General features: G+C 47.2%; 1 protein-coding gene across 1 annotated transcript; it reads right to left on the bottom strand.

Moving 5' to 3' along the window:
- Nucleotides 1-16410: 16410 nt before the first annotated feature.
- Nucleotides 16411-34948, bottom strand: LOC144161738 (uncharacterized). The gene is made up of 2 exons (XM_077692345.1): nt 34852-34948; nt 16411-16971 (listed from the first exon to the last, which is right to left on the bottom strand). Exons 1-2 carry the CDS (start codon nt 34946-34948, stop codon nt 16454-16456), a joined length of 615 nt encoding a protein of 204 aa, XP_077548471.1. The 3' UTR covers nt 16411-16453.
- Between the last annotated feature and the right edge of the window lie 31165 nt (nt 34949-66113).

Genomic DNA, 66113 nt, shown 5'->3' with positions numbered 1-66113 from the left:
TTCTGGACCGGCCAAAGAAGTGTTACCCACAGCTTCGAACTTGATACTGCTGTTGAAAAATCTAGAGCAAGAGCACACGAAAAGACGATGGCGAGTGCCGCCTTCACTCGCTTTCCTTCCTGTTTTTCGCGTTCTCTTACGCTACACATTTTAGGGTGAAAATATTTGCACTCTCCTAGTTGTGACTACTACTGCTTTGCTATCGAATTCGACTTAGTTAACTGCAGTGTCGCAGCTGGTTGTTTTTTTTACGTTACGTTAGTTTGTTTACGTTACGTTACATTTTTACGTTAGTTTTTACGTTAGGCAGTAGGGATGCAAGACATACCCAGCATAGCCGTCACACACGTCCGAGGCAAGCGGCGCGTTAGTTCACTCACTGTCGTATTCTGAGTCCCCCTCAGCTCAATTTGCTACCTCCACTCGGCATGGGGAAATCGATTTCGAGGACCTCCTCCACTGGAGGCACGAGTGGAGCAAGGATTCAGAATACCCCGGTCAGTGTTTCCTTTTATTTTTTCATTGCATACGCTGCGTTACAACATACATGAATATATGCCAAACCAGATTTCTCTAACACATGTATGAGGTAGAGAAATTCTCTAATAATGCCTATGAACCAGAAGTGGGCAACTGATTAGGTTGGAGTGATGATTGACTTATTGTTACTGGCATCCCCTTCGTATCGCGGATGCCACGTGCCATTTTGCGCTACCTTCTAATCAATTCAGATTACCGGTAATTTGTACAGCATGAGCGCTAATTAGGAACGAGCATATTTTATAGTTAGGCCTTCTAGTCTTCTTTAGCTACAGTATGTCCACGTTTTTTACGTGTACATCTGTCTAAATACTTCAACTTCTCACGTACAGCGGTCCCGTTGTGCTTAATGAACCTCTCTTCTAGACATTTTGTACTTTGTGCTACTCGGACTTCAAACGACGCCCAGCTCATAGCTTCCCTGTATTGCTTCGTTAGTTGTCTTACTATCTATATGGCCTTAAGCTAAAAAAAAACACTGTTGCTTGGTCCACTTCTAGGGCTAATGAAAGTTTATAGAAACGTATCTATAAATATTGGGCCTGATAGTGTCTGCGTCAAGCAGGGTGCTGTGTTTGGGATGCGAGTCTCTGACTCATTCCCCCTTACCAAAATCCTGACTACTTTGTATTTGTTATACCCCTACAGCGTTATGTTTGATTATCGTCGCACTTCATTGTCCTTCAATTACAAACTGTTTCTCTCAAACTCTCTATACTTCTTTCAACCGCTTACCTGTTCTCCCAAATGTCTGTGTTCATCACCCTTGAGTATTTCGTCTCGTTGAATTGACACCACATGAGTGCTATATCGTCGACGGTCATTGCTACCAATGTTTGTGAGCTATGGTTTAAATTGGCGTCTAGGACGCGAGTTTGATTCCCGGCCGCGGCGGCCGCTTTTCTGATGGAGGCGAAAAGCAAAAATGCCCGTTTATACGAGATTTCGGCGCACGTTAAAGATCCCCAGGTGTTCAAAATTAACCCGGAGCCCTCCACTACAGCGCGCCTCATCGCCTGCGTTGCGTCGGCGCGTTCTCCGACGAGATGCTTCTGCTCTTGCGTCCAAGGCTGCCTGGAGTCAGACAGGGTAGTCGAAGTGGTGTTGGCGCCGGCCCATTCCTTACTAGCGGACAATGACCAAGCCAACCTCAAGGCCCGAGGTTTTGTCGACCAGGTCGTGGGGGACTCACATGAACCTATTCCGCTCACGACGTACCAGGAAAAACAGAGCACTACAGACTCCGTCGCAGGACACTTCTACTGCCCCACCCACAACTAACAAAGCCACAACAAACTACGCTCAGCCTTGTGCAAACAAATACGTACCCCCACCCAACACTGATGCACCTTATGTTTCCAAATCAACCCGAAACCCAATGCAAATTCCGTACGCAATCAGGAACACTTCGGCACATTATCCTTAAATGCATCCAGAACCCTGATTTGCCACCTCTACTTCCTCCCCATTCCTTCGTGCAATAAGAGACGCTGCTGTCCAGCTCCCTTTTTTACGATCAGCTCCTGCTGGTTGAGAGAGCGGTAGCATCAAGAGCGGCACATTGCTATCTTTAAGAAGTCTCCACTAGCGCAAGGCTCGGCCAAATAAATAAGATTTCTCTCTCTCAAGGTGGGAGGGATCGGCCAGCAAAAGGCGTGGTCGAGGCTCAGACATTGCGTAGAAAGTAGAGTTTGATTTGAGTGTGCTTCGAGAAACGAGGATGCGAATGCTCATGTTTGAATAAATATGTTTCGAGGGCACGAGGAACGTAGTCGAAGAATCACTGTGAAAATTGTGGAAACAACCGCAAACTAACATCATCTCGAGATTTTTTATTCAAAATTGCGGCTCTTGTCACTAAAACTAAGCGTGTCATTCTACTTGTGATAGCGGTTGCTTTCAAAGAGTTAGTTGAACTGGAGGACTAGGTTGAACCCTATAGAGTTTTGAAGAGTCAATGCTGCCCGGTAACGTTAATAACGATCTAAAAATGCTCCCGAAAGCGGAACTTGAGGCTAAATTGTATTCATATAGACGCCGATATTGAAAACAGGCATTAAAAATAGGCATTTATAGGCATTTATAGGCATTTAGGCACACATTCCAAAATAGGCATTCATAGGCACTATAAAACACCCTAAAAACCCTTCTTAAACTCTAATTCATGCTATTTTATCAAAATGACGCGATAGGAGCGCAAGGGACAAAATAGGCATTCGCCTAAAATCCGTTGTCTACTTATTACTTTGGAGTTCTTCAGGGCAGTACAAATTTTTTCACAAAGATAATATTGAAGCCGACAGCTCGCTTTGTGCACATTAATAAAGGTTATTATGTTGTTCTACCAGGTTACAGAGCCATGGAAACTGTCCCATTGAAATATATAGGCAGCAGCTTTGGACAATGAATTCCACAAGAGCAACTCAGAGCTCTGCAAAGTTTATTTTTGAAGGGTTGAAGTCCCAGGGTTGCAGACAACTCATCGAGCGCCGTTACACCGAACGCCACTACATAGAAGCCGTTCTATCAATCGCCGTTTCATCGAAAGCTGTTTTATCGAAGGACGTTTCGTCGAGGATATTTCATCGAATGAGGTCTGGCACAGTTGAGCAGAGCCTTTGGTGTGCGTGGACAGAAATAAATGCCATTGTTATTTTAGCAGTCTTCTAGCGCCAGGGTGACTGATTTTTGCCTAAACAAAAAAAAGACGTGTTTTTCTTTTCATGTATCTCTAAATGATTGCAGGGACGTGCAGAGGCTTGGACTGAAAATTTTTTATGGAAGCGACGCCAAGTTTTCGGCCCTCATCCGTTCTTCTGGAACACCATCGCGAGCTTGAAGTGCCTTTGTGGAAAATCATTATGTAAAGGTGGCTTTTCTGCAGTGCGTTATGACATAACTACATCGCCATCCGGGCGGCATAGAAAGTTCCGCTTTAAAAAGGCAGCGTAACCCGAAGCGGGTTGGTTCTATTGCACATTGCCTATAATCGCCACTGAAATGAGCGGAAATTGACTTATGCTTTAAAAAGGCGTGGTGCGACTCTAAAACGTTCGAGTACTTCACGTTTCATGTATCTCTTGGTGAGAAAAAAAAAGTTCAAATGCCCTCCGTCGAACAATGACTATGGTCAAAACCCGAAGCTTTCTTGCGCTCGAAAATAAAACGGTAAGTCAAAGCCGCTGCAATAAAAGTCAAAGCGTCAACGATCAAGGTGCAAACCACTTGCGAGTCACAGTCCAAACTCAGACGACGGCAAACGAATCCCTCACGAGTAAGCTGTGTGTGTATGACAGCTGAATCTTACCGGTACTCACCTACGGGGCAGAAACTTGGAGGCTCACGAAGAGGGTTTAACTAATGGCGAATTCCATTGGGCGAACAGGAGCAAGTGGAGCGAGCAGCCAGAGCAGCACACGGGAGTAACGGGGACGTGTGATTTCGTTCCGCGAATGAAACATTCGCGCTGCTCTGGGAGCAGTGAAAAGAGGGGGAGGGCGAGATGTCAAGAGTCATGTGACCAAACGTTTCCCGCGCTCGCTTCCCGGAGCATTTCACGCGCTCGTTATGTCCGCACGCAGTTATTCCTCGCCAGTTTTGCCAGATACGTGCCGGTGGTTTTGTGTCTGCCTTCCGCATGGCGACGAATGAAGAAGCCGAGCGGATGTTCATGTTCATAATAAAGGGGTCACCATCGTGTCTCCCAAAAATTAGCTGCGAACGATAACAGCGTCCACCGTCTTTTCCAGATACGACTCTACCTTCGGTCGCTGCTCCGGCGGGGTGAACAGCTGCTGCTGCTGTCCGATCATGAGCTTGCGCTTGTATCTGTGGTGCATTCATCATCTAAAAGTAGCAGCAATTCCTTTTCCAGACGGCCGCGCTTAGCTGCTGCCGTACGCACTGAGCGACTAGCGCGGCTGCTGCATTCCGCCATTTTTCCTCCGCCACCCGGGGATAAAACCAGAAGTGACGCAAAAGAGGTCATGTGACTTCCTCAGCGTTCCCTGTTACTCCGCCGCTGGCGACGGAGCAGCGAGAACTGCTCTCGGCTGCTCTCGGCGCCAAAAAAGTGCTCCTCATCGACCAATGAAACACAACGCCCCTGCTCCTGCCCGACCACTGGAAGACGCCAGAACTTTGGGTGCAGTTAGAAGTGCTCCTGTTCGCCCAATGGAAAGCGCTATTAAATTGAGAACGACTCAGAGGGCAATGGAGCGGAAAATGCTAGGTGTAACATTAAGGGACAAGAAGAGAGCGGAGTGGGTCAGGGAACAAATGCGTGTCAAGGACATACTAGTAGAAATTAAGAAGAAATGGACGTGGGCAGGCCATGCAATGCGAAGGCAAGATAACCGCTGGTCATTAAGAGTAATAGAGTGGATCCCTAGAGAAGGCAAGCGTAGCAGGGGGCGGCAGAAAGTTAGATCGGCAGATGAGATCAAGAAGTTTGCAGGGGTATATTGGTCACAGTTGGCACAGGACCAGGGTAGTTGGAGAATAATGGGAGAGGCCTTTGCCCTGCAGTAGGCGTAGATAGAATAGTGATGATGATGATGATGACCCCCCCCCCCCCCCCACACACCCGTCGTCGTCATTAGACCATCGTATCTACAAACCATTGTCCACCCCAACTCTGCCAAAGTCCAAAGCCAAAGCCCACGCAACCAACCCAAAAGAAATGCTCAGCGTCGTCCGCAACCTTTTGTCCACTTTTACTCGGCCGAGTAACCGGAATGCCATGATGGCGTAATTGGATGGACGCCCCCTTTGTAACTTGAGACTAAGGTTCGATTCCCACCTCAGGAAGGGTTCGTTTCAACACGACAGTGTTTTTTTCCGGGGTTCACGAAGATTTCACTTACGTCATATCCGCCATAGAAGTGACGCCAGTACAACGAAGTACGCAGCCTGTAAAGGGTGCACCCCTGCACACACTGTCTTCTTGCGGGGAAGCAACCTTTAGAACTAAAGAGTACGTTATACCATGGGTTGTTCGTTTTCGGGCTTTATATTTTAACACGAAAGTGTTTTATGCCGCGATAATCCAAGATTTTACTGACGTCATATCCGCGAGGAAAATGACGCCATTACACATTTGCCGAAGCGACCCGCCAGCAGGACGTCGCTCGCCCAGAATGCCCCCAAGACCGCAGGCCACCCGCACATCATGCTCAGCTGCAGATTTCGCTGCACATTTCACTTTCGTGTTTTACCGATTCCTATGACAGAGGAATCAACCACAGCTTTTTCTTAGTTTTATCACTTTCATTATCATATGCCGTCCGACTGCGTAAAGTTGGCTTTCCTGCAGTGAAGTTTGGTTACGACACCAGCATTAGTGAGACCAAGAACGCGTCGCTTTAAAAGGCCTTGAAATTCTATAGCAGCAATACTGGTCGTGCCCGAAGCTATCAAAGAGCATTCGATGAGACGAACGACATCAATTCAACGATATTGCGTTCGATGAAGTGGCTTCGATAATATGAATCGACATGCCTTCGATAAAACGGCGTTCGACAAAATGGTGTTCTATGAATTGTCTTGTACCCGGATGTCCATGTTGACTGTTTTCTTCATGCCAAATGTCACTTTTCTGCAATGGTTTCACTAGGTTCTTGAGCGGCCGTAATTTTGAGCGAGAATGGCCAGGGATGGCCGACAACCTATACAGAGGCCGACAACTTCACCGTAACAAAAAAAGTGCTGAAAACACCATAATAACAGGTTATGCTCCTGTGTTCACACAACTGCTGTTACAGCTAGCCCACAGCCTTGCGTTTTCATGGTACCTCGTTATAACGAGCATTGATATAGCGAATTGTCGGCTATAGCGAACAAATTACGAACTTTGTTTGTCATGCTTTATTTCAGTGACACTTAATCTTTCACAAAGAAACTGAAGCCGTGAGAGCCGTGCGTGATATCGAATATAACGAAGAAATGTTTGCCCAGGAGGCTTAGAAGCTACTTGGAAAAACCACCCGTAGTACGAAACTGCAGAAGGATAAACGCCCTTTTGTTCGTGGACACTGTGAAAACGTCATCCTGCTCAGTGCTGTGAGTAGCAACATATGAAGATCACATTCTTCATCAAATAAATAAGGGTACAGGGCTGCTTTGTTATGTGAACTTTGTTCTGCTGTATTTTCACGTTCCCGTGAAAATGGTTGAAATGCAACAAGACGAAAGGCAAGAGAGTTACCTTGTTTATAGTTGGTTCGAAGCATTAAAAAATGCATTTTTGTATCAAGTATTTTTGGGGGAGCCAGATTGTCGATTTGTTATACCCGATTTTTACATGTACTGTTACAGTGAATATCGATTATAGCGAATTAATTTGGGGTCCAGAAACTACTTCGTTATAACGAGGTTCGACTGTATTTATAGATATTGTGCGGCTGGCACACATACGGACTGAATTGAGAACGTGTTCTGCAACTGCGAGTTTCACCGCTCCAAGCAGCCGTATTTCTGCTACAGGAGATTTATGCCCCGACCATCTTGTCCAGTGTAGCTAGCCTAATCAGCGGCGCCACGAGATGAATAGTTAATGAGCCTTACGTTATTGAGGGCCCGTCATTATATGACGCGCTCCGTTAATCCCAGGCCCAGTTCTGTCAACGAAGGTTTGCATTTTTCACAGCGAGTGCATTTTTCATAGGACCCGTTGTATCGCTGCTAAAGTGCCCTAAAAAGGGAGGCCTTTGCTTTGTCGTCCTACAGTTCAAGAAATAATAGCGGTAAAAGAAGATAAAGAAAAACCAAGTGAACGACACCCAAGTGTCACCCGAAATCAGACAGCATCCTCGGTCTTCCGCTAAAGCGAAGGGACATTCATTCTGGCGAACTCGGAGCAATCCATCCATGTACCACGACGGGGAAGGCCCGCCAGAATGCAGTAAACTGGTAGAAGGCGAATAAAGCACAGCGACGTAGTTGAAACATTCAGCGCATCGGTAACTGATGGACCCTCGGGGGACGAATGTAAACGCTTGCTCCCTGATGGCGGTCCCCGCGACCTGCCAAGCGCGTGACTGCGGCGTGTGCAGTCGACACAAATTGTAACACATGACTCGCCCACGTAGAACGGTCGCTCGGTTGGCGTGCAAGAGGAGTGAGGTCGACATAGGAAGAGGAAAATGTCCCCAATCGCGCAGCAGGAAACAGAGGCCGTTTCCCCCAGGACGGTTTGTTTGGCGCAGAGGCGTACTCCCAAAGGGTGTGCACTGGTGCTGCTGCTGTTCGGCGTTCGTTCACCGCCTGGAAGTTTTCGCTGCACCGCTGCCTCTCACAAACTTCCCACACGCGGCCTCGTTCGAGTTCCCACCCACCAAACGGACGCCTTTGTGCGCCTTTTGTTGAAAGCAGGTTGGCGCTTTCGTAATTGAGTGGCCACGTGCGAACTTTTTCTTTGACGCGGTGACATGTGACGTGCTGAAATGACAGTTGGCCTGCAACATTGCAGGGATTGGCAATTTTTGTGGTCGGACTAAGGAAAGCGATTCGGCGAAAGTACAAGCAAACTTTCTATCCTACCTTTTGCCACAGTCTATTCTAATGGTAGTTGTTTCGACATCGAGAGATAGGCTTCTTCCCTATCACACGTGCGCACACACATGTATGGTTAGAGCTCACACACAAACGGTTACATTAGATAAGATGGATTTCATTAGACAGACAAACAGACAGACGGGCAGACGCACAGACAGACCGACAGACAGACAGATAAATGGACGGACCGACAGACAGACAGACAGACAGACAGACAGACAGACAGACAGACAGACAGACAGACAGACAGACAGACAGACAGACAGACAGACGGACGGAGCACCCGCACACGCACACGCGCAGGCGAACTGCGGACAGCTACCAAATCAATGCACTACGCTGGAAGCCTTTTTCCCAAATTCCCAGGGTTGCTGGGTTTTCACCACCATGATTTAGATTACAAATTTAGAAGACTTACGTGTTCAAGGAGTGGCTTGTTTATACATAGAGCAGGTGGGGTGCGTGCGTAGCAAGGAGACCAGCAAGAAATGGGCAACTAAGTGTAAAGAGCGCTAACATTTATATACAAGTTATTGGCCAGCTTCTTTGCTATTCAGACACCAGGCACGGCTTCAGTCGCACATCGTACAGCAGGGAAGCGGGGAAGAGGGAAGGGAGCAGGTCCAGGATCTCATCTCTGAGGAGAAAAAAAGAAATCTTGCCTCGCCTTCATCCATTTCAATGAAAGCTGACTCGCTGAGTTCCTCCTAGGCTAGGACTGATAACTCCGCGGCTCGGACTTGAGCTGCAGAATAAAGTTTGATCTCTCTCTCTCTCTCTCTCTCTCTCTCTCTCTCTCTCTCTCTTGCTGAGTTCTGAAACTGCCCGTGTAGCAGGGGTTACCAAAGCCACGACGGCGTTACAGAATGCTTCAAAAAACCGCCTTGTATGGCGTATCGCGAACTTTTGCAAAGAACTTTGATAAATCAGTGGTTACTATTGCTTCCTCGTCTACCCCCGTATGTATAAATGATGGTTGTGTAGCGTGCCTACGAGGCGTACCTGCATTCATTTTTTCAACTCAAAATGCATGCGGGGAGCTAGGCAGATATATCGTTTCAGCACTTCAAGGTTGCTTATGCAAACACCGGGGGAACGCATAAATGCGCAAATAGTTCGGCACTACAACGCACGTCTTTCAACAAACTATTCGTTTCCTTCGATGCGAATATTACGGGCCGCTAAACCATCAGTCGCAAGCGGCGTTTTTCGAGTTGAATTGGTCCTGCGCGGTTATAGGTGGTAAAGGAGTTGAGGCAACTTGCCCGTGGGACTCGTGCAGGATAAGAAGTTCAGAGAAGTTTTCGTCTGGAAAGAAAGGAAATTGTTTGCATTCGACGATCAATGAACTTCTTTTTACGAAATCCGCACTGTCGCGTATTGCGCCGGAAAGCCGGTTTTCAAGATGGGTTTTGGACAATCTCGCCTCCGCTCCTACTTCTACCTCGTCCAATATCAAACCACGAGCACCAAGCCAAAACTACACCACTTCCACAATCTTTTTCGTCGTTTCGAGAAACTGGAGCATTGCTGAAAACTACGCAGACAGATACTCACTATAGGAATGCTTCGATTGAGAAACTCTGTGCGCGCCCACGTCGCATGTTGCAAGTGCATATTACCTGAAAAATTGTAGTCATTGACGCCGGGTGTATACTAAGGCTGCACGCTCCTTGGCCCGAGGACGGCATGTGTCATTGAACAATGCCGGTGTGCATGTGCTCAGAATGCGTGTTAGCGCGAATAAGGGCGCTAAAAACATGAAATACCTCGAAGAACGAGTTGCCCTCGAGGCATGGTTTGCTGTTTTAGCTTTAACATGTTTTAAATGCAGAGCATTTCAGTAACTCACGATGTCACCCGCGTTGACGTCCATAGTCGTAGTCCGCACCCCTCCCCTCACTATATAAAAAAAATACTATCCGGCGCCTGGTTTCGATCCCTCGACCCTGCGGGCGGAACGCAATGTACACGGTGCTCTACCCACTGCGCCACAAAGCCGACACAGAATGGGAGGCTATGAACGCGCCTTATATCCTTGACTCATTCAAACTACGCCAAGAAGCTGCTGATACAACGCCTTCACTACCACCAACTCCGCAAACACTAAACGTTAACGCAATAAACCCACCCCCTATGCGACGCATTTACTCGAGTCCCCCTCGCGGGGAGATGGGCCCAATTTACGATAGTGAACGCCAAATGTGGCAATGCAACGCCGGCACGTGCGGGGAGAAAAGCAGAAAGAGAACAGGACTCCCGCTGGCGCAGTTTCAGGCAGCGGGCGCGCGAGCACTGCGAAGGCGGGAAATTTGAATTGCATAGGGTAGTAGCAGCAAGCGGATAACGGCGGTACAGCCCATTATGACAAATCACTGCTCTGCACTTCCGACAGCTTTCACATGGAGTGGAACGGCTTTAATTTTCTGAACACGTGGAGACCGTATAATACACGTTAACGTGAAAAATGGAGCCAGTAATAAGAGAAGCCCATTTCAAGGGCAAACACCTCCGAGGCAGTGTTAGCTGTATTTGCTTAGAGCCAACATAAGAAAACCGGAGGTGGCAACGGTATCTTTGCACCGTTTAACGACCACCGAGACACAGACACTTGCGGATAATGTAACGGGCTCAAATGCCTACTTATCAGTTGTTTTTTGTTATAACCCTTTAATTTGGGCTTTGTGCGTTGACGAAAGCTCAACAAAGTGGACGCGGTTGTTGGTACAAGCATGACGTTACTAATCCCGGCGCTAATTCATATTTATGCTGATTTACCGAATTTGGGAATGTATGCTTAGACGTCATCTTGCAGCAGATATTTAAAACGAAATTGTTCTTGATTGAAAAAAAAAGAATAAGGAGCACAAGTGCATGGATTTACCCAGGGTTGCGGCGGCCCATTTGAGGAGAAACATAGAAATGCATGGGGAGTTAGATTTGATAGCGAATTACACACTTTTCATTTCGCTAAAAATTGCAGAGTAATCATTGTTGAAACGACTGCCATGAGCGAGAAAGCTGCACATGGTCGCGCTCAAGTGGCCAAAGAAAGGTTATAAAACGCTGATGTATCAAAATTCGCTCGTTAAAACTGCAGAGATTCCCCCCCAGCCCTCCATTATAGTGTGCCTCGTAGTGCAGGTGTATCTTCGACCGGCTGTGTTGGATTGGCCACTGTTTTAAGAGCAGAGCACTTTAGGCACTCGCCTTGTCGTCGTAGCTCGCTCGCTGTACCCAAGCAGAGCCGTTCCGTCGTAGCGGCAGACCTCGCGGCGTAACCCAGAGGCTTCGAAAGCCAAGTGGTTTATATAGTCATAAGCGTTTGAAACTCGTGAACCTTTGGCACTTGCCATACATCTCCCCGTTGTTTAGCGCAAAGAAAACTGCAGGTACATTTGAGGCAAAATATACGCAAATAATCAGTAGCGCCGGAGTTCATTTAGTTAGGAACGCTCGTTGGGTTGGTTTTTAAATGCAGAGCATTTCAGTGGCTCACAATGTCACCCGCGTTGACGTCCGTAGTCGTAGTCCGCACCCCTCCCCCTACACTATATATAAAAAAAATACTATCCGGCGCCTGGTTTCGATCCCTCGACCCTGCGGGCGGAACGCAATGTACATGGTGCTCTACCCACTGCGCCACAAAGCCGACTTTTTTTTTTCTTTACCGCATGGAAAACTGCCCTTCATACAGCCTACAAAAGTTATGAGTCATCCAAGAAAATGCACATCACTGCAGCTAAAATAAGCCGTCCGTTAAAACTCTGGCAAGCAGACGCACGCGTCCAACAGATGCAGCCATTCTGGTGGGTCACTTTGCGCCGAATAAATGCTCCGCACCAACGCAGTTTGCTCCCGAAAAATGGACTTCGTTGGGCGAGGTGGTTCCGCGTGCGTGTCCGTCATGCGGCACTTCCACAAGCTATACAATCCAATCACAACAAATATATCATAGGGCACTCCAGTAACATCTCTAAAAGGCAAGAACCGAATTGTATAAGGGGTAATGTCCATGTCCTTTTTAAGAGTTCGTTGCAACACATCCCAGAAAAACACCGTATCCCGGCACAAAACAAAACAATGATCAATGGTTTCAGGTTGATTACATAAACGGCAATTGTCAGAGCAAGGAATAGACATTCCTTTCTCGCGCAACCATGTTTTCACTGGGAGTGTTGATGTATGCAGCTTAAAGAAAAATGTTTTTGCATTTGGAGGAAGACACATACGTGTGACCCGCTTCAAAACACTGTCCTTATGGTGGCCAATGTAAGGCTGGCGATAAACCGGCACTGGACCTCCCATTCTGTGTCGGCTTTGTGGCGCTGGGATTAGAGAGTCTGTTCCCAGCGCCACAGAGCCGACACAGAATGGGAGGCTACGAACGCGCCTTATATCCTTGACTCATTCAAACTACGTCAAGAAGCTGCTGATACAACGCATTCACTACCACCAACTCCCCAAACACTAAACGTTAACGCAATACACCCACCCCCTATGCGACGCATTTACTCGAGTCCCCCTCGCGGGGAGATGGGCCCAATTTTTAGGATTGTAAGCGAAAAGAAGTGTCAGTGCAACGCTGGCACGTGCGGGAGGAAAAGCAAGCACAAAAAGGACAGAACTCCCGCGGACGCAGTGTCAGCAGGCAGGGGGCGCGAGAGTACTGCGAAGGCGGGAAATTTGCATTGCATTGGGTGATGGCCGTGAGCAGATAACGATGCTGCAGCCCATTATGGGGAATCACGGCTCTGCACTTCCGACAGCTTTCACGTTGACTGAAACGGCTTTAATTTTTATTTCAGCTGCACACCGGGACACTTTCTATTCGTACATGGGTGGAAGAAAAAAGAACTTTTCCGTGGCTAATCCTCAACCTGCGCTTTTTGCAAAGAACCTGAAAGCATGGAGCGTTGAGCACGTGTTCACCGAGCATCGAAAACATTGAGCACGTGTTCATAGAGTGCCGGGACGCCACCTTTTTCTGAGACGTTTTGCAGAGAACGACCAAAAAGATCTTCCTGTAACGCCGCATGGGGTACGTTTCGTGGCAGTGGAGAATGATGACGCGCCGTACGAAGTGATAATGATACCATGGTTGCATGCAATTTGGCGTTCCCGTACGGCCGTGCGCCACACGGATATTAACGCCATGACTGGGAGCAAGTATTTGTCGCAAAATGTAGCCAGTCTCCTTGAAGTGTGCCGTTTGCAGGAAACCGAACTGTAGTGGTGATATGTACTGGAAGAGCAGTCAGCATTTGATGTTTATTTTAAATCGTCCAGCCAACCAAAGTATGGGCGGGGGGTTTTGATGCGACATTGACACATGTTTATTTGTGCCGAAAAAAAGGTAAGAAAAAGACGCGTGTAGCTTCGGCATGTAAAAGCATCTACCCTTTTTAGGCAAAAAAAAAAAAAAAAACACTCGAACGGATCTAAACAAAATAGTTCTCACTACGTAAAATAGTACGCTTGCGGACGCATTTCGTTTCGAACGATATGTTTTGTCAACCCTATCAGCCTTTTTTTCCCCTAGTATCTGCGCTTCGAGCTGATTGAATGCGGCAAGTGCGCATATCAAATATCGTACTCGTTTTTTATTGCTTGCATATTAGTCCGAGTCATTACGTCAGCCATTCGCACCCCTCAGTATACAATTGAATTCATTATCATGGAAGCGGAAGGACGCGGAAGCAACACAGCAAGCCCCTTTTGCACGCATACCTAGCGTACACTTTTCGTAGACGTGTTACGCCTCTTTCGGGGAAATAATTTAAAATTCTACGTTTAAGAGGAGGCTTATATTGTCGGCAGAGCGAAGGGGAGAGAAAGAAACGATGTTTAATGAAGTCTGGTGTTGCTGAATTGGGAACAATCAGCACTTAAAGCCACCGGATTTTCTGAAGGCTGCGAAATGGGAACCTATTTTAGCTTTGCATCTATCACTAGATTTTGCCGCCAAATTCTCCCGCCGCAAAAACCGCCTACCACAACTATAGGCCTGCCGACGATGGAATTCGTTCTCATGTCATCATCGTTGACGGCTTATATGTCGCTATGCTTTCTGAATGGCATAACCTAAAACGTCTAAACGTACACACAAATTGCGGAAAAGAAACTCTTCCATTTTTTGGTGTTTGAATTCTGAAACACGATACCATTCGCAATTGAATTAAGTCTGTTCCTTTCATTATACAATACAAGAAAACGTTTTTTTGAGAATTATTCGAAATCTAGTACATTGACAATCATTAACCATTGCGCAAATGCGTTATAAACGGGGAATACTTGAGGAGTTTGAGCCATTTTCAGACGACACAGTCTTTCTAAGTGAGACTGCACACCACGTGCAAACAATGCTTGAGGAACTATCAGGAGAAAACGGCCGTGGGCTTAAAGATAAACTAGAATAAATCTAAGGTAATAAGGAATACATACGTCGAAAGTGCCCTTTTCAGGTAATGTAACGAAACGCTGGAACACGTAGAAGAATATGACTATCTCGGACAAGTTGTCAGTGCTGACCCCAACGTGACGAGAGAGAAATCCGGCTCGGAATAGGAACGGGCTCGGGTACAGTAGGCAAGCGTCTCCCAAATAATGAAGAGTAAGCTACCTCCATCACTCCAAAGAAGAACCTGCCACCAATGTGTCCTACCAGTGATGACACATGGAGCGGGAATTTGGCGTCTTAGTAAACATCTCGAAAGCAAAGTGAGGTCGGCTTAATGGACCATGGAGAGAATAATGGTAGGAGTAACACTCAGGGACAGGAAACGAGCTACCTGGATCAGGGATCAAAACTAGAGTACAAGCTATCATAGTTGAAATAAAGAGAAAGAAATGGACTTGGGTTGGCCATGTCGTGAGACGAACCGATAACCGGTGGACAATTAGAACAACAGAGTGGATACCTAGAGGTGGGCCTAGAAGAAGGGAAGGCGAGTAATTCGATGGGGGGGGGGGTGAAATAAGGAGATTCGGGAGCAAAGAATGCAATCGAGCAGCGTAGGAAAGAAGCGGCTAGAAGTGAATGGGAGAGGGCTTCGTCGTCCAGTGAACCTCAACAGGCTGTTGACGACGATGATGATGATGATTATGCTGATGATGATTATGATGCATTCTCTGGGCATTGTATGCTGCTTAAACACGCACAAACATTATTCTGTAGCATGCATCACTGCAATCTTACTGTGCCATGTTTTTCGCTATTATTATAGGCTGTACAATTGCCACAACAAAACATTATTCGAATAATGAAACTCTTTTTCATTGCTGATTTCTCCATGACATTTTTCCCCGACAGTTCAAACTTTGGGAACCTCTTCTGTACGAATCAATCGCTGTATTTGAATTTATAAACTGTATTTTAATTAAATACCTTCCAACTAAGAGTGCTGACGGAGCCCGAAGGACAGCCCTCCGCCCATATTAAACTTCCCCCCGGGAGAATTATGTGACAGCACATCCAAAATATCTGTAATTTTGAGAGAGGGAGAGAGAGACAGGGAGAGAGATAGAGAGAAACTTTATTGAAGACCAGCGAGGTTAACCGAGCCGTTGCGCTGACTTGCTACGCTAGATGTTAGAAGAAAAAGAGAAAGGAAGCAAAAATAACAGAAAGAAGGAGCACAAAAACAAAAAATAAGACTATAAAAATGAAAAGATGTCATTTGATGCCCCAAAAATTTTCAATCGCAAAACTCTGTCCAGTTTTGTGCTCCGAAGAAACTCCAAACGAGCTTTGATCGCACGTGCAGCCTGACTGAGACTTGACCAAGGTCCCAAAACAGCCCTCAGTTCAAGTCCCGCACCAGGCTGCCTGCACAAAGATAATATTAGTTTCTGTCTATGCACGGTGTACATTGGGCATCTTCTCGTGTGCCACATGTGGAACAAAAAGTGAAGGTTCCTGCTGGATTTTGTACAGGTGATGTCCCGTGTTGGCCACATTCAAGCGCAGACTATGCAGAATAGCTTCCTCGCGCTTTCTGAGCCCAGCTGGCATTCGGAAGGTGCTCTTAGGATAAATCGGGTGAAGAGGTGCGTATTGCTGCCTTGCGTCAGTCCAGATAGACATGTGCGCTTTCCATGCGGTTGGTGAGGCGAGTACTGTCGCATCCTTTCTCGTGAATGGGATCGGCAGAGCTTGAGTGCAGAGACAATGGGCAGACGAGGCAGCTTTGTTAGCTGCGTCGTTGTCGGCAACTCCTTTGTTACTTGTACGTAACCACACTGGATTCACACAGACGTGCGCGAAGTGCAGCACTCGAAGCTCAAGCTAATTCCGCAGGAAGATTTATTCAAAATTTTACATCATAAAAAAATTACAAACTGTTGCTCTCCCTCTAGTTCACTTCCTCCTCCTCCTGTGCGTGCTGTTCCGCGGCGTGCTCTTGAGCAGCGCCATGTTGTGTGTCCCCTCGGGCTTCAAGGGGCAGTAGGAGCGCGTGTGGCTGTTGTCGCCCGTGGCCCCGCATATTTCGCACCGGTACTTGCGCAGTATGGGACACACCACCGCCTTGGTCAGGGGGTCGCGCAGGACATGCGTGCTGCAGAAGGAGCGCGTCTCGCCCAGGCGACGGCAGAAGCTGCATTCGAGCTGGGGCTGCTGCCGCTGGCGATGTAGCTGCTTAGGTCTAGCGCCACTGGCAGGGTGGGCCACGCTGACGCTTGGCTCCGCCGCTCTTACGGAGGAAGAAATGGCTACCGTGGCCTGCTCCGCGCCTGGCCAATGACCGCCAGCCCGTGGACGTGCGCCCGACTCCTCTCCTGAAGGGTATCCGCCATCCGGATTCAAGATGGGGCGTTCATTTGGGTGACCCGAGCTGGCCGCGCTCTGCTCCTTCGTCGGGGAATCGGCTGTCACCGCTGCGCAGAAAGAAAGCACAGGCTTGGCACCGCTAATTCACACTATTTTGAAGTAAAAACGGAGACACCGAACAAAGTAAACAGTTAAAAACTTTAAAAGCAAGAAACAAGACGTTTCGGCTTTGCTGCGGAAGTCTTGTTCACAATGGGATGAAGGACAGTTCATGGGCGCTTGTTTTTTTCTCCAGCACGTGACGTAAGCAGCGCGTGTACGATGGGGGAGGGACCCCTCATTCCGATTGAGCGTGTGACGTGTCCCTGTATCTCCAAAGCCTCAAGATAACGCCACGATTTGAAGTTATCTCCAGTCTTTGTATCGAGTCTTTGCCTTTATTTCGAGTCTTCAGAGATACAGAGGACACGCCACACGCTCAATCGTAATGAAGGGTTCCTCCTCCCATCGTTCACGCGTCACGTGCTGAAGAAAACATAAGCGTTCATGAACTTTTCTTCACTCAATTGGCAACAAGGCTTTCGTAGCGAAGCCGAAACGTCTTGTTTCATGCTTTTAAAGTTTTGAACTGTTTCTTTTAGTCGGTGTCTCCGTTTCTATTTCAACATGCTCCACGACCAGACGGGCTTCCGCAAAACCCTAGACTCTTTCACACTCTTTTGTAATGGAGACATCCGCGCATGTGCTGTGCGAATATCAGCAACACTCTCAGGCTCGGAGCGCGCTGACAGCGTCGTACGGAAGCTGGAAGACTGCCTTCAGGCACCCCTTAGAACCTGTTGTCCACGCACTGTCGCCCTTCACCCTTCGCAAACCACCTTTCTTTCCCTGCTGTACTTTCTAAAGGACACGGGACTTTTGGACCGGCTATGATGTTGCCAGTACCGTCAGTGCTGCGCGGCTTAAAATACATCACGTTTCTTCTCTCTTTAATCTTGTCTTTACATATTTCCTCCTGGACTCAGTCTTGATTGAGGTGTCCTCAACTATAGGCAGCTATCAGCTAAGCCTTTTCCCTCTTTTTTTTTAATTCAATGAAAGAACAGGTCGAATAAAATGAGACACCGACCAAAAGAAACTGGAGAAACAATAAAATCAGCGAACAATAAGAGACGTTTCGGATTCGCTGCGGAAGCCTTGTTCACAACTGGGTGAAGGAAGGGATCATGACGCTTATGTATTCAGCACGTGACGTAAGCAGCGCGTGTATGATGGTGGGAGGGGTGCGGTTCTCTCATTTAGATTAAGCGTGTGGCGCGTTTTCTGTACCTCCAACGATTCCAAATAAGGCCGCGATTTCAAGTTCCGTTCTTGGCCTGTAATTCTTGTGTTTTTCCAGTCAACCTTGTGGCCCGTTATGCCCCAGCAATAAAAAACGCAGTTGTCGGGTGTTAAATACACGTTGGCATTCGAATGATACGATCAAACGAACTAGACAATCGCCCATTCACGTTTCTTGGTCGTGGCCGCTTAGCTCGGCGTCAGCCAGTCGCACAGACAAGATTCTGTGACGTCATAGAAACGGCGCCGGAAAATGGCAGGGGAGTCGCCACTGCTTGATATGTTTTTATCAGTATTTCAATTTTCTTGTTCAAGTTTGCGATAACATCAGTGCCATCCTTATTAGGCCAAAACAGTCTTTTGAATGAACCAAACCAGTATTTCGTCTTTGCGGCCTCTTTAACAGGAAGGTATAAAAAAGGCAGGTGTCAGCTTTTGAGGTAGCCTTTTTAAGACGCCAGCTGGGTGCGCTTTCTCACCCACCTATCCAAGTAACGCTACTGCCTTCAAGTAAATTGAAAACTATGTTCAGACTACCGACGCAAAAGTCACATTGTGGTCTAAGGACGTAAAAAAAAAAAAAAAACGGCGTGTCACGCAGTTCGGTTGGCTGAGACGTGAAATGACGTCATTCTTTAAAGTTATTACGACAGCTGCGGCAATAGTCTGAATGCGGCCTAAGGCTACAGTCAAACCCGATTATGACGAACCTGGATAGAGCGAATTATGCTATATATCGAACGAAACCAAATCCGTTACGAAAATGCATCCTAAACATATTCTGTGTAAAAAGTTCACATCGGATATATCGAACTCGGCGCGCCTACAATTGCCACCGAAGTGCGTTGTCTCGGAGCAGCGATTGAGGTGCTGATAGGCCATCGTTTAGATGTTTTAGATGTTGAGCCCCGCACAGACCGACGTGACGCCCGACACGCTCCGTAACTGTTTCGACGCACTGGATCCACGACGGAGCCCATCCAGTCAGCCAATATTGCTTCGATATTGACGGACATGGATTTGAAGTGGTGCTAACGATGTATCCGCCAAAAAGAACGCGAAAACGAAAATCACCGCTCTTTTGCGAAGTAGGCAGTTTAGGCGGAAAGTAGCTTTACTGCATGCAATAAATAGATTGTTTTGTGTAAGGTAATGACATACTTTGTGTGTTCGTTTCTCTACGTGAGATTGGCAGCGAGGGTCCGTGTATTGCGAACTCGTAACAAAAAAAATTCGTTATAGGCTGGTTTGGCTATAATCGAACTATTGGATATATGTATCGAACTAATCACGGCGCATATTAGAGTTCGCTATAATTGGGTTTGACTGTATATATGCGTAGCTATCGTTAAAGGAGCCATGAAGATGTGATGTGTGTGTGTGATTGTAGGGTTTAACGCGCCGACGCAACGCAGGCGATGGGGCGCGCCGTAGTGGAGGGCTCCGGTTTAATTTTGACCACCTGGGGATCTTTAACGTGCGCCGAAATCTCGTACACAGGGGCGTTTTTGCTTTTCGCCTCCATCAGAAAAGCGGCCGCCGCGGCCGGGAATCGAACCCACGACCTCGTGCTCAGGAGCCATGAAGAGAAAATACAACTTCGTTTAATTTGAAAGAACTCGGATTCAGTATCTCACTCAGATCCATTAGAGCCACAAAAGACTTTTTTTAACAAAAAAAAAGCAAGAAGTATATAAAAACTTTCAAATTTGGCGCCACAGTGACGTGTTATGAGCAAGAATGACGTCATACGGGCCAAGAATGGACCTCCTCGATTTACCAGTCAGGGACGAGCCGCTGGCAGTCCGAGGACTGCGTTCGGACCGGAAGTCTCATAGGAATACACGGGAAAATCGAGCACCGGATCGCGTCTCGGGCAGTCCGCGGACGATCCGGGACTGATAATCGAGGAGGCCCAATAAAACATAATTTTCTGTGCGTTAACTGCACGGTAGCATTCAAGTGATGCGGTCAAATGGAACCAGAGGCCCCATTACAGACGTCCAGTCATGTGTCGTCGGGACAGCTCAGTTAGGCGGCCGCCAATCGCACAAACAAGGTTCCGTGACGTCATAGAAAAGTTGCGGGAAATTGGCTAGGGGGTCGCGACTGCTTCGCACGTTTTCTTTAATATCTCCGTTATTTGTTCGAAGATTGCGATGATATTGGTATCATTTTTATCGGGACTAAGCAGTCTTTTTAATAAACCCAACTTGTATTTTGTCTTCATGGCTCCTTTAAAGCTCGCTAAGCTGACTTGGTTGCCGCACCCTGAAACGAAGGGGGCGATGGGGCTATCAGCAATCGGCTCCCTGCATGCAGCGTGCCGAGCTTATAGGATGCCTTGAGATTTCTTTTTTTTATGTTTTGTTATCAGCTCGTTATCGTATCCTCTGTTTCACGCTGAGCGCCCGTTTGCTCTTTCTGTCATGTGCCGCGCCCTACAATCTTGTTCCAGGGAAAAATTGTCTCGGTGTCACCAATTCCTAGACTGTTCCTGTTTTCACCGACGATGTTCTCGATCTAGCCGGTATGCTTCTGGAACGGCGAGTGATCCGAGATAAACGAGTGCACAGTAAACACCGCGACGTTCGATTCGCTGACACTGCAGGTGCACGTTGCTTTGTTGAAAAAGCTGTCAACAAGGGGGCGTGCGCAGCCGAGGATCGGCAAATCGAACGCCGCGGTGTTTACTGTGCATTCGTTTATCTCGGATCGCTCGCCGTTCCAGAAACATACCGGCTAGATAGAGAAATCGTCGATGGAAACAGGAACCGCGCAGGTTACTGACGAGAGGCGTACGCCATGTTCAGACTACCGACGTAACAGCCATATCGTGATGTGTGGAAGTAAACAAACGGCGTGCTACGCAGTTAGGTTGGCTGAGACGTAAGTGACGTCATTCTTTAAAGTTATTACGACAGTTGCGGCAACAGTCTGAACTTGGCTTTACACCCTTTCCCTTCAAGACAGCATTGCCGGGAGCGGCATACGAGATAATAAAGAAACGCGCGCTCAGATTAAAACACGAACTGAGGTACCCGGGCGCGGTCACCACAAGTAACGAAACAAACAAATGATAATGATAAAGATAATGAGAGTCTATACAGCGTTCCTGTGTTTGTCAATTGCTTGAAAATTAAAACAGTGTGATCACGAACACTGACATACGTCATGAGGATACATTCTAATTACGTCGAAACTATCGGCGATTTTTTTTCTTTTTTTGTTGAAAATAGCTCAAGAAGGGAAAGGCTGCTTTCGCTTTTGAAGGATAGTAGACTAATCGTAGACTGAGAGAGTTTGTTCCGCTACCATAGTGTCTCAAACGAATACATATTTTTCTAAACGAGCATTGTGCTGTACGTCCAATGGCAAGGGCTGCTGCATATTCCATTGAGTCAAATACTCACCCACTTGCTTTGTATCCTTGCAGGGAGCGTTCGCTTGTTCGGAGGCACCTCGACCCAGTATTGCACGAGCATACGACATCCGCGGCCGTATGTCTGTTGGTTCATTTTGGCCGGCAAAAAAACCTGTGGAGAAAAATACGTCAGTCGGAGCCTCGGCAACGGTGTAGCTACCATCGTTCACGAGGGCTACACTTTAGGGGAAGGGGTTTGAGTTAATACATAATATTCTATAGAAGTAATGACGTCACCGATCTGTTTGCCACCTGTTAACCTCACCTGTTAGCCCATGGGACTTACTAGTACTTTTAAAAACCATCGTGCACCAATGCGAAAAGCTTTAGAAATACGTATCAATGTTCACAATGGCCTAGTTTGCTTGTTTTAGATATATGTCACGTCTGTACTGAAATAAAAAAAAATGAAACTCCTGCTTTCTAGACACCTAACGCCATCTAGTGAAAACTGGATAAACTAAAATGCGTTTCTTGCTTATTTTCTATCTCAGTGAAGAAGTGATATATTTTTAAAAGGAGCAATTGACTAGGCTGTTGGGAACATTTCTATGAATTTGTAAAACCTTTCGTATCAGTACACGATGGTTTTCAAGCCTGTGAGTCGTGAATCAGTAAGTGCCATAGGAATGCGGTCAGGTGAGTCCCCCTTAAGAATTAATTTAAATCCCCTTCCAGGGATCCTTAACTTGGGCCTAAACCCACATTGACTGGATTCTTCACCACGAACCCCCTTCCTTGGGCAACCAGGCGCCCCGTGACGTCACTCAGGAGACTGCCCTCCCGACCTTCTCTGGTGCCTTCTCCACGCCCTCCCTAGCGATGAATATTCAAACAGAATGACTCAACCGCCTTAAAAAGAAAACTCAAGCTGTCTAGCAAAATTTCTTGTTGAGCTGGATGGTTCATAACTGCGGTATAAAACACTTGCCCTACGAAGACGAAGGCTGATACCCACTACATAAACAGGCGCCTGGAAATGTCGTTTGTTTCTCTCCTCGTTTTCGCCTGCTTATTCAGCGCGCTATTCTTTGTTTATCACATCCTTGCTGTCTACCGCAGTCACCCACCTCCCCTCAGCAGCTTCCGCGAAATCTGAACTCACAATACCAATGCTGCCTACACTCCCGAAATCTATGCTAAATGCTGCACCACACAACCACCCCACGATGTTGTACAGCCATACCGTCACTTCATCGAACGTTGCTCAAACCAGCGCGCGTAGCAAACTGCCCGCAGTCAAAGACGGCGTGTACCGGCAGACGGAACATTGCCAGGTAGCGCGGGGCTGCCGCCGAGAGAGCAGTACGAGACGATAATTTGCCCGCTTTGTCCGCGCGTTCCCGTATTCGTCGAAGCCGCCGTGATAACGAAGGTCGCCTCCTCTTTGACGATGTGCCGGACCTGCGTCTCCCACCGCCGTGACCAATTGAACTGCAAGGCCGCGTAGTTTCCGCTGGGCTGTGCACCCGGACAACACGGCGACTTCTCCCATTCGCGAGCCGTGTGAAGCGAGTTGACGCTGTAAGGGCCTGTCTGTCTGAGAATCTGGTGTTCCCTTTTCGAGCCATATCTCGGACTTGCAATGTATAGTCCGTTGAATACGTTACGAAGTGGATATTCCAGCAGACCGCGTGTCGAGTATGCGAAAAAATTGTATATAAGAATCGCCATTCCGTTATGAGTATCCGATGATACTTTTACTCCAAAAAGTATGCCTGGTAAATTCTTTACGTAAAGGACAGATGAATCTCAAAATATTTTATATTAGTTGAATGGGCCCGTTGGGGTGGCTCAGAGCGAAAACGCTGTGCTGTATAGCCCAATGTGGTGGTTTTGATCCCAGTCGCCGCAGATTTATTATTATACAGGCTGAGAACGTGTCTGTTTTGTATTTCGTCGCACATTAAAGGTTCCGAGGTGGTGAAAATTAATCCGGAGCCTTTCAATAATGTCGCGAAGCCCCCGTTGAGTTTGCCTTATCTCTTTTGTAGCATCCCTCTTCGGTCGCCTAGCCCTGCTTTTTCTAAGAAACGCGTGCGGAGTGTGTCTTTGCGCGCTGACCGACCTGAGGACGTGGTTGTCAGGGGGGACCATCCGCCCAGCTTGCAATGGGTTTCGGCGCCGCCGCGGCGTTCCACACCCCCCGTGGCGCCTGCACTGTGGGCTTTCGGGCTCCGGGCCCTCGGTGCAGTTAAGGAGGACCTAGCTGTCTTTTCTAGTGTTTACTGTAGTGTGTTTTGTCTGCACTACTTTCTTTACACCCATAATTCTCCAAGCGCGCGTTTTCGGGTTCACACCTTGTGTCTGTGTTTGATTGGTTCTTTTAACTTTGGCGGGAACATGGCTGATTGGTATTTACAAGCGTCTCCACGATTGGCTCTAGAAAGTGCCTTACTCCCCGCGGTCCGCGCGCTCCAGGATACACTTTTTCCCCCAATACGTTCCCCACCGAACCGCTTGACGCGGATATAACGCGGCTCCCCCGGCTATTGAGGGCGGCGGGCGGCCTGCACCCGGACTCACTTCAGAAACTCTTCCGCCCGTCGTCGGGCCATTTCGCCGGGACACCGTGATTCATTCAGCTATGTCCCGCTAAGCACTCTTAATGTTTTGACTGTCTTTCTCATCTATGTAAAAAGTGTATTGTTTCAAGTTCGTATGTGCTAAATGTCATCAATGTTACCAGTAAATAAATCATTTAACTTTAAAACTTCTTCAACGCCTCGACTGCTTCACTGCTATCATCATGCTACCGCAGCGGCAGATATTTGACCAAATTTCGCCGTTACAATATGTCCGATAACGCAGCTGCAGCTTTGGTGAGTAAAAACTACCACACTTGACTTTTTTTTTTAATTTTAGGCATTCGGCGCATCTCAATATTTCTTCATGCATCTCTATTTTCAATCCGCCACGCTTTCTCAGTACCCCTGCCCAGACCTGGTAGGCAGCGAGATGTATCGGTCTCCGCCGGTGTCAAAAAAAAAAATAATAATAAATAAAGCACGCACATGCTGGAGTTGTTTCGCTTCTCTCAAGGCCTGTGCGCTGTGCAGTGAATCGCACATGGCAACAATTAGCAACCAGAGCCTTCTATGCTCTGTTAGCAACAAGCCTCCAGCGCCCCCTTCTCTTCGCATGCGCGCAGGTGTCCCGCGCCGGTCGGCGCGGGCTACATGAAAGGAAACCGGAAACCGCTTGAAGAGCGCCGTGCGACTCTCACGTGAGTGTAGGGTTATCGGGTGGGCAACCCGCGGAACATGATCTGACAAGGCAACAGACGCATGAACAGAAAAAAAAAAGAAAGAAAAAAAGAAAGAAAGAAAGAAAGAAAGGAAACGACTAGGGAGAAGAGGAGAACTTAGACGGCGACCACTGCTTCAGCATCGGCTCGGTACGACTCGTTGGTGGGCGCGGAAAAACTGCGTTTAAAGTGAGCGCATCCGCATACTGTCAGTTTTTTAACGGCGGAACTGTTGTACGAGCCGTAAGTTCGGTGTCGCAGAATAAGAAAATGCGGGGCGCTCGTGAGCGGGTGGCTCGCGGTGACCGCCGAGTCCCCGGCTCAAGCAGAGGCTTTAGAAAAACAAAAAAACAAAAACAAAAACAAAAATAGCTCCAGCGCTTTTGTCAAGCGCTACCGCGCATGTAATGCTTGACATGAGGAACGCGACGACATCGATACATATGATGATGGCTACTATTAGCACAGTGCAAAGCAACGACGGAACGCGTAAATAAACAATTTTCAAACTTGTACATATGCGTGGTGAGGCGTCCTTTAATGCTCAAGTATAAACAAATCCTGCAGCTTCGTTATGGTTCAAGCCTTGCGCCGCGACTTCGTGCAAGCTTCCCGAATGTTTAATGTAAGCCTTTCTGACCGAGTAAGTTAACGAAGCCGGAAGTTCTACGGTAGCGGAGGGCAGGAATGAGTAAGGTGCAAGCAATTGGATACCTTACGTGGTTTATACGAAACAGTGCTGTAAATTTAGCGTTTCGAGTTCCTAACCGATATATACTTCGAAAATTGTTTGAGTGGACGCCTCAAACGTGCGCCACTTTTGTGTTTGACGTATTTATATTGTAGCCGCATGCATATAAAAGTCACTTTAGCAGGATCTTGATTATCGAAGGCAGGCAGCCCCAGTGTTTGTTGAACTTATTTGCGAAGGTGATTATACCGGTTGTTGGTGGTGAACCACTTAAGTACTGCGGTAGCAACGGAATATTTTTTTCGCAACTGCGGCCTTCGAACGGGCACGGATCAAAGGAGCGCGGGTCAGCGAAAGATCTTGGCATGGAGTGACAGCGCAAGACCGCATCTTTGTATGCGATATTCACCGTGTACTTCAAAGGAGGCGGACGGATTTTTTTTTTAATTCATACGCTTGAAGAGTCAGGTGCTTGGGGGAAAATGCTGTAGGCAACCAAACAAAACAAAACAAGGACAACGGGTAATCACTCAATTGAGAAAGGGCTGTTGCCAGCGATTGGTTCAGGTTGAGTTCTAAAGTTCAGTAAGGCTTGTTGTTGGGCTAGTTGGTATCGGTAGTTGTACATGGTTGGAAAAGCGCTTTGTTGTAGCACAAGGGACAAACGTAGAGCGAAAGAAAACCAGACAGAACGAGTGAGGCGCTACTAACAACTGAAGTTTAATCAAGGAAGGAAATATATAGATGATCCACCACTTATGCCAAGACTGTGCGCATGCGTCAAATTTCTTTATTTATTTAGTCCGGAGATACTCCTTTCCTCTCTCTAGTAAGGTAATGGAAGGGGAGCTAACGCACTCTCCTTCTATTCCCGATGTCATGCAAAATGCCTCCCAAATTTCTCTGGTTATTTTATCATTTGATTTGAACAGGACCTCAGTCTCATTGAATGCCGGAGCGCATTTGACTGCAAGAGCGCTTTTACAGTCGAAGCAGTGTAATGAGAAATTACCCGAAATGGTCTTCTCACATAGCGCGCGGTGCTCCTTGAGCCGCTCGTTGAGGCAACGTCCTGTTTGCCCTATATATGCCCTCGTGCACGAAAGAGGGATTTTGTAGACAATACCCATGCAACAGTCAATAAACTTGCGCATGTGCGCTACACCACAGCTTCGCTCACCCAGTCATTCCTCTGCTCTGGCTACCTATCCTTTTATCGAACAAATTGCACAACTTCGAAAGTTCCTGCGGAGCGGAAAAAAACCACCGGAACCTCGTGTCTCGCGGCAACTTTTTTTAACCGATGAGACAGTCCATGAATGTACTGGATCACCACAGGACGTTTGTCCTGTTTTTTCCTGTAAAAGCGCTCTGGCAGTCAAATGCGCTCCGGCATTCAATGATACTGAGGTCCTGTTCAAATAAAATGATAAAATAACCAGAGAAATCTGGGAGGTATTTTGCATGACTTTGGGAATAGAAGGAGAGAGTGCGTTAGCTCCCCTTCCATTATCTTGCTAGAGAGAGAAAAGGAGTATCTGCGGTATAAATAAACAAAGAAATTTGACGCATGCGCGCAGCGTTGGCATAAGTGGTGGATCATCTATATATTTCCTTCTTCTTTGTTGAATAAAATTCAGTTGTTAGTAGCGCCTCACTCGTTCTGTCTGGTTTTCTTTCGCTCTAAGTTTGTCCCTTGCACTGTAAACGCAAACTAGCCGGAAATGGAGTTTTAATCAAGTAATGTGCCCTGAATAGTACCTATAGCAAAAAATGTACTCCCTAGGCATGATCTAAAGAAGTGGACGAACCTCCATGGTAGTACCGTTGCCCATCCGGGTAGCAAAAGGGAGGATTTAGAACGACTTAACACCATTTGTGAGATGGCGTTCCGTTCCTTGTATACTACCACGTCCACAATAAACGCCCTATCTGAGGTAATCATCTCAAGCGGGCGGTCGCCATGTTAGTCTTCTGTTGTCTCCGTGCACCAGCACTTCAACCGTGGCCTAATGCTAATTAGAACGAGTAAGCAGGACGCGACGGTTGCACGCAGCTACAAAACCAATACCGTACGTATACCCGTATAGATGCTTCAACCAGCGCGATCACAGGCAGAGAGCGCGGCCGTGTCTCAATCTGTTTATTTTGGCGATAGGTGTTGTCAAACTCTGCTGCTAACGAAGATGCAGTTCTCGCCGTTGCAAACAATTGCAATGTTCATCTGCTTCGCTTGCTTGCGCATACATAGACGATTTAAATTCTCGTGCCAGCGCGCCAACGCACCCGACTGCAGCGACTCAACTTGCCCTGGCGGCACGACTGGCTGCCCGGATGTAAACAACTATCAACGCAGCGCGGCCGGTGACTCGGCGCGGCCGGAGCTTCAAGCCTCGCCTTGGGCCGTCGTTTTTTCTTATTTGTGAAGGACTAGTAGTGCCATTTGGTGGAAAGATTTTCATGTGCCCCTGTCACACGAGGAACGGCCGCAAACAGCATTTGGATACGGCGACAGGTGTGGACAGCTCGCTGGTAAGTGGTCTTTCATCAGTCGATGCGTTTGTCAAACGTTTGGATAGGGTTAACAGCGAAGTACCCGGGTACCCGTGCCGCTCACAGCTCGTACACGCACGGGCAAAGAAAAAAGCGCACATTCGTATTATTTTACTTGTTTGTGGGTTTTGGGGTATGCTTTCGCATTCTTTTGTAGGCCGGTTTGTAACAGGGCGTTCGAGATAAAATCGTTTGTCGCGCGCGGCGTCGTTTCAAAGCAACGTGACGGTTACTTCGTGCTGGCGAAAATCAGCGCAGTCAGACGGAAGCGGGAAGGAAGGTAGAGAGATCGGGAAAGAGGGCGCTAATATATAAAAGAAAGCGTAATGCAAGACGAGAAATATAACACAACCCGCCTGCATTTCTCCGAACTTCAGGACAGAGCCGCACACGGGTACGTTGTCACAAACTCGAGCGTACGACGTCTAAAAGTACCGTATATATATATTTTTTTTTCATTTTTCAACGTGACCTGAGCCACTTATCTTCTCATTGCCGCGCATGCAGACCTGATTGTGTCCCTGTGTTTGAGCGCACAGCCATCCTTTTGCGACATAAGAACCAGCGAACGCGAGAAATTGTAGAAGCCAGCCACATCAGAAAGCTGGTTCCGAATGTATCAGTCATCCCTCTATCGCCCTGCACATTGAGCGCTATTTCGGTGCTTCTTCTGGGAATGCGTGTTGGGGGGTGGGAGGGGGGTCTTAAACCATGTATGATGCGGTTATCTTAGCTGATTTTTCGCCTTTCCTGCGCCTCACAGTTCGTTTTGTGGTTTTGTTGTTACGGTTTTTTAGTATTTTCGGCTGAGTGCGCCGAGAACTCTGACGCATTGGGGGCGCGGCAATTGGGCGCTTGGGCATATAAAGCTTTGAATTGTGCAATAATAAACTAGTTGCGAGTGTGCGCTTGTGCCGTCTTCATGTGTTCTTGTCCTCGTTAATTTGCGCGCAGTTTATTTTTCGCAATGCATAATTACCAACTCGCCATTCTTCTGCGTTTTCTGCGAGATTCAGGACTGGACAAAACTTTAATAATTTTTCCATTGTGTGCATGGCTACGTCTGTACGCGTTTGCGTCGTTGTGTACGCTTTGATTCCTTTTCCTTGTTAGGCGCTCTGCGTTCCTGGGCTCCATTCGCTCAATTTTTCTTGTCTTTTGCTTAACTTTATTTCGAGTTTTTTCCTTGCACTACATTGCGTGCCATTTTTATTTAACTCTTGTTTTCTCTCTATTGCTGCTTTCCCGATTTCTCACATTCACTTCACTGCATTGTAATCATCCCCATCTGGCGTAGCAAGCACTGCCGCTAGCAGAGCTGACCTCTCCAGCCCACATTAAAGAGCTCTCTCTCTCTCTCTCGCCCAACTCGCAACCCTTTTACAGATTCTATACTCCGTAAAAATGAGTTGCCTGTCCTTTTAGGTACGGCAAAATCTCGCGCAGCGCATCATTCTGCCAGGGGGCCATATCCTAATGTCAATGCACACACTATGAAAGCAGCTTGCACTTAATGCGTCACATTGTCTGCTGATAAGCATTTTAGATTCGCCCCTCTCATCATCATTCACTTCGTGGAGATGGCGGGATTTTCTTTCATAGCTTGTTGTCACTGCAGTAATTAATAGCAGAATCAGTCCTACAAATCACAGAAACGGTTCGTTTCACGTTGAAAATACTCACAGTAGCACACTTTGCACCACACGGAGGAACAATCGGTTGCAGTGATGAGGCATAAGGGTAACTTGTTGTTAAAGGGTCATTGAAGACAACCAGCAAGTTGATTTCAAACGGAAGTCGGACCTCCGCATAGCCATTTCAGCATTGATTTAGTGCCAAGATACCTTAAGTGCTGAGAAATCGCTGTTCAACTGCTCATCAAACGTGACGCAAACACGACTGCAGTCGCTGTTTGCATCAGGATAAACCGGAAGCAAGTGAAGCAGCGGGGATTAATAGCAGTATACAATCAACTGAATACAACATTACCACGTACCAAGCAGTTTGGTCAGTTCCGGTCAAATCGCTCATGCTTCCCCAAACTCCCCTGTCATTTGGCGTTCGAGACCACTAAGCAAAATGTTTCTCCATTGGACCTGTGATCAGTATTTACGCTTCACTGAAGAAAAACATTGGCCTTTTGAGGCCCCGCAAGTTTTGGCGTCGAACGATTTTCTCATGCGTAGCTCGTATGCTCCCTTGGAAAGCGGTACGGCCACCCCAAGTATGGACGAGTAGCACCATCCAGCGGCAGCCAAGAAAGAAGTTGTGCGCGTCAGGCCACTTAAGCCCTTCCGGTGAAAACCTGTTTTTGCTAGTTTCAACCTTATTTTAAAAAAAAATGCCAGGTGTAAGAGGGGTATCATAGTGTTCTCCGTGAGCTAATGTATCAACCTAGAGAGACTTGCATTTTAACTTCACTGTCCTTTAAAGTTGTGCTCGAGTATATTGTGTGGAAGTAATATCTTTTTTATTGCTGCAAAAGCCACGATGGTTAATGTACTGGCACTTGGTTTTATGAAGCCTTTGCATTCCTAATTTAAGTACTGAATCTTCGCAGGGAACCTGGCATAACAATTTTATTACTGTACCGAATTATTAAGTTCATTTAACCATGGTGTCTGTTTTGAATTTTACATGTGGGTCATTTTTTTTTTCTTTTTTGCTTTTTCAGGAAGATGTTCCTTTGACTCCCTGCCTGCATTCCGCGAACGGGGAAATTAGTCTCCGCATCGATGGCCAGAGTGTCTTGACTGCATCATCTTTACTGGGAGGACTGTGTAGTCTGTTTGCATCGTTATGGGTTTTCAACATTCAATATCCCAAGAAGGCACACAGAGCTCTAACGTTTGTGGAACATGCCTTTTTGGACCTTGCCAGCACCAAACCACGTGTGAAGGATTTAGAACTAATTAACTTTTATCGCATCAATATCCCTCACCAATATTTTATTTGTTTTCAATCCTGTAATCATTGGATAGAATTTCGTATTATGTTTCTGACGTTTTCTTTTTTTTTACCGAACAGGGGATATTTGATGGGCCCTTCAGTATGCTGATAATACAGCTATCTTTTAGTGAGCAATAATATTAACCAACTAATATAACTTGAAACAATTATCTAAATAATGTTGGCAACTGGTGCCAAATGAATCAACTTAAAATTATCGGAAAAACACGAATTACATGGCTTTTTCTTCTCACTCTGAAGAAGCTGTCGCAAAACCACGCATTCTGTTCTATATCCTTGCAATTAACCCCTCAGACTGGGTCACTTTTCTCGGCGCATTTGTGTCTTTATCAAAACGCACTGGTATTTTCCGCAACATATTTCTCGTTCTTTATATTACTCATTTATCCATAGCCATCTCATTGCTGTCTGTCTCCTACATCATTTATCTCTTGTACCTTTACCATCTACAAAATGCTCGTTACCTTTCAATATCAAATCGTTACACAGCTCTCGCTCATTTCACCACCAATTGAAAAAAAATTTTTGTTGTAAACCACTGCAACCATTTTTTTCACTTTGTGTACTGAGTACTGATGTGCACTGATAAGTACTCACGCGTTCTCAATCCTCTAGTATTATATAATGATGTCACTTACCATGCCGTTGTGTTTGTGCCTATATGTTTTTCGCGTATTTCCAGTTCTTGTAGTAATATTTTTTTCTACAGTTTGTTCAACTAGCACACAGATCGCTCATTTCACCACCAACTGAAATTTTTTTGTTGTTGTAAACCACTGCAACCATTTTTTTCACTTTCTGTACTGAGTGCTGATGCGCTCTGATAAGTTCTGATAAATACTGACGCGTTCCCGACCCGCTATTATTATATAATGATTTCACTTACCATGTGGTTGTGTTTGCGCCTATCTTTGTTTTTCGCGTATTTCCAGTTCTTGTAGTAATATTATTTCTACGGTTTGTTCAACTAGCATTCTATTGCTGTCTTCCATTCCTAACTGGCGTGTTTTTAGCAATTTACCATTTTTGCTTTCTTATAGGAGGTCGCCCAAAGTTTTTATTTCGGAGCCTCCTTGTGTACACCATGTACCATGTAAACTTGTATGCGAAAGTTCGTTTGAAATAAACCTGAAACCGAGAAAAACCGTGTGAAATCAGTACTCCCGCAGGGAACTAGAAACTCTCCCTTGTGGCCTTGAAAAAACTCCTTTCGGAAGGCCTACAAAACCGCCCCAACTTTGCAAAACTCCATTCAAAAGAAATATATGCTTCCCTTGAACCTCCTAAAAACTCCCTCGCGAGGCCTACAAAACGTAAAACTCCATGCAAAAGAAGTAAATGCTTCCCTTGAACCTCCTCAAAACGCCCCTAAAATAACATAAGTACTTCCCAAGGGAGCCATAATAGGCTCCTATTCAACCGCCTAAAAAGTCCATAAACATCACTTAAAAACGCCTTGAGGAAGTAAAGAATACTCCATTTTGGTCTCCTTAAATTCTCCCTAACATTTCTTAACACTCCCTAACTACCTCCTTTCTATCACCTAAAAACACCCTGTTTTGAGGAGGTAAACAAAACCTCCCTGTTCCATGTAGTAAAAAAACTCCTACAAGGAGGATCACTAGAGGACAGGCGAAAAAGAACCTCTAGGGAGTATATGGGTGGAAAAAAAGTTTAGAGTGTGTGTTACAAAAAGCGCTTTTCTAACCATGTACAACTACCGAATTTTAAAGGTTAGGCCAGACGGCACAATCGCTTCAGTCTGCGCCTGAGTCACGTCAGGCGTACTACGCTTTGCTTGACGAACGGGCGCAGGGGACGCTGGACGGCCGAGAGAGAAAGAGAAAACTTTATTCTCTAAACAGCCCTAGTCCGGGACGTCGTGCCACAGTCTTTTAATTAGGTGACGGCCAACGCGAGGCACGTACACACGAGCGGTCAGCATTTTCTTGGTTTTGCTAACTGCCGGGCGGTCACCGCGAGGCCCGCACTCACGTGTGCGCGCGCGCTCGGCAATTTAGTGGTACTTTTAACTGCGGATACAAAAAAAAAAGTACAATTTGCTAAACAGCTTCGCTGTTGATAGCATAAACGGAAAGAATTACTATGACGCCATTATAAATGTTACCGAGAACTACGGATAAATTATGGGTAAAAAAAAACACAGAGAATACCCGCCGCGGTGGCTCAGTGGCTAAGGCGTTGCGCTGCTGAGCACGAGGAGGCGGGTTCGATTCCCGACGGCGGCCGATTTTTCGGAGGCGAACAGAAAAAATGCCCATGTGTACATTTCGGCGCACGTTAAAGATCCCCAGGTGGTCAAAATTAATACGGAGCCCTCCACTACGGCGCGCCTCATCACCTGCGTTGCGTCAACGCGTTAAATCCTACAATCAATCAATCAATCAATCAATCAATCAATCAATCAATCAATCAAAAGCACAAAAAAATAAAAAAAAATATTTTGCACAAGGTTTGAAAATTTTTGACAGCAATTCTCACAAATCATGAAAACTGAACAAAAAGTAAACGAAAGCACACGGGGTCAATCTGGGGTGCGGCCATTCCGCACATGTCGGCAGTACCAAAATGCGTCCCATCGGTAGCATAATGTGAACGGCTCCACATTTTCGGCAGCCCGGACATGGGCCGCTTTAAATAAAGTTTGATCTCTCTCTCTCTCGAGCAAAACATCGCACTTAACACCAGTGTCGCTCCGTGTGGACGTAACTCCCGCGTTGGTAATAGCTCGGCGTGGACTTCCGGGACGCAAGTGGGAATTACAGTGGCGTGTGTCTAGAACGCGTGACTTCCTTTAGGAAAAAATGTGCAGAACCTTAAATTGAATATTGGCCAGCACACAACAACACAAACTTGCCCGCAGTTGACTCGTGCACGCGCAGATGCTGACCCGCTCACTTTCGTATGCTTTCTTGTTTTGTTTTTCCCCGCGTTTATCCATCACCCCCCGCAAGAGTCTGACGAAGAAAAAGAACATATGGACAGGCGGTTGCAGCAATAACAGCATGAAGCGCCGCACGTCTGCTCTCAAGGAAACCTGATTAGTATAAAGCAAAGTAGCGTAGAAAACCGGGCTAGTTGGTACATATTCGTCTTCACAGCGCACAAATAATGGGGCAAAGAGGAGGATAACACTGGAAAAGCGCTGATCCGATGTTATCCGCCGCTCTGTTCCGTTATTTGTGCGCTGTGAAGATGAATCTGATTAGCATGGCACACCACATTGTATGACCACTGGCCAGCTACCTTTGACTATCTCCTAAATACCGCAAAATGGTGACGATGTAAATCCCTAAATTATCTAAACACACACGCTGCCTTGCACGTTGTTATTTTCATCTAATTTTCACGCAACACAACGAAGTACGTCTGGCAATGTATAGACACACACACAAAATATGAAACGCGGGTCACTGATCTAGTCGAAAAATAAAAAAAAATAAAAATTGACGTTTCGAGAACAATACAGCGATTTAGAACGGTCAGTTTCATTTTTATACTTTCCGACTGTCAGTGACCTGCATTTTAACCCTTGGATTACGCTACCTTACCAAGCGGTATGTCGTCCAACCATCGACTACTCCCGTACACGCCGCGAGATATACGAAAGCGAAAAGATAACAGCTGTATCTGCTATCACGAAGATGAGGAGAGAGGCCGGAATTATTTCATTTTTGAAAGGCCCGCAAATCTATCTGTGGAAGCTGCACTCTTTACTACTGCGTCTAATCTCGGCTCACCTTTGACGCTCGACTGCGGCGAACACAAGAGCCTGACGTATTCCTCGTTCAAAGGCTCGTGGGTGTAGAAGCGCGGATGCCTGTCCTGCTCGTCCATCGCCGATTTCCACTTCTTCGTAAGCGGTTCACTCAGCGAGCTGCGATCAACTGCGCGAACTCGCAGGTTGAACGGGCGGGCCGCTAAGGAGCCGTGTATAATTGGCGCCATGAAACCTGCCGACATTCCGGCACCCAGGGAGGGGAAGATAACCACGGTGAGACCTTGGAACGAGGGGATAGAGGCGGACGGAAATCTCGGCATGTTGCCGTGTAGTTCAAAGGCAAGCGGCCCTCGCCAGTTGTCTAACTGCAACCGTCTGCAATCGGTGAGGATCGGCGCCGTGGATGATATGACTGGGCTGGAGGCGGCAGCCGGTGCGATTTGATTCTGTTTCCTCTATATTTTTTTTTTGTTTGTAACCCGATACCCCTTCCTGCCCGAATCGACGGTTACCCAAGACACCGCCGGAAAAACTAGAAAGGTGGAAGAAGGAGGGAAGTTGCTGAGCGGGGTGAGCAGGACGTCCCGAGAAAGAACTGGAGAGGGTCCTGGAATCGACCTCACGGGAGAGTGAAGAGCTTATATAAAAAAGACATGGGGGAGGTTTCTCGGCGTTACACCGACAGACTACTTTACTGAAGTCGGGAAATCAGGGTGAAAAGGACACTTGGGACAAGGGGGAAGGAAGATAATAATGTTGTGAAAAATAAGAAAAAAAAACTTGAAGCAGTCGTTGAGCGAGCACGTTAAATGTTACAAAATAGTAACACCTCGTTAACGCGAACTCGCGTATCTCGAAAAATTGGGATAAGTCGAAATTTTGCGCGGAACTGAACCGTTTCTTATTCGTCCCATGTATTTTCTTGACCTTTATTTCGATGCATTTCTGAGCCAAACTGTGGATATCTCGAAATATTGACTGAGAGTGGAACGAAAAGTTCGCCGCCGCGGACGGTTTCACAAGATTTGCGCGATGCTGCCGTGCCTAAAGCCCGTTCTACGTGGGGCGAATTTCGCCTGGCAGTTGCGGCGCCGCCCGTGCGGCAAAACAATTTATTTTCCTATTTTCACTGATGCGACATATTGCCAAATGCTAAGCGGCGTTCACAAGAGAAGTTCGACCCTTCCAAACATTTGAAAATTCGCCACAGCAACGGGAATAGAACGTTTTGGTGCACGAGCGGCGCCGCAGCTGCGAATTCGCAAGCGAAATTCGCCCCATGTAGAACGGGCTTTAAGTCCCTCGATTTTTTTCTTGTTTACCCGCGCCTACCATAAAGCCGATGTTTTCCCCGAACGTGAAGCCTTTCCATTGAGGCAGATCAACTTCGCCAGGCAACCCTGTGGCACGTCATGTGACGGTAGAGACATACGCAGCGGTATAGTGTACAAGCAGAGGTGTGTCGTGCGGGGAAAAACCCAATGGAGAGCGCGGGTCCCAGCCGGTGAACATGTTTTGAAGGTTTTTTTTCTATTTCAAACCTTTATGAAAAGCAAAATTGGAAGCTGCTGTTGAAGATCTGGTAAGCAGTAGCCCCTTTTTTTGCAAAGGACTGGATACTTCGGGGCAATCCGCACAACTTTGCTTATCTCGAAAATCCGCTTATCTCGAAATATTTTCCGGCTTTTACTACTTCGAGTTAACGAGGTATTACTGTAGTTCCCGGCAGTGGGTCTTCTTTGCCGTTTTCCAACGTCGCCATTTGAGTTCATTGATTGATCGTAGGGTTTAACGCGCCGACGCAACGCAGGCGATGAGGCGCTGCGTATAGTGCAGGGCTCCGGATTAATTTGAACCACCTGATGATCTTTAACGTGCGCCAAAATCTCGTACACACGGGTGTTACAACGACGCCGATACAGTTAAAACCCGAACTAACAAAGTCGCCGGAAACCCCGAAACTTTCGTTAAATCGAGGACTTAGTAAAGTACGTATACAAGCAGTCGATCACGTAACTTCGACTTTTAAAGGGAGGCGCAACCCAGCAGCCAGCACTACATCGTATTGCGGCGGCGGCAGCACTTGCGGGCCGATAATTTAACAAAGCGCAGAAGGCCCGCATTGAAAATAACGACAATAAATCGCTAAAGGTTCTGGAGGAAACAAATTTATTTCTTGGCAAAAAGCCTGCAATTTTCGCCGGCGTGTGATTGGGCGGACAGACTTTTCGTAGAACGCACGCGCAGTCAACCTGTGCTCGCTTCCTTCGTGAGATCCCACAACCAAGAACCATGTGAATGTGTAGGCGCTGGGAGAAACTGCGAGTAGTAGTTGTAGAAAAAAAATTATTAGCAGCGAAGCTGTTAAACAACTGGTAATTTTTCCTGTCCGAAGTTACAAATACCTAGAAAATGCCGGTCGCTCGTGAGTGCGTCCCTCGGGTGTAGGTAAAAATGGTTCCGGTAAAACGGTTGTGGCAAAATTAGACGGAAAAAATTATTAACACAAAACGCATTAGGGGAGGGGACCGAGGTACGCCTGGTCAGTGTTCCGACCGAATTATGTGTTTTAGCAGAAAGCATACCATGAACAACTAACATTGCGTTGTTTTTTTTTAAACTCTAGTAGCCCGAGGCTCGGGTGCCTGTTGTTCGGGCTACTATGCATGCCACCCAAAGGAACGATTAATCGATTAATGCATTGTCCCCGAATAAATTCGTTAACCATGCAGTTAATAAATCGAAGTCATGTGAGGAGAGTACACAAGATATCAAGTCCCCCGAAATTTCGCGTAAGCAAGAACCCGTTTTTATAATACCATGGTTAGAATCGCAACAGCATGTAGTCGAAGACTAGAGGCGCCGACGTCGCTCCTTCGAGAAATAGCAGCAGTTAAAGGTGCCTTCAAACCACGTCTGTACCACGCGAGGGTCTCTTGAACACACACACACACACACACACACACTCACACACACACACACACACACACACACACACACACACACACATACACACACACATACACACACACGCACACGCACACGCACACGCACACACACACACACATGCACACACGCACGCACGCACGCACGCACACACACACACACGCACACGCACGCACGCGCACGCACGCACGCACGCACACACGCACGCACGCACGCACACACACGCACACACACACACACGCACGCACGCACACGCACGCACGCGCACACACACACGCGCGCGCACACACACACACATACGCACGCACGCACACACACACACACGCACGCACGCACACGCACGCACGCGCACACACACACGCGCGCGCGCGCACGCACGCAGAGACTGTGATGGAAGCTATGTCGGCGATACAGGCAATTTTCAGCAGACTCAAACAGCACATGTACGACGTAATGAAGAGAAACGTGTCTTCTACACGCTGAAGCAACGCCCCATGGATTAGACTGGGCCAATGCGAAAATAATGAAAAGAAAAAGAAGAACTGGACCTCAAGGATTTATCTTGAATTCCTGACAGTCCACACCACGGAGCCCAAAGTTAATCGCAATGACGGCAACTTCCCGCACGTGTACGCGCGTTGCCTGCGTCACATTGTGAAGCCAACATGACCGGATCACTTTCGCCCCCACTTTTCATTGTGAACAAGGCTCCCGTACGGGAGCCGAAACGTGGAATTTGGATTTTACAAACATTTTTGGTCTGTGTCAGTTTTTAATAATTAACGACAAGAAACGATACACCACAAGCTAAATTCTATCTACATCGTCTTTTTTTTTCACAACCTGTTGTTTTAGGCTTTTATACTAGACCTATTTTACGTCGTTTTAGTGGAGCACCCCATATCTTAACTTGGCAGTTGACCTGTCAGTTTTGTGGTTCTTCAGAAATTTCCGAACAGCTTTCCACTTTCCTCGTACGGTTTACGAAAAATTACCCCACCTTCCCGCGAGGGGAACCCTGTGGAGATGCGACGCATCTTGGGGGTTCGCTTTGTGTTTCCGTTGGGTTGATTCTCTAATTGCGTGAAACGTGTGAGGAACGCATATGATGTCTTCTTTATTTCTTTGGCCGGTGCTGGAACGACCGCGGCTATGACGCAACGTGGCGCGGCTATGACGCAACACAACCCAACACAATCCACTTTAATCCAATCCAATCCAAATCCAAATCCAATCCAATCCAAGTCAAGCCAAGTCAATCGAATCCAATCCAATGCTCCTCGCGAGAGGGTGTTCGCTATCGGAGAGGAGAGGGGGTTAGCGGCGGAGAGTGCAGCTCGCGCGGTGAGGAGAAAGGCGGAGGAGTGTGGACGGACAACAACAACGCCGTATGGAGGGACAAGGCGAATGAATGAGATGCAGTCGCATCTAAAATCCTCCGAGATACTAATTTTACTCTTAAGCTGCTTCGCACGTACCAATACAGTTAAACCTGAATGTAACGAACCTCTCTATGCAATGAATTCCTGGATTTAACGAAGTTTTTCAATGCCACATTTCCCCATTGAAACCCACGTGTTTGCGACCTCTGTGTAACGAAGGCGTTTCGACGGCTAACCCTGATGTAACGATTTCGCTACCGTGCGTTTCCAGGTCGAGCGCGGTCTTGGTTAGGTGTGCCTGTCGGCGTGTACAGTCTGGCGTCTTCCCTGCTTTCTGTGGAGTCCGTTGGTCGGTGATGAGCGCTGCCACAAAACGAAAAATTTTTGGTTTGGATGCGACTGCATCTCATTCACTCGCCTTGTCCCTCCATACGGCGTTGTTGTCCGTCCACACCCCTCCCCCACTCTCCTGGCCGCGCGAGCTGCGCTCTCCGCCGCTCACCCCCTCTCCTCTCCAATAGCGTACACACTCTCGCGAGGGGCATTGGATTGGATTCGATTGGCTTGGCTTGGCTTGACTTGGATTGGATTTGGATTAGATTGGATTAAAGTGTATTGTGTTGGATTGTGTTGCGTCATAGCCGCGCCACGTTGCGTCATAGCCGCGGCAGGGGGTTCGCGGCACGTTTCACGCGATGGGAGAATCAACCTAACGGAAACAACAACGGAACCCCCTATGCGTCGCATCTACACGGGGGTTCCCGTGAGGGGAGGTGGGAGAAATTTTTTTGAAGACAAGCTTGCAGTTTAAAATGCTGTCTCCTTCGGCGAGAAAGAAGAACACCGCCGCCGCCCGCTACAGTATCTTGCCAGCACCTGCTCAACAATTTTGAGAGCGGCAAAGAGCATCAAATTCGGGGAAAGCCGCCGTTTCAGCATAAGTTCGTCCTTGAAAAGGCACCAAAAAGTGTGAAAACGCAAAAGTGATACTTATGTTACGTTTGTGAATACGGGGGTAAATCACCTTGTTTCTTTGGAGTGCCGTGTAGTGACTAAGTTTGTGGGAAAGCGGTAGGCACAAATCATGCAGTTTTTCCCACTGAAATAAATCCTTTAAAACAGCCATGAAGAGAAAATACAACTTCGTTTAATTTGAAAGAACTAGGATTCAGTATCTCCCTCAGCTCCATTACAGCCACAAAAGATGTTCAAAAAAAAAAGAAGTACTTAAAAACTTTCAAATGTTGCGCCAAAGTGACGTGTTATGAGCAAGAATGACGTCATACGGGCCAACAATAAAACATAATTTTCACTGCGTTAACGGCACGTTAGCATTCAAGTGATGCGGTCAAATGGAACTAGAGGCCCCATTACAGATGTCCAGTCATGTGTCATCGCGACAGGTCAGTTAGGCGGCCGCCAATCGCACAAACAAGGTTCCGTGACGTCATAGAAAAGTTGAAGGAAATTGGCTAGGGGGTCGCGACTGCTTCACACGTTTTCTTTCATATCTCCGTTATTTGTTCGAAGATTGTGATGATATTGGTATCATTGTTATCGGGACTAAGCTGTCGTTCTAATAAACCCAACTTGTATTTTGTCTTCAAGGCTCCTTTAAGGGTGAGTTCGCCATCTCTGACGTCTAGCATTTTTGCTTCGTTTCTGCTTCATTCAGGTGGGCCATAACTCGAAACCTACATATAAACAAAACCTGCATTGGACGAAAAAACTGCGAATTTTGTCGACTTCGTTATATCCAGGTTTTACTCTCGTCATGTTACTGTTTGAAAAATGCAAAAAGTTGCAATTACTGGGCGTGTTTTTACCACGCGATACTCTCTCAACCTGTGGGTTATTTCTGTTTATGCAGGGCCTACCCCAAGTTCCGCCATAACGTTCGATACATGTTCTTCAGATTCAGAAGGAGGGTCAAGGGCCTGCGTGTCACTTACGCCACAAAAGATCAAATTACAACTTCGACTTCTATTTTCTATATCATCAACCTTTCTGAGCGCCACCTTCATTGAAGCGCCCGTGGGCTTGCACATCTTTCAGCAGTTAGTAAGTGCAGCTTTCGGGTCAATCAATTGAAGCATGCGCTTCTCAAACGACTCAGTACGATTATTTAACTCGCTTATCGCAATTCTGCTTTCAACCGGCGCAGCTTCAATATTTAACAGTTTTGCTCTAATTTTAGGCTGTCTATTTAAATTAGTTTCAAAGTTTCTTGTACGGTTGGTCTGAGGTTTAGCTGCACGCCCCCACGTAACAGCAGTCAGTTACAAAAAATAGAACGCATATCTCCGAGTTAACACAAAATGTAGGTGTACTCTACAAGGCGCGGAACGCGTTGACAACTTCATCAGCGCAATACGGGGTGGAATAGGCCAAACCACAAGATGTACACATGACCACTCGGCAAGACAATGACTAACCTGCAGAAGCAGAGGAAAATGCGTGAAACGCGGCATCGTTGCATCGTTTCCACGCCCCAAGTCTTCACTGAAGCCTGTCGTCTTAGTACGCTGTACACATCCAGAGTGTTATCCCATTGTTCCTTGGGTGATATGAGAGTAAGAAGGGAGAGATCCGGTATAAGGAACTACAGTGCATGGGGAACGGAGGTGGGCGTGTTGATTGTGCGCAGGCATGGGAGTATTGCAAGCGTTAGGCGGCACCATGACAAAGCACTGGCTCTGTGAAGCCGCATTGACATGAAGGCGACAGCAGCGCATACCGTCTTTCTAGCACATCGAATTCATGTAGAGGGGAGCAGTGGCTTCAGAAGGGGCATAAAAAATAACATACAAATAAAGAAAGCCGTTCAACTTAATGTGATAGCTGTCGGAAGTGCAGATCAGTGATTTGCCATAATGGGCTGCAGTGCCGTTATCCGCTCACTGCGACAAGCCAATTCAATTCAATTTTCCCACCTTCACAGAGAGCGGGTGCCCCCGTGCCTGAAACTGCGCCAGCGGGAGTTTTGTTCTTTTTGTGCTTGCTTTCCCACACGTGCCGGCGTTGCACTGCCACTTTTTTTCGCTTGCTATCGTAAAAACCAACCCAACCAGCGTTCATAACTAAATGAACGCGGGCGCTGCCGGTTAATTACGTATATTTTGCCTCAAACGTACCGGCAGTTTTCTTTGCGCTAAACAACGGGGAGATGTATGACAAGGGCCAGCGGTTCACGAGTTTCGAACGCTTATGACTATATAAACCGCTTGGCTTTCGACGACAGCCGCCACGACGGAACGTGGTGGGGCTCTACTTAGGTCCAGCGAGCGTGCTACGACGACCAGGCGAGCCCCTAAAGTACTCTGCACTTAAAGGGACACTGAAGTGATATGTAAACATTGCGGGATTACTAGCGCAAATTGTAGTCCGGAGTCCCCAGGCCATGTTACGACCACTCTGGGCGCGTTTACGCGATTTTATTTAGTAGAAAAACTAATTCGAAAACGCTGTCCTCCTCTCTTTACGCTCGCCCATTTTCTGTGGCGTTTTCGTGTGACGTCAGGAGGGGATGAGCTGGCAATTGGCTGCGCCACGGCTGCGCTACTGCACGGCTCCCCGGCCGACAGAGTCAGTCGGCCCAGCGTTTCGTCCGCCGGCCGCCGGCGGGTCGTCGCAATCAAGGAGGTTAAAAAAAAATTGCTTGGTCGCAATTCGTTCGCTTAGTTGAAACGAAGCCAGGACACGTTTGTGAATGGAAGAATGTGCCTTTCTTTACTTGGTTTGTTTGTACACTGTATCTAGCTCCAAGTCAAGGTCGCTTCACACAAGCGCTGCACATGCGACGCTTCGCTGACTGGTACGCCAGTAGGAAAATATAAGGCCTCTTGAAGGCGGGAGAAGAGTCAGCGAAGTCAATATAGGTACTAAGCAAATAAAATCAACTGATATTTTTACCGTACAGCGTAAAACTAGGGCGCGAGAAGCACTTTTTTGCGCTGGGCGAACAAGCACAGCGGTCAGCAGCACGACTACGCATCTGCGAACGCTTTTCCGTCTACGAAATGCAATTGCTAGACGTGAGCTACGGTGGAAACTCGGGCGACGCTTACTGCATGATCGCAGTACAACAAATAGTCACCTAAGCGGCTTGAAATGCCAAAATTAAATAAAAGTGTAAACCGGTTGTACAATATATACCCTATATTAGTAAGGCATTCGCGTCTCGCTCCGTAGCCTAGCGGTCTGGGGCGCTGGGATTTCACCGCAAATGTTTTTGCGAGTCACGGGTTCGAATCCCCGCGGGTACGTGCTTTTTTTTTTTTTTGTAAGTTAACTTTTTTGTTTTCCGCCGATGTTTTCTATATTGAGTTCACCTTTTTTTGGGCCGCAACGTTCATGGCTACACGAACTAGTTCACAAAACGCGCGCAGGCTGGCACTGGCGCGCTAGCGAGTTCTCGTTGGCGTGCTGTTGCCATAAGCACCGACTGCTTGCAGGCAGTGGGCACAGGCCAGAATGAACAGACCCTTGGCCTGGTGCGAACACGCTTTTTACGATACAGGCATGAGGGAGGCAAGCTCCAAATATGGGGGAAAAGCGCATGACATTTGGGCGTCTGCGCGTACGCGGAGGGCGTTCATGCACTGCGTAGGTCTCGGCTAGTGAATGCTACGACTACAAGCCGTCCTGGGAGGCTTATCTTGTGCATTTTACAGCCGACAACATGGCAGAAGCGCGGTACGATGATTACTGAGATATTGAGAATGCCCATCCAACAAAGCCATTGGTTATGTTTTACAGAACCGAAACCGAAACCGAAACTTGTGTGATTGCTAACCTTGGGCATCGTCCAATCACGGCGCCCCTCCTCTCAACGTCACAGCCTTAGTTGGTGCGGCCGCCGCAAGCCGCGCATGGTAGTTTTTCTTCTTTCGCGCTTTGTAAAATAATTACCGATTTGTCAACCGGATAAACGATGAAAAGTGTGCTAATTTGAGCCAGTCTACGCAGTGCAAGCAAAAACGGGAGCTTGACAAATTCACTTCAGTGTCCCTTTAAAAAAGGCGGCAGACGGGGGAGATTAGCGCGGCTGAAAGGTGCACGTTGGAAATTCGCTGCGGTCCACGCGGCGAGTGGGAGGCATAGGGAAAAAGGAGCGTACTGCTCTCTCGGCTTGTGCGAGCGACATTTCATGCTGCACATGTAAATGCAGGCGCATCATATTGTGGCTCCGTGCATTTGGAAATGCTACGGGATACTGTTGCAGCAAAGTAAATGCGGCTTTAGCTTTTCCCTTTTGGCTTTTGTTAAAAGGGCTTCTAGTAACAATTACAAATAATTTCCAAAGAAAGTGAAATAAGAAGATTAACTGTCGGGAGGAATCCCGGCATTTATTCTTAGAGACTTCCGGTTAAGCACACTACGTCGCGGCACAGTGCCGTGGCAGATATGTTAAACGCTCATGTCCGCAAATGCGACCGCAATAGCAGCCTTAGTTGGAATACACACACTGCATAAATTTTATTTCTCGAAGTAGCAGCTACAAAATGCGCTCGGAAGTTTTTGGTTACGGCTTTACGCTCAGGGAGGAACATCTACCTACTGTCTAATACAGTTACACATAGGATCTAGATGCGCTTGTTATTCCCAACCCAATTCGATATGTGATGTAAATTTTGCAAACAGCCAGGAACTCTCAAACACATTAAATGGGAGTGCGACAACAAGCCAGGCCTCTTTCCCATCTAATGAGCAGTGGGAGATATGGCTGTCCAGCTCCCTATACCTCAAGGTCAACTTCTGCTGGTCTATAGAGGGTCAGTCGCTAAAACGCATGCACGCAGACGGTGCATGCGTTAAAAAGTTATATCTCTCTCTCTCTCTCTCTCTCTCTCTCTCTCTCTCTCTCTCTCTCTCTCTCTCTCTCTCTCTGTCTGTCTCCTATCTCTCTCTGTCTGTCTCTCTGTCTTTCTGTCTGTCTGTCTGTCCGTTTGTCTGTCCGTCTGTCTGTACCTCTGTCTGTATCTCCCTCTGTCTGTCTGTCTGTCTGTCTGTCTGTCTGTCTGTCTGTCTGTCTGTCTGTCTGTCTGTCTGTCTGTCGGTTGTTTCGAAATCGATTTCTGGCACAGTTCAAGGAACCCACGGGCTCCATACATCAGCACAATGGCGGAGGCAACGCAAAGGCGATTGAAACGGGTTTCTTTAAGGAATAGGTTGCCAAGCGCGGGGCGACAGCTGTTGCGGGGCTTCAACTACCGCCACAGGACTCTGTGACTCTGCCTAGACATATCTTGACATGAACGTTCTTCCTGCTATTTTTTCTTCTCCCTCTTCACGCGCTTTCTCTCTCTCTTGTTCTTGCGAGCGACTCGTGAAGCTGAAGCATTTAGCAAACTTCTACTGTGCTTTGTACCGAGAAGTAACGCTTCAGTCCACTGGCCTGCTTGCGGGCTGCAGTCCTGCAATAGGCTACGCAGGCTTCCTATTCCATTATTAACGACGGCGCACTAACCACGATCTTAGCTTCTAGCTCACCCCGGGGGTACGACAGGCGACCGGGCAGAAGTCATTTGCATATGCAAATGTGTCGGTGGCCAGCAGATTGAACGCTTAGGCATTCCTGCGTCCCACATCAAACCTTCCCAGGTGCTTCTGACGGGTGTGTAACTCAGCTCAGTCGATTTGTTCGCCTTAAAGCTCGCGGCTTTAAATCCGCGTTGGCCACGGGACCGGAAACCGTTGGCAGTGTAACAGGTTTGGAGGATAATTATTCCAGAGTTTTCGAGAGGAGGTTTCGTTCACGCATACGAATCCCATAACGGCCTGTTGAGAACACTAGGTTTACCCTGTTAGAGACAGCAGCTTTTTTTCACCGCCGAAATAAGCGCAGAAACTTTGGTCTGACTGTTCATCTGTCTATTTCCATTTTACCTGCACTGCAAAAGCAATCGCGAAAGAGTCCCTGGGGGCGAATCAAATTACCATCTTCATTCGTGAATGAGCAAGGCACGTAACACGCTTACTGCGAAGTGCTGGCGCAATGCTGATTCAAGAACGCAGAGAGAATTTTAATGATCTTTCGATGTCACGAGGAAACATTGCCCGCATTCATTAAAATCACAGTGTACTTCTAAGTGCGTTATCGGTTACGTGTTACTTGAAGTGGGTTGTAGCAAAGAAGTGGTATCGTCCAGACATGGTCATAGCTGAGGCAAAAAAAAAAAACTATATACGGCAGTGAGGCGAGACAGCATGCCCCAGGTCACTGGCTACGTAAGAGGGGGGGAGGGGGGGAGGGGGGCGAAGAGGCCACGTCCCTCCCCCCCCACCCCCCGACATCTTTGGGATGGGGGTAATTTTCAAGACTGGATCAATGAAGAGCCATTTTTTGCTTTTGGTTTTGTTTGTTTTTGTAGTTCATGTGGTCGTTAATTAATTTTGTTCGTTTGTATTATTATTATTTGGTAATTTTTGTTTGTTATTATTCTCTCAATTTTTTAAGCGTTCCCCCTTTCGCCACGAAACAAGATTCTGCGTACGGTACTGTCCCAGATGGATACCTTAGATGTTTGGCGGGAGATTCAACGAGGTCAAGGCATGCTACTCAGTCACTGGGTTCATTCTGAAAGAAACTGCTTATGACTGGGCTATAAAATGAAAGGGCCTTGAAAGACATGTAGAATATAAAATATCCGCGGCGGCAGTTTTTCTAGTTCAGGCGAAAAACAAAATGCCTAAGCGTCAAGACTTGGGCACACGTTATAATCCGCAGGTGGTAAAAATTAAACCGAAACACTCCAGTACCGGCTTGAAATCTAGAACATATAACTCAAATTGTAGAAAAAAAACTGAAATCGTCATTTTGGTAATCAGAGCACTTGGGATGTTCATTACAATCTGGTACGCACAAAGTACGCACAAAGAGATGTTCATTACAATCTGGAATTGAACTGACATTCAATGGGCGGTCGACCGGAATTCTACCGATCGAGCCACACACGCTTCAGGTAGTACAATTGGAGGAAACGTAAGTAGTTGCCAGCGACGGGTAAGAGTAATGATGAAAGTACGAACGCAGTGGCGATCTCCTTTGAGGGTGCCTCGGGAGCAGCCCAACATCTGGAAGTTCATCATGTTAAAATCGCGAAGTGCAAGCGCACACAATGCACACAAAAGCCACTCGACATAACCCATCCCACCCTTCTACAAAAGTACGCTGGGAGTTTTGAGCTATGGACATAAAATTTTCCTCGGCCACTCAAGTCTGCTCACGTTAATTGGAAGGAGAAACTTACAAAAAAAAAAAAAATCCCGCCATCTCTTTCTGAGCTCCTCGAAGCACAGCGGGTCCAGCAACTCACTCGCCTTGCCCTCACCCCTACGGGTCGCACGGTACTGCATAAACTAGGCTACCCCTCTCCTCTTCCTTTAGACACCCCCCCAGCGTATCCCTCCGTCACTCCGCGCTCACATCTTCGTGTCTCCCATCCCCAAACACATGCACCCTTCCTTCAATCAAGGCAGAAGACAGGCCCGCGTCACCCGCCTCCGAGCCGAATACCACAACAAACCGGACACCCGATACACGGACGTCGCTCCGTATACATCCCGCACTGCTCACGCACTGGTTGTCGTCGACTCCAAATCTGTCTATGTTACCTCCCTCAGCATTCTCCACGCAAGCACCACGACGGCTGAAGAGACAGCCATCGCTCTAGCAGCGACCACGGCTTCCTCTAACTACGTGGCAATCCTCACAGATTCGCAACAGGCTTGCCGCAACTACTGTACAGGCCGCATCTCTCCCTCAGCGCTGAAGATACTATCCTCAATCAAGGATCCACCCCACATCCAGATTGTATGGACACCAGGCCATTCTTCCCTCGAGGGAAACGAGGCGGCACACGCCGCTGCCCGCGCTCTTACAATCCGGGCGTTTTCGTCGACGGTAGAGGACCTTTCCGAACCCTCCATCTGTCCCCCGGTCCCTCCCCGATACACTGAAATCCTATATCATTATCGCCAACTGCGGCTTCAATACCCTCCTCCTCACCCATCCCTCAGCACACAGGCGGCTCGCATTTGGCGTCGACTGCAGACCAACACATTCTACAACACCACGATACTCCACTACATATCTCCCTCCACTTACCCCTACAACTGCCCTTCTTGCTCCATCCCAAACACTACCTACCACCTAGTCTGGGAATGCCCCTACGCGCCAAACCCTCTCCCTTCCCCATCCCCTGAGCAGTGGGAGCGCGAGCTGGCCAGCTCACGGTGCGAGGACCAAGAACGCCTCATCACTCGCGCCCAAGCAGCTGCGCTAGCTCACGGCTATCTGGACTGAGAAAGCCACCCACTTTTATGCTTATTAAATGTTTTCCAATCCAAATCTCCACGAAGTGAATGATGATGAGAGGGGCGAAGCTAAAATGCTTATCGGTAAAACCGTGAAACATTCGCCCGCACATCATATAAAGACTCGACACGTCAAGCTTACCACCACTCCGTTGACAAGCCCGTCGGCGACGTCGATGTTTGTGGTGATTATGTAGGGCTTGTTTGGGACGATGAGAATCTCCATTGGTAAGTTGGCGAATTCGGTGTGTGACATTTTAGCCACCTTGGCCGTCGCCTTCTGCAGACCGTCTTGTGTCGCGTACCCCCGGTACGTGTCTTGAGCTCGCAGGCGACGAACGACAACCTGTTCTTCTTCCTCTTCTCCTTGTTGGGTAGCAACGAACGCGTTGAACGTTTTGACCTCTTCGGCCAATCTTTGGTTGGCCAATCCCTAGGGGGATTCTGCTACAATCATCATTAATGTGCCGGATACAGCAGCAACGAGGGACGGGACAGGGCCCGAGCAAGGGGAGCTTCGCCCATAAAACTTCGTTACTGCTACGTCCTGCTTGCGTCTCTGCTTTCGCTCTCATTTCTTCGTCATTTGGCGCGAATTTCTTATACATTATGACTGGCCATGTCACACTTCAAGTGATATCTCCTTGAAAATAAGATCTGTCTGTGCCTGGCGTGCACTTGTTCTTCTCACGCGCCATCATGATCCTTTGTCTCGCTTCATGCAGCCGGCTATCTTTCGTACCGTCCTCGGCCACGTGCCCCAATAGTGCCTTGAAGTCATCATCGTCAGCAGCAGCCTATCTACGCCCACTGCAGTGCAAAGGCCTCTCCCGTAGATCTTCAATTATTCCGGTCCTTTGATAACTGCGACTGATTTATCCGCGCTAACGTCTTGATCTCATCTGCCCATCTAACATTCTGCGGCCCCCTGCCACGCTTGCCTTCTCTACGGATCCACTCTCTTGTCCTTAATGACCACCGGTTAACTTGCCATCGCATTATATGTCTTGGCCAAACCCATTTTTCTTCTTAATTTCTACTGAAACGTCCTTAACACACTCTTGTTCCCTGACCCACTCCGTTCTCTTCTTGTCCCTTAATGTTACACCTATCGTCTTCTGTTCCATTGCTCGCTGAGGCGTCTTCAATTTAAGCTATACCTTTTCAGTGAGCCTCCAAGTTTCTGCCCCGTCGGCGAGTACTGGGGAGTACCGGTGAAGCACTCTGCTCCTAATGTGGAGAGCCGGGTTAGATTGCCGCACGTACCCAAAGATGGTTTTTTATTTTCTCTTTGGGCGCTGGTAGTTTCGGGGCACAGATAGGAAAAAATTTATGAAAGCTAGCTTAATACAGCCCAGCTGTAAAAAAGAATAGTGCACTATACTGTCCCAGATCATCTTTTAAAACCGTTGGTTCTTCCGCTCTTCTCGATCAAAGGACAGCCTGTACTTCGCATTATAACATATCCGAGTTTTTCCTCCAATATCGTTTCGTATAATTCGATCACAGTTGGCTTTTCTGTTCCACTTTTGGTGGCAGTGGTCAGTCTGGGCGCGATTACATCTCGGCCTGCTGCCGCAGTGCAAACTTCGGAGGTTTAACAAACGGAAATAACAGCTAGGCTCTAAGGCGCGCCATAGTAAAGGACTACGGACTACACAGTAACAGACCTGGAGATCTTTACGCGCACCAAAATCTTGACACTCGGGCGCTCTTGCTTTTCCCCTCAATCAGAAAAATAGCCACCGACGGCGGTAGCGAACCCGCGTGCTCTGCCTTAGCAGAACCACGCCATCGCCACTCAGCGTCTACGTCGGGTATATCACTTTCGCAATAATAAAATATACTACGGTCTGTGTAGGAAAGTCTGAAATGTTCCATACTTGTCTACCTGAAAAGCACGTTTTCCCTGCAAAACAGTGAAGCGTTGTGGGGAGAGAGCTTTAAGGTGTAAGCGAACATTTTTTGTGGTATCTTTCTCGCGATATTAAGTGCCACTGTCGCTGTAGGAAAGCCTTTAAAATTGCACACCTGTCCACTTGAAAAGCGCGTATTGCCAGCGTAACAGTAAAGCGTTGTGAAGAGAGAGAGCTTTAAGGAGTAAGCGAAGAGTTTTGTGTGGTATCACTTTCGCAATATAAAGTGCCCCTGTCGCCGTAGGAAAGACTGAAATGTTCCATACCGTTCCGCCTGGAAAGCGCGTTTTGCTTGCATTAGAGTAAAGCGCTGTGAAGAGAGAGCTTTAAAGTGTAAGCAAACATTTTTGTGTGGTATCACTCTCGCAATATTAAGTGCCAACGTCACTGTAGGAATGTCTGCAAAATTCCAATACCTGTCCGTATGAAAAGAACGTTTTGCCTGCATTAGAGTAAAGCGCTGTGAAGAGGGAGCTTTAAAGTGTAAATGAACATTTTTATGGGGTAGCCATCGAATCGCACTACCGGGTGCCACCGTATGGCGCAATGGTCACGGAGACCTTTTGCGTTGTCCGGAAATGAGGAAGTACAACATGGTTGTAATACTGGTTACTCGCCCGGGAAGACTAACAACGGTAGTGCCCTTTACCCGAGAAGACCGGTAAAAGTGTGCACAATCGTCTGTCTGCACAATGATCGGTCATTCCGTCCGTGCGGGATATGACTTGATGCGCTGCCGTGATGAATGGCGGTGGTAAATCTCGACAACCTGATCCCGTCGTATTAATCACCTGTACAAACGGTTTAAAAGTGTATTTCAGGCCCAACTTAAGTAAGTTCACCTAATATGAAGAAGCTGTGAAAGTATAGAGGCCCTTTACAGCGACCCAGTAGACCAGCGTCTTAAAGTTGTCGTGTTTCGTGACGGTACAGTAGTAGTATAACTTATTGTACGTTATATGAAGTTGAGATATGTGCAACGTAAACTGTGACCGGTGTTTGTTGGAGGGACACAGATAGACGCGGTTGCGTAGTGCATACTTTGGGAGAAGGATATATACACGAAGGAGGATTACAAAAAAACTTGCATACAATCACAGCTTGATGTATGCAAAGTAACCGCCAATTGTCCAAGCTATACGGAAACATCCACCCGGACGTTCAGAATAGGCATGAAAATCATTGTAGAACGAAACGAAGACTTGTATTGTACGGTAAACTTTTAAATACCAAAAAACAGGCCCGAGGGGCTTGTTTAGGAAGTTGGATTGTAGGCTGGTGTAATGTTTATATTGGCAAATGCAGTGAACTTCCCTTTCATGCGTCCAGAATAAAAAATCCGGAGAGTTACAATTTAAATAGCGCTACAAAGAAGTTCCCCATAAATGAAACCTCGGGTAGCAAACTACCGTCTAGAATATCTCTGTATAATAAATCTTCAAGCATGCGTTATATTTAATCACTGCCTTTTTCCCCCCCACTCTTCCTGCTAAGCTCCTACCCACCCCACGTAACTTTCTTGATTTGTTTAATAATGAACGTTCATTAACAGCCTATGCAGAACCAACAAAATGGCGGCCGAGAGGTGCCTTATTTAGTAATTCTGCAAAAACCAATTTCAAATTGAAAATGCTCCCGTAGATATACATGGATTGTACGGGAGGGCTTGTTTTTATTTTTGTTCTCTGGCTTATTCTTGCCCCATTATAGATGAAGTATCCCTCCGCCGCCGTTTCGTTGTTTCAATTAAGGCTGTCCATGCCTGAAGAATGCATTTATTTATCATACACATCACATTTCAAGACTCGCATCTACGAAGTTCATTCGTTCGTTCATTTCTCCTCTGGCAACATGCCATGGCTCCCAGTTTAACAATTCTTGGAAGCAATTTCCAAACGCACGTGCGCTACCCTGCGCTAATCGTTCACCTGATCTGTTACCATAATTTACATCTCAACTTGTACGTGTTCAAGGTATTGTATAAGCCTACCTCTCTCGGCGTTTCATTGCCTTCGCCGTTCGGATTTTTTTCACAACGGATTTACTTTCAATTTGTACGTTTGTACAACTCCACGGAGCAATCAAAGATTTTCATGAGGAGTAGAAGCGGCGCAGTCGAAATAAGCATGAACGCCCCGGGCTCCTCCAAGGAACCAATTAGGAGGAAACAGCAACAATCAATCCCTGCAGCGGAAGTAAATCAGAAAAGGAAATAGAAACTTCCGAGGTGTGCTCAGAAGATGGCCATCGTTGCCGTGTGGCGCTGCAGAGATAAGAAATAGAGGGGGTAAAGGGAAGGGAAGAAAACTGAGGCGAGGCGCCCATTATTACGATCGATCGCCAATTTCACGGTTAACGCAACAGCGGCGAGCGTCAAATTGAAGTCCCGGGATGAAAAGCTCTAATAACACAAACACAATGACCGAGTGAGCCTTTCACTTCGTTTCTCTATCGCTCTGTTCGCCTCTCTTTTAGAAAATAATTCCAAGAATCAAACTAACTCGACGGGACGCCCCCTCGTATCAAACCGGAGAATTGAGAAGAAAGTGCCCGATGTTCCGCAACAAGCTGGGTTTGATGAGAGAAAACGAAGAATTTATTTCTCCCAGAGCAGAAAAGCGGCAATCTGTGCCCCTTCGTTCTCGCAAATATTTACAGCGATAACGGGGCCATGTTGTTTGTCCTAAAAAGCAGCAAAATACTGAGTTATCGCGGGCGTTCCAAAAAAGGAAAAAAATCGGAATGCGTTGAAAGCTTTATTGCTGCTGTATTGTCCATACGGCAAAAAGGTAGCGAGCTGGCGTTTCGTGAAAAACCTTCGACTCCTACGTGTCACGTCCAGTGATCGGGAAAACTGTTGAAATGTTTGAACGCGCGTTTTACGGTTCTTCCGGGAAATTCACTCGAAGACGCCTCCTCAATTCTCCGATATACGTTTCAACAAACAGTTCTTGGCATGTTTTATCGGGTTTCCATTGCGATGGCGGTAACGCAGGATAAGAAAAATACTGAAATAAACGGAGACGTGCTGCTGTAGAAGTTGAAGACGGCGCGAGTAGCGAGGGGTGGGTCGAAGGAAGAAATTAAAGAAAAGAACGCTGCCGCTGCACACTTGTATCGCACAGCAACGTTTGGCGAGTGAACAAGGCGTCAATAACCGTCTGCAGGCTGCCACCGTTTCTTTTATTGCTGGACGCACCTCCCGAAAATCAGCTTTGTTAGCTGATGACCGGCGGTCTCCATTGCTTGTTTGCACAAATAGGCATTTCAGTCTCCTCTTATTGTATCTTGCTTTCAAAATGGGGGAGATGTTTTGCCGAGTTTAGTTCTTCCGTGTATTCTAGTTTTTCGTGGAGGCCAGACTCTCCTCCCATACGAGGACCGACGGAGACACGTTGTAAACATGCTCACCCGAAAGCTGCAAATCGCCGAACTATTCTCTTATGCTTTCGTTGGAGTTATAGGCTGCTGCTGCTGCTGTGTTGTCTTTCTCTACATACGCCGGAACACACACTCACGGGTGTATGTTGGTGGGTGGGCGTGCGTGTGTTCATGTGTGTGTGTGCGTGGGCGTTTGTGTGCGTGTATCTGTGTGCGTGGTGAGAGAGACAGTGTGTGCGTGTGCGTGTGCGTGTGTGCGTGTGTGTGCGTGCGTGCGTGCGCGCGTGCGCGCGCGCGCGCGCGAATGTTTCCCGCTCCCGTTTCGATGCCCGTAGAAGCTGGATAAGGAATTTCATGACGCGCAAGGAAATAACGCTGCCACAGTTGCCTGCATCAAATAAAACGCCTCCTCACAGGTACGTGTTCTCATGTCTTTTACATCTGCGCTGTAGAATTGGCTTCAAATATTTTTTTTCCGAAATTTTCTAATTAAACTTAACTGCGCGCTACAAGCGGGGGTGGGTTGGAATTGTGAAAATACACCAAACGCGAAAATCGAATGCCAAACGCGTCCGTTGTCGTCGTCGGCATCAAAACAATGACACCAAAAGACACGCAACGTCACCAGCGAGACCTGCGCAGTAGAAAAGCATTGCGGTGCTCTGGTGCCATTGCTTGGCTTTCGAATTCATATACATGAGATGTCTTTCCTATATCCCCGCATAGGATAATACATAAATCCCCGGAAATCGCCCCAGCAGCAAATTTTGAGCGCACAGCATGGCACTGGTGTGGGTTTGCATGAGAAAGCATGATTAAAGGGACCCTCCAACACTTTCGATAAGCGCTTTCACTCTTCCTTTTGCCACTGGAACCACAGCGAAAGCTATAGTTATCGCCAGCACGGAGCGGCACTGCGTTATTTGCTTGTAGCGCCAGATACGCCTTCCATTTCTGCTTTGTTTTTGTGGCTTTATTTTTATTATTTTTAAAGTTGCTATCGAAAAGCGTTCATTGCTACAACTGAAGGAAAACCGGCCAACAGCTACTACATGGCCTTTATGATGTAATTCGAGCGGTCGAAGTACGTCAAGAACGGGAAAGAGAGAAAAATCTTTTGAGCGAGTTTCCAAGTTATCTGATGGGCACAGAGCAGTAATTTTTGGCTTAGGTACTTTGCGACCCCCTAACCTAAGTACTATGTGTTAGGTGACTAAGTTCTGCAAGCATTTAAGATTTCAAAAAAGTTGGAAAAAGTGTTGCTGGGTTCCTTTAGGTATTTGGTAATTTTAAAGTGCCATATAAACATAATCGCCCAACCATAAGCTGTATTTCTGTCTCTACGTTTAGAACACTAATAGTAATAAAAGCCATTATTCGCGTCACATAACGCAGACATGATTCTGGAGGCCTGGGGAAAAAGCTGTCGTAATGGCCGCTTGAGAAGGTCGCACGCCTCCGTATTGGCAACTTCAGGCAGTGGTCAATGAAGTGATAAAATGAAGCATAAAAAATAGAAAACACACTCCAATGAAATTTATGCGACATAAAAAAAAGCAACAGATTCGAATTTCACGGTATCGCATTGCCATAACAAACCACATATTTCGAAACAGTATGAGAAACATATACATAATATCATAACATAAACAGTTCCCAATAAATATTCCGGTAACAGAGCTAGGTTCATACAGATATTTAATTTGCGTGTCCTAGCTCACTCCAAGCCCACACAGCCATTTTTTAAGGGTAGGATCAGAAAGTTCCTCTCCTGGTCTTAATTTTCTCTCACAGCATGCCTCTCTGATCAGGTGCTCCCCGAGTACAAAATCCTAGCGCATTTGCAACATTTTTTCGGGATCCCAAATTATCTGAAACAATTTTTGTCGCGTCATCAGTATGCCACATGCTCACTGTTCACGCTAGTCTTTGACAACATGCGAGTTCTTAAATTTAGCCAAATCACAACTATACCACGGATTCTCGTACAAGCGTGCTTAGAGCAAACCAGTGCAGGTTGTGCGTAAAGCATCGTCAGCATTTCTTGCACCATCCCCCCTCCCCCTATTTGCGCTTGTTTAGGTATGCCTAGCCGACCAGTCGCATATGTGCAGAACTACGTCCCGCACGTGTTGCTACTCCGTAAGTTGTCTTTTCATGGCCTACATCATGACGTAGTCCAGTGGATTGCAGGTTATTTGCATAATCGCACCCAATGTGTCCTGATAAACGGCTGTCAATCAGGTGCTGTGAGTGTTACCTCTGGTGATCCGCAGGGGTCTGTTTTAGGACCCCTGCTTTTCCTTGTATATATTAACGATATTTTAAGTAATTTTACCAGCAAAGTACGCCTTTACGTAGATGATTGCGTTATTTATCGTGGTATCAAAAATGGGCTATCTTCAACGTGATCTTAACCATATTACCATAATCTTAACCAACGTGATCTTTGAGGCTTCCGAAGCCGAACAAGCAACTAAGCAGACGGCAGCAGACGATACTGCGCCGCTTACAGGCAGGATCGCTCGCACACTCGGCGCTTCTTCACAAAATGTACCCTGCAGAACACGACAACACATGTCCGTTCTGCCGGGGAGACGGCACTCTCGCGCACATTATTGGTGAGTGCAAAAAACTCAATACACCCCCTACACCTTTCCCCCCTCCCCCAATTCCAACCCGCTCGAGCGATGGGAGACCTTACTGTCCAGCTCTGACCTCGCCATTCAGCAACAGCTGGTGGCTCGAGGAGAAGAATTACTGGACACATATGGGTCCCGCGAATAAGGAACCACCACATCTGGTGCCTGCGTACACCATTCTTTATTTGAAGCTCAGTAAAAGTTGTTCACTCACTCGCACTGCTACAACTTACCACGACTCATTATGTAGGAGCACGACGTCGCGTTTTCTAAAAGCCGGTTACTGGATTTTAGAAGACGCTACGTCGTGCTCCTACATAATGAATCGTGATAATCCGCAGCAAACAATTCTGATCTTCGAAGGAAATCAGCTGACTACATAGTATGTTCATCCGGCCCTCTGGAGTCTTTCACTCCCTTCAGAGGTTCGGCCCACTCAGCCACAGTCTAAAATGTGCTAAATAAGCCGTCTTCATGCTCTTGTTCCTTTTTTAAACTCGAGCACCTAAGGAACTATAAAATCATAAATAGCCGAAAATCGCCGCACCAGCAAATTTTGAGCGCGCAGCATAATGTAGAAACGCCTAGCGGCTTCCGAAATTGCTCGCGCAGCAAAAGTTAAGTGCGAGTGATGGCGCTGTCATTCGAATGATCAATGTGGGCGGATGGGAGGAGCGGTTGACACGGGTGAACGTTCTTTTCTTGTTTGTGCTTGGTGCACGTTTTCGTAAGTTAATAAAACTGAACCACAAGAAATCTGCCATCTGTTTTTACTTTGAAGAAACAGGGGCCATACCGGAATACGCGTTTTGTAAATTAAATCTGTCATTTCTGAGCAGGGAAAAAAGTATTCCAAACAGAAAGAGAAACAATATAAAGGCGTGAGATGTGAAGAGGTTAAAATTAAAGAGGGGTGACGCAGAAATTTAGTTTTTCAGCTCGTACAGGTATGCCTTGTTCTGCTGTATATATCATGATTACGACTCAACTGCCGGCGTCAACAGCAAGAACCATTGTGCTGCATACTATCTTTTTATGTAGGATGAACATGCTAGTTTGCACATAGCATAAAAAGGGTGGTTGCTTACTTGAATGCTTGCGTATTTTACCATTTAAAAGAAAGATTATACGTATGTGTTGTCACTTTAGAGGCAAATATTCCAGGTGACGTATACTCGAGCAAGCAGGCCGCTGAACGAGAGAACACACATGACGATGATGGCAATGTAAGAAGTTTCGGCACGGCCGACATGCCGTAATCACGACATATTCCACGTGCCACCTGCTACCTTAGTTTGTCAGCACTAAAATAAAAACAACGGTGAAAAAAAAAATCCGCCCGCATCACTCGGGAATACGTGACAAAAAATGCGAGTTTTGGCCCGATGTGCCGCACGCACTAGCGACGGCGGGACGCTGCACCTCGACTTTCTTACTATATACATTAGAGAGGAATCTGGCGCTAGCGTCTACGCGGCTCACAACAAGGCCGTGTGTGTCGTCATGGGCCGCCTTTATCAGTGGCTTGGATCGAAACGTTCTAGTGGCCGTAAATAATTTGAACCGTAGACTTAATACTATTCGAACACAGGGCCACAAAAACGGAAAGAATGCTGTGGTAATATATAAGGGAAACTAAAACCAGCTATTTTAAGCTAAGAAAAAAAAAAGGAAGTAAACCGTATTTTTGCCAGAACGGTTGTGCCTACTATTCTGCAGACCAAGCTGGTGGTTAACAACAATGTTAATATTTGGAGAAATCTTATTAGAGGCTCTTATTTTATTAATTTTACCATTATTTCAGATAAGTTGCTTCAAGAGCTTGGAAATATGTTTGAGCGTGCCTATAAAAACGTCGCCTTCGTGGCGAACCGGTGCACCGAGCGTCAGCTACAGTTTAACAAAACTTGTTGCTGAGCGAGTTGGTTCTTATTTGAAGAAAAAGGAAAACGCGGCGTTAAACCGTCGTGGGCGAAGACAAGATATGGACGGCCGCAGGCGCCCGTATCTGTCGTATCTGGTATTCGTCGAAGTACGTTTGACTTCTTTTTTTTTCATCAGCTATGACTTTCGCGGCGGCATATCACCCGCTCAGTCATGCATTCCTTCGACTTCGGTATGACCAACGTAAGGTACGATCAGGCACTGCCTACTCTTTGACGAAGCCCGCAGTTGCCACGACTCACGGGTACCATAGAAAGGGGAACACGTCGGCTACCTCGTAGCTCGTAGACGTGTTAATGCGTAGTGAAGAAAGTAAATAATAAAAAAAACCGCTGAAAAATCCAATTGTCATGCCAAGCTCAAGCCAGAAGCTGTGGTCTTCCCGAAACCACCCACGACAACATGGATCCCCAGGTGCAGTTTCCTCTCTATTATACTTACTGAGAAACTCTAATGTGGTGACTGGCAGTGCCGCGTGGAAAGTGTTTCTTACGATGGCATGGCGGGGAAGCCAGGGAGGTAACCAAATTTCGCAAAGCCGAAGTCGGACTATGGACTAGTCTTCACAGAAGTAATAGGGACCTGACCGATTTCCGGGTCGACGAGGTTTCAGACTTATTCCTCCTCTGCTTACCGAAGAAAGCAGGCAGACAGGAGAAACAGTGGAGCCTGACGTCAAGTAAAGAGAAAGCGAGTAGCAGATGGCTGAGGCGCCAAATTCGAATCTTTTAGAAAGGTACCATTTCCCGAGAACAGGAAGACTGACGGGGAGTAGGATCGTGGCGTCTTACCAGCTTCGCAAATTCTGGACAAAGGACGGCAAGAAAGAAAAAAGAACGCTGCACCAACAAGATAAAAACAAAAGCGCAAAGCAATACCAGCACATCGTTCGCACGTATTGCTCTCAGAACTGGGGACCCGCCCCCGTGTTTCTGCCTCTCCTCGGTTTTCTCCAATCCTACTTACAGTATTTGCCGTCTCAGGTTTCTCTAAGTCGGCACACACAAGAGAGAGCCTATCCGGATACGCCCCCAGGCTGGGAGGCTGCACTAACGTCTCAGCGAACGTGCCATCAAAGTCCAAGGCAAGAAATTTAGGCCCTTTTGACTTTACCTTCATTCCTCTTTCGTGCCCACTTAGGATTAAGGGGACAAGTCCCGGCAAGGGAAAGTCGATACGCGAAAACTGGCTTAAAGAGAAAAAGATTGGCGGATCAACGCATCCTTGGCCAACGCTGATAATATTTCTCCTTCAGAGTGCATTTTCATTGTGCTGCGAACAGCACCACATACGGTGTGATTGATTTTAGTTGATTTTTTAGTTGATTTAGTTGATTTTAGTTGATTTTAGTTGAACCTTAGTTGATTTTTTGTTTGTTAACGTTTTTCTGACCAATGAGATACCGTCTAAACAGTAGTACCCTAAGGTTTCCATTTCAGCCTACAAAGGGAGGCCGTAGCGTTGCGAATCTTCTATTAATACTTAAGCAACAAAAGACTGTAGGCAACTTCAAGACGATTTCCTCAAGCCAGCTTAAAGGGACGACGAAGCACTTTTAAAGGAAAATTGACGTTGGAGCCCTTCTGTGTACTTTTTGGTTGAACAATACTAGACGGAAGCACATCAGTCGAGGAAATGATTTCTCTCAATGCCAAGTAAAATTATTCCTGTGTCACTATCTCGCCCTTCCCTCACTCCTTCCCCCCTCACTAACTTCGTATGGTCCAGCGGTCGTTATATCAACATAAACATCTTGACCCCGTTTCTTTTTGTTGCCGTTATAAAAAGCAACTGAATAATTTATTTTGGTCTTTATTGCTGTCCTCGCAGGCTTGAAAAGTTATCCCGTATACTTGGAAGAAGAGAAAATGCAATACCACATGCCCACGACGAAAGTTAGTTTTGGGGTGTAATCCGGCGAACGCTGGGCGACGAGGCGCACCGTAGTGGAGGGCTTAGCACTAATTCCGACACACTAGGGATCTTTATCGTGCGCGGAAATCTCGGTACACAGGCGTTCTCGCTTTCCGCCTCCACCTGAAAAGCAGTCGCCTCCGCTGGCAGCGAACCCGCAACCTTGGGCTCAGCGGCACAATGATGGCGGAGACGCGCTCGCCCATCTGGCTTCAAAAAAAAAAAAAAAAATCCCACAGAAGCCGTTTTCCTAGAGCACGTGACCATTCCCCCAGAACCGACGTCTGTGCCGAAAGTGGCGCACACAAATGACTTCATCAAATACAACAATTGTAGCACAGACGGGCATCGAAACCAGGGACAAGCTATGACAGGGAAGTGACTTTCCACTGCTATACGCCTCGTCACGCGCAACAGCGCGTTCAGGGTACCTTAAACAAAAATATCATGCAACCCTCCGACTAACGATGACGATGGTTAAACGCGTAGATTTCTTTTTAGGGATTCCTTGGTTTTTGTCTGTGTTTTGACTGTGACTCGCAGACGATTCGGACTTTCACTCGTTGAGGTTTGACTTTGACTCGCATGCAGTCTGGACTTTTGATTGGAGCGGCTTTGACTTTGACCTTTCGCTGTTTGATTTCGCGCCAAGAAAGCTTCGTCTTCAACCTTCGTCATCGTTAGACGAAAGGTGCATGATTTTTCTCTCTAATTTTGCGCGTTCATGCTCCCCTCTCCAAATCCAAACTGCTTCCACGGTGTCCGGATGGCGCACAATAAAATTACCCCACCTTCCCGCGAGGGGAACCCCGTGGAGATGCGACACCACAGCGAACATCGGCTGCTCGCTTCAACCGTTTGCGTTCGGTATCACGTTTACGAAGTTCGGAATCGGCTGCTCGCTTCAATCGTTTGCGTTCAGCATCACGTTCACGCCGCTTCGCAGCCTTGTCTTCAGTGGTGCTAGCATTCCTGTTATCACAGTGATCGGTGCTTGTTACGGTTGCGCGGGCGATAGCAGAATTGTTAGGCTCCACTCAACGCATCGATGGAAATCGGAACGCCGGTACTGGAATGACCGCGGCTATGACGCAACGTGGCGCGGCTATGACGCAACACAATCCAACACAATCCACTTTATTCCAATCTAATCCAAATCCAATCCAATCCAATACAATCCAAGTCAATCCAATCGAATCCAATCCAATGCCCCTCGCGAGAGAGTGTTCGCAATCGGAGAAGAGAGGGGGTGAGAGGCGGAGAGCGCAGCTCGCGCGGCGAGGAGAATGGGGGAGGGGCGGACGACAACGACGCCGATGCTGCATGGACAAGGCGAGTGAAGGAGATACAGTTGCATCTAAAAAACAAATGAAGGAAGCTCACTCTAACGCGCAAGACTTGAAGGTAGTGAAGCTGCACGCCATCTTCACGATCATCCCGACGGTTTAAGTCCACGATTTCAGCCTAGTTGCTGCTTCTTCGCTGCTGGAAGGGCCTTCACTCCATCTTTGTTGCTATAACGGTGAAGAAGAAGCAAATCGAAGAAGCAGAACGAACGAACGGAACGCGCGCACTTAAACAAGGCGCCCGCCGGTGCAACGTGTACCGTATCACGTGTTCTGTGTCCAGCAGGTGGCATGATTCCGCTCTCCACAGTCACAGCTGAGTTGGTAAGCCGTTTGATGCTCGGGTACTAACTCGCGGTCCTATCCGAGCCTTACGACCTGGTCATGCTTGTTGGATTGAGCACTATTTGGAAGGCAAGAATGGCGGCGAAGTACTCGCACATTCATGCGCGAAGCGCGAGACAGTATTTAAGGAGAGGCAATGAGTGCATACGTGGAAAATAAAAAAAAAGTGTAGAATCCGCCAGAATGTCTTGTGGATATGAAATCATTGGTACCATTAAGGGACTTTTAAACTCAGGACGTCAACTAAAGTCAGGTTGACGGGTTTTATGAATGTGTGGGTGTGTTTTGTATGTGCCAAAGCGCGCAATAAAGAAACAAAAGCGGCGTGCCGCTGGCCGGCTCCAAGAAGCAAGTTAAGCCTCAAACGTCCAAGGCCAGCCGCAAGGGTGGATAGGAGATGACTCAGAAACAGGAGAAGTCAGTATGAGCTCTTACGTCTCCTTAAACGGATGGACGTAAGCATCGCCGCTATTCAGGAGACAAAGCTTTACGTTGATGAGGACACAGCGGCCGCATTAAAGCCCTTTTTAGAACATTATAGTGTATGCGTCACTCATTCCGCAGGCTTGTCTGGCGGATGTTTCCTCTTCATCAGCAAGCAAGTAGGGTTTTCTTGTCTCTCCTGCACTGTAGATACTTCAGGGCGTTTGATTTGCTGTGACCTTGTCCTTGGGGGTGTCGAATGGCGCATCATTTGCCTCTATGCACCAGTTAATTGTCGAGAACGTGATACGTTTTTCTTGTCGCTGGGGCAGTTCCTTCGAACACAACGAAAGGTTCTCTTTATGGGCGATTTCAACTGTGTCTGCAGTGAGCATGATCGTGCTAGGCCAGCTGCGCGCTGTGATCGCAGTGCAGCCACACTGGTCGATTTAGTGCACAAGCATGGTCTTGGTGATGTCGGTCAGATGAAAGGAAGTGCAGTGCAGGTTACTTATTTGCAGTGCAGTTCGATTGATTGATTGTGGGGTTTAACGCGCCGACGCAACGCAGGCGATGAGGCGTGCCGTAGTGGAGGGCTCCGGATTACTTTTGACCACCTGGGGATCTTTTAACGTGCGCCGAAATCTCGTACACACGGGCGTTTTTGCTTTTCGGCTCCATCAGAAAAGCGGCCGCCGCGGCTGGGAATCGAACTTGCAGTGCAGTTCAAATGCCCGTCTTGACCGGATATATATATCAGCAGAGGAAGTTTCTGGCGTTTCGGACTGTAATGTACGTCCAGTATTTTTTACTGACAACTGCATGGTGTCAATCTACTTCGGCAGGTCAAAATCACGTAACAAGCCGACTCAATGGGATCTGTGGAAACTTAATACCTCTCTACTGGCTGACTAAATTTTCCGCAAATGGGTATCTGATTGCTTACACAATCTTCTAGCAACTCCCGAACTATCTCTGTTTAAGAAATGGGATATCTTTAAACAGGAAATTAGGAATAATGCAATAGAGGAGTCAGCTCGGCTTGCGTTTTTACAACGCTTTCATGTACGTGAACTTTCCCGTACATTGGTGGCACTTCACGAACTGGAAGCAGTCATTGCGGGATCAACTTTGGAAGAAATTGGGATTGTTAAAGGACAATTGCAAAAATATGTAACCGAAAAGTATCATGGTGCCTTAATTCGGTCCAGAACTGAAAGGTTATTTGATAGTATCCTTCTCGCCGGTGTCTTAGTGATGAGCGCCAATCTGCACTTGCAAAGGAGAGAATTGAAATTTATTATAATGGTGTTAGGTATACTGAAGCAAATGAAATTGCCAGTGCTTTCCACACATATTACAGCACGTTATTTGGGAGGTCCAGTATTAATACTCCGCGTTTAGAGTTCCATTCTCTGATTGGCTTACTTCCCAGGCTTACAGATGAGGAGCGCATGATGGTGTCAGGGCCTATTGCACTGGAGAAGTTAAGGATGCCATCTCCGCGCTTAAGACTAACAAGACCCCGGGGCCATATGGCCTTGGTGGGGAGTTCTATCAGAAGTTTTCTGGTATCCTTGCTCTAGTTCTCTTGGACGTATTTACGGCTGCCTATGATCATAATATCTTGCCGCCAACCTTTTATTCAGGACACACGGTGCTAATCCCCAAAACTGCGGATGCAGAGAAACTAAGGTATGTAGAGGGTTACCGACCAATCTCCATCTGCAACGTTGACTACAAAATATCTGCAAAAATTTCACTAGGCGCCTTCAATTTGTAATAACTAGCTTAGTGGGGTCCCACCAAACTTGCGGTATTCGGGGCAGGAGTATTCACACAAACATTCATGTTGCTCGTTCTGTCTTGGAGTGCGTGTCCGATTCGGTAGATCAGGGGGCCCTAATACAAATTGACCTTGCGAAAGCGTTTGATCGGGTTTCTCAGAGAGAGAGAGAGAGAGAGAGAGAGAGAGAGAGAGAGAGAGAGAGAGAGAGAGAGAGAGAGAGAGAGAGAGAGAGAGAGAGAGAGAGAGAGAGAGAATAAACGTTTATTTAAATGAACAGGGGGGATTGTACGGAACCTTGAAGGAGGCGTCCTCAGGATGCCTTGAGCGCGGGCAGCATCGACAGCCCTTTGAGCCAGCCGAAGCTGGTCGATTTCTTATTCGCACTTCTGGCAGCAGACAACTTAGGTGATGTCTGGGAAACTTAGGGCATCCAGCTGTGCTATAATCGGTGCACTACACAGCTTATCGTCAATCGTATTCTATCTAAGCCGATCGCGATCAAGTCGTCTCTCAGACAAGGCTGCCCCTGTCACCGTTGCTGTTCGCATTGTACCTCTAGCCTCTTTGTCTCAGCATTCAGCAGAGTCAAGGAGTGAAAGGTTTTTGCTTACAATCGTGCGAAGTTAAGCTGCTTGCTTATGCAGATGATATAGCGTATTTTTGCGCTGACAAAAGGAGTGTCCAGGAAGCCCTTACAGTGGCTAAGCAGTCCTGTGATGTGTCTGGAGCGGATGTTAATGTGAAAAAAAAACTAAGAGATTTTGGACCGGACAATGGGGAACGAAACCATTCAAGTTCTCAGGTATTATTTGGGATAGCGCCCCACTTCAGCACCTCGGCGTGCCGTTACATCAAATGCGAAACACAGGGCCTCATTAGTCATCCGCGCTCACGCAAGTTAAGCGCCCATCTCAGGCATGGAATGGGCGAGACCTCCCTGTGTTTGCACGTGCAAGAGTGTGTAATGCCTTCCTTGTCACAAAGCTCCTTTATGTGCTTCAAGTATTTCACTGTGCGCGAGCAAAAGTTCAGGCCCTGGATAGATTTTTTGCAACATTTGTGTGGGGTTCTCAATGGGAACCTATGCGCAAGGACTTGTTTCTTACTTTAAAGGCAGGGGGTGTTGGGCTCATGCATTTGTTTGTGCACCAACTTGTGTCTCGTTTTTTCTTCTAAAAATTGGCTGATCACCCACTTTTACTAACAGTACTTCAGCAGCGCATAAGTTTCCATTTGCCTTTTATGCTCATATGTACGGGCGAAGTTAACACGAAGCCTCCATGGGGATTTCTAAAGGAGGTCGTGGAGTCTTTTAACTTTCTTTCCGGGAGGTGTTCTTTGGAATATCTGTTCAGCATGTCAAGGAAAACTATGACGAGCACTCTTATTGAATGTCTATTCCCGGTGTCTATTTATCGGAAGTCTTACTTAGGCCAGCAGGACAGCAATGTTTTAAAATGCGTAATGAGTATGTGTATTCCGCCAAATGAAAAAACGTTTTTCTTCGAGCTTCATTCTTCCACACTCCCAGTTAAGACATGGCTGCGCGAAAGGGGAATGTCGGTTCCTCGGTCGGACAATTATCGCCTCTGTAATCAACCAGAGACAATTGATCATTGTTTTGTGCTGTGCCGGGACGCTGTGTTCTTCTGGGACGTTTTTCAGCGGACACTAAAAAAGGACATTGACATCGCCCCGTACACCATTCGCTTCCTGCCATTTGAAGATGTTAATCGGGTGCCATATGACGTTTTTGTGCTCCTAGGTTTGTTTAGCTTGTGGAAGTGCCGCATGACTGATCGGGATGGGAAACCCCCTAGGCCGACCAAGTGGATTTTTCGGGAACAGGCGGCGTTGGTGCGGAGCGGTTATGCTGCGGAGAGTGATCCACCGGACTGGCTACCTCTTTTGGATGCGTGCGTTTGCTTGCCTGAG

Source organism: Haemaphysalis longicornis, unplaced genomic scaffold (genome assembly GCF_048455015.1).
Source record: "Haemaphysalis longicornis isolate Haplotype H1 unplaced genomic scaffold, Haemaphysalis longicornis Haplotype H1 scaffold_12, whole genome shotgun sequence".
Taxonomy (NCBI): Eukaryota; Metazoa; Arthropoda; class Arachnida; order Ixodida; family Ixodidae; genus Haemaphysalis; species Haemaphysalis longicornis.
This window is presented reverse-complemented; position numbering and strand designations above follow the sequence as displayed.

Bases quoted from the DNA above. Each gene is read 5' to 3' on its own strand.
- LOC144161738 (XM_077692345.1), bottom strand. From the start codon at position 34,948: ATGGACGAGCAGGACAGGCATCCGCGCTTCTACACCCACGAGCCTTTG. The intron at 16,972-34,851 runs GTGAGCCGAGAT...CTTTCTGCGCAG, and splicing joins GCCGCAGTCGAGCGTCAAAG to CGGTGACAGCCGATTCCCCG.